Below are 71838 nucleotides of genomic sequence, written 5' to 3'. Positions count from 1 at the left end.
ACATTTGTTCTGCTCCAGAATAATAGCCTAGAAACCGTACTATATTGTTGTGCGGCTTCAACTTCGTCAGACAATGAACCTCACGCGAAAATGTCTTGTCGTCGATATACTCTTCTTTCAGCTTCTTCACAGCGACGGCCTGACCCTCAAGCAGTCCCTGATCGTCAGACAAACCATTATGAATGCTTCCTATTTTTGAAAAAACATTATGAATGCTTCTTAACAGCGACTTTCTCTCTGATTAGTTGTGATAACAGCATATACCTTATAAACGACAGAAAATCCACCTCTGCCAATTATCTGGTCGGCAGAGAAACCATTTGTGATCTTCTCTAGAAGTGGAAATTGCAGGAGCATCTGCTCTGAAAGCATGACCTGCTGCCCGTTGTCGTTGCTCATACTGGATTTGCCGTCCATTTGCTCTCAAACAAGGTTGCTCTGTTGAAGGAAATTAGCGGCAAACACTAAAAGAGACCTAGCTACTATGATGAAACGGGCGTCCAAACACACCCACTACACATGGGTGAACATTCATTGATAAAATCTTTACATTCATTGATAAAATCATTGATAAAAAGAGATCCTCTATTTACTTTGCCCTTTTGCCCAGGCAGTCCGGAGCCAAGTCCTATCTTGGGAGAACTGGTCTCTCCCCCAATAAACCAATCCGGCAAATTTTGATTGCATCAGTGGTTGGTGGGAGGAAGCAATAAAGACTGTGCACAAGAATCAGCGCCGTGATTTCAACGGTTTAGTGATATATATTATGTGGAATTTGTGGAAAGAGCGGAACCAGCGTATTTTTGACAACAAACTCCAATCTGTGCAATAGGTCGCGGAAAGAGTTAAGGAGGATCTTGTGCTTTACAAGAGGGCTTTTAGTAACACACCGTCTTAGTTTCAGACTCTTGGGTTGTAACACTGGGGCTGTTTCATGTGTTTTTTCGGGATCGATCCTATTCCTCGATTCACGGCTAGGCCACCGAGCGTTGTATATATAAACCTCTTTTCTTTCCTTCTTAATTAAAAGGCAGAGCTCCTGCCATCCCGTTCAAAAAAAAAAGATAAAATCTTTACTGAAATTATTTATTGAAGGAGGGGAAATTTGACTGATGATGTTGCAAAACAAAATGGAGACAAAGCAGCCAAACTTCTCATGGTCATTAGAGCACTAACCTAGAGAAGCCTCTCGCCCTGTGCATACGATCTCTGATTGGAACCCTGTACCCTTCCCCTTGATCTCGCCCTGCGCCTCAACGACCACTAGATGATTGTTGATGAATCACTGGCCGATAGCCCCTTTCTTACATAGACCGAGGGGTAGTTGACACCTCGTATCGGGCCTCTGGCATCATAAATGTGTCAATATTTTAATTGCCTGACAGCTAAACATAAACATATGCCTCAATACAATGGAGGTTGCGAGGTCAGATCGGGCCTTCTTGGTCAACTAACTCCTGTTAATAAAGTTTCAATGGAGGATACGTCATCTGATCGGGGCTTCCTTGGTGAAATTTGTAGGGAAACGGGTAGGCTACGCTAGCATCACTATCGCATATACCCAAGATACTTGCGAGTAGAAGATCATAGATCATTACCACTAGACGCGCAGCGCAGCGGAAGAAGTCGCGCGTCGATGTAGAGGAAGTAGTCGATCACGTCCCACGAACCGAGCTCCTCGTACTTGATCCCAGCAGCCGATCAGCGCAGCAGTCGCAGCAGCGCCTCCACGGAGTCCACACGTACGGGGATGAAACGCCGAGCGTCGGTGTGCTAGCACCGCACGCACGGCATGAGCGGCGGCCGAGAGAGAGAGGGAGGGGCGGCGGCTAGGAGGTGGCGCGGCTCACAGGGTTGTCGCCTCCCTAGCCCCTCCCTCATATATATATATATATATATATATATATATATATATATATATATATATATATATATATATATATATATATATATATATATATATATATATATATATATATATATATATATATATATATATATATATATATATATATATATAGGGCGTACTAATGAGCTTCTATCTCATAAGTCCATTAGTAACCCTAATATCTCTTGGATCAATATCCTCTTGGGCCTTTAAACCGTATTGTGATGATGGGCTCTTGGGCATATCACCAACAATCTCCCACTTGCACTAGAGACAATCATACAGGCAAGCTTTCCAACATTTCAAACCCCTTAAGTGTGTGACCCGTTAGGTTCATGTGTAGGTGGTCGTGATCGGAAATCATTTCCGAATCACAAGTCAATAGTGGCACCTAGCAGGACATAGTGACTCACAAATACACATAAAGATCATATCGGCCGAACCTTAGATATACTCATACACCGATCCCTTTACCACACGATAACAGTCAAGCTCAAAGCGAGATGCGTGCCACCTTTGTGATAGCTCGACCATTCTCTCGATCTAATAGTGGATTCTATTCATAACTAACCTTTAGTCATCATGATTAACTCTTTAATCACTTTGGCATGGCCATGCACTTTCAAATCCAACTATCTCGAGGGGCCCAGAGATATCTCTCCCGTTATCTAGGAGGGGCAAGTTCCATCTTGATCCGCTCACATCTCATTCCATGTTTCATGACACACCTGTAAGCTACTTTTGTAACTACCCAGTCATGGAGTAGTGTTTAGCAGCCCCAATATGCACCACTACACACAGTGAGAAACAATGGCGATCTCAGGTCTAAGGATCCAGTAGGTATAACACTCAAGAACAACTAATGGCACATACAAAATAACAATCCCAACATTGTCTTGGAGTGGGTCAATCCAACACCATGTTCACCAACATGTGTCCACATCATTAATCTGATATCTCCATATCCATGATCCGTGAAACATGATCATCAATTAATGCATGTGCTAGTCTCAACGTCGTTGTTGTCCCACACAACGACATAAACTAGGGACAATTTAGAATAATATCATTGTCAACAAAGAGTTTCACGAACAAGTCACATACTTGATAATCAATGTAAAAAATAATCATCCATGAAACAAATAACAATTATTTATCATCACATAAACATACTCATGACACAAAAATCTCCCACGCACACTAGAATCACTGATGTAAGTATCTAATACCCATAGATCTCATGTGCGCTTCATGCTTTGGTTGTGGGAGAGGCTTCGTCAACGGATCGCAACGTTTGAATCCGTGTGCACCTTGCAAACCTTCACATCACCTCTCTCAACAAAGTTACGGATAAGGTGATACTTCCGTAGTATATGTCTGGACTTCTTAGTTGTTCTAGGCTCCTTTGCTAATGCAACGGCACCACTATTATCACAATAGAGGTCCACTGGACTGGACGCACTAAGAACAACACCCAAGTCAGAAACAAACTTTTTGATCCAAACAGCTTCTTTTGCAGCTTCGGAAGCTGCAATATACTCGGCCTCTGTCGTCGAATCAGCCACCGTATCTTGCTTGGAACTCTTCCAGCTCACTGCCCCACCATTGAGGCAGAAAACAAAATCGGATTGCGATTTGGAGTCATCTTTGTCTGTTTGAAAACTAGCATCGGTGTAACCCTTTACAAGGAGCTCATCTTCGCCTCCAAATATTAGGAACATATCCTTAATTCTTCTTAAGTACTTAAGGATACTCTTTACAATTGTCCAGTGAGCTTCACCAAAATCTGACTGATACCTGCTCGTAACACTTAGAGCAAAGGAAACATCTGGGCGCGTGCAAAACATAGCATACATGATCGACCCTATGGCTGAAGCATAAGGAATCGTACTCATCCTCTTTTGTTCATCAGGTGTCGTAGCACACTGACTCTTGCTTAGAGCAATGCCATGTGACATTGGCAAGAAACCTTTCTTGGAATCTTGCATATTGAACCGATTCAATATCTTGTCAATGTACGTGTCTTGGCTTAATCCAATTAGCCTTTTTGATCTATCTCTATAGATCCTAATACCCAGAATGTAAGCCGCCTCTCCTAAATCCTTCATCGAAAAACTCTTTTTCAATGAGGTTTTAACGGCTTCAAGCATTGGAATATCATTTCCGATCAATAATATGTCATCCACATATAGGACCAGAAACACAAGTGCGCTCCCACTAGCCTTTTTGTAAACACAAGGCTCATCTTCATTCTTGATGAAACCAAACCCTTTGACTACTTCATCAAAACGAATATTCCAACTCCGAGATGCTTGCTTCAATCCATAGATGGACCTCTGAAGCTTACATATTTTCCCAGCATTTTTAGGATCGACAAAACATTCAGGCTGTGTCATATACACATCCTCACTTAGATGTCCATTAAGGAAAGCGGTTTTGACATCTATTTGCCATATCTCATAGTCATAATATGCGGCAATTGTTAGGAAAATCCGAATAGACTTTAGCATTGCGACGGGCGAAAAGGTTTCCTCATAGTCAACACCTTGAATTTGTCGGAAACCTTTCGCCACCAATCGTGCCTTATAGATGTGAACATTTTCATCCATGTCTAATTTTTTCTTAAAAATCCACTTACAGTCGACAGGTCTTATACTGTCAATCTGATCGACCAAATTCCAAACTTGATTATCATGCATGGATTTTAACTCGGATTCCATGGCTTCAAGCCATTTGTCGGAGTCGGGTCCCATCATTGCTTCTTTGTAGGTCAAGGGCTCATCATTTTCCATCAATAATACGTGGCGCTCCTCCGTAATAAGGAGGTTGAGCTTGTCAGTAGCGCGACGTGCCCTTATAGACCTTCGTGGGGCTGGTGCCTCAACTACGGGTTGTGCAACATCTTGCACATCCCGTGGATCTTCAGTGGGTGCTGAAACAGTTTCGGGTGTTTCCTGAATTTCTTCAAGTTGCACCTTGCTCCCACTAAATCCTTTTGAGAGAAACTCCTTTTCTAAGAAAATGCCATTGCGAGCGACAAACACTTTGCCTTCCGCCTTATTGTAAAAATAATATCCTTTGGTTTCCCTAGGATACCCCACAAAGAAGCATTTGTCTGACTTTGGAGTGAGCTTATCTGACATCAAACGTTTGACATAAGCCTCACATCCCCAAACTTTGAGAAAAGACAATCCGGGACGCTTCCCAGTCCATATCTCATATGGTGTCTTCTCAACAGACTTACTTGGAACCCTATTCAGTGTGAACGCAGCAGTTTCAAGAGCGTAACCCCAAAATGACAATGGAAGATCAGCTTGGCTCATCATGGACCTAACCATGTCCAACAAGGCTCGGTTCCTCCGTTCGGATACCCCATTCCATTGAGGTGTTCCGGGCGGAGTTAGCTGCGGAATAATTCCGCATTGCTTCAAATGATCACCAAATTCAAGGCTCAAATATTCTCCTCCACGATCAGATCGCAGAAATTTAATTGTCTTGCCTAATTGATTTTGTACTTCATTCTGAAATTCTTTGAACTTTTCAAATGATTCAGACTTGTGCCTCATTAAGTAGATATAGCCATATCTACTAAAGTCATCAGTGAAAGTAATGAAGTACTGAAAACCACCTCTAGCTATTGAGCTCATTGGTCCACATACATCGGTATGTACAAGTCCCAATAAGTCACTCGCCCTCTCACTATGACCAGTGAAAGGCGCTTTGGTCATCTTTCCAAGCAAACAAGACTCACATGTGTCAAATGATTTAAAATCAAATGAACTTAACAATCCATCTTTATGGAGTTGTTCAATGCGCTTCTCATTTATATGACCTAAGCGACAATGCCAAATAAAAATGGGATTCAAATCATTTGGTCTAAGCCTCTTAGTATTAATGTTACATACAGATTTATCCTCAAGATCAAGAACGTATAATCCATTTACCAATGGACAATGAGCATAAAAAATACCATTGCAAAAAATAGAACAACATTTGTTCTCTATTACAATCTTAAAATCATCAACTTCTTCCAAACATGAAGAAGAAATAATGTTCTTGCTCAAAGCAGGAATGCAATAACAATTATTTAATTCCAAAACTAATCTGGAGGGTAGAGACAAGTGGTAGGTGCCGACCGCCAACACCGCAACTTTTGCGCCATTGCCGACACGAACGTCCAACTCGCCTCTTGCAAATCTTCTAGTCTCACTTAGACCCTGCAACGATTTGCAAGTGTGAATCATCGATCCAGTATCAAATACCCATGATTCACTAGAAGATAATGCAATATTTATTTCTATAACATTTATACCTGAAGTGGAAGTCTCACTTCCCTTCTTCTTCTTCTTTTCTTCCAAGTACTTCTTGCAGTTCCTAGACCAATGTCCCTTTTCATGACAGTGGAAGCATTCATCATCAGAAGTAGGGCCAGATTTGGCCTTAGGTGCTGGCTTTAGCTTAGAGCCCGAGGACTCACCACTGGAACTCTTTTTCTTGCCTTTACCTTTGGGATTAGGAGGCGTCCAACGCTTCTTCTTTTTGTTCCCCTTCTGAATCATCATCACATGATTGAGATTCTTCTTAATGCTCTCCTCTGCTGTCTTTAGCATCCCATGCAACTCACTCAATGTTTTATCCAAGCCATTCATCTGAAAGTTCATGATAAAAGGCTCATAGCTCGCCAGGAGCGACTGGAGAATAACATCAGTAGCCAAGTCTTGGTGAAGTTCAGAACCAAGTCTGTCCAAAGTCTCAATGTAACCAATCATTTTGATCACATGAGGACTGACTGGGCTACCTTCTTGCAGCTTGCACGCAAACAAGGACTTTGAGATATTGAACCTCTCAGTCCTGGCTTGGTTCTGAAACATCCCACGCAGCCCCTCGATCATGGTGTGAGCATCCGCATGCTCATACTGCTTCTGCAGATTAGGGGACATGGTGGCGAGCATCAGACATCTGACATCAAGTGAGTCATTGCAGTGCTTCTCATAAGCTCTGCGATCAGCAGCAGTTGCATTGTTAGGGAGATCATCAGGATATGGCTGCTCAAGAACATACTCCTTTTTCTCTTGCCTGAGAACAATTCTCAGGTTGCGGTACCAATCAATAAAGTTTGTTCCATTCAACTTTTCTTTCTCAAGAACAGAACGCAAATTGAAAGCGGAATTGTTACTGGCAGACATGATCTACAACATTAAAGTAAAGCAAGATTTCAGCACTAAGTTTATGTAAAGATTTTCATTAACTGATTTAACAAAAGACAACCTACTATATCAAAGTCATCTTCCCTCTAATGACATATAGTGGTTCAAGATCCATAATCACTAAAATTCTAGTGAGCTTTAGCATCACGGCTAGAAAAGTAGTGATACAGGTAAGTAACAAATTACTAATCACATCTCTATGCGACTCTTGTTTGTTGGGTGGCATCCAATGCCCCGGCCCCAACCCTATGCCTTAAAGCCCAAAACTTTTTTGATAGCTTTGCTGAGTAAACCAATACTATGCTTGTGAATGTCCGACATCCACCCTATACAAAAAGTGATAGCTGAGGGTACTCTACTTTGGTAAACCTACCACAGAACAATCAAAATTTATAGGTGCAGCTATTGGTAAAAGGCATAAAAAACTCAACCTTTTCTGAGGGAAGCTATTCTATCATGATTAAAGCATCCACCATATGTAAAAGCATGAAAGAATAGTATGACAGGAAAATAAACATCACATGCATATAATCATATTATATTGTGAATAGTATGGCCTCTTGCATCACAATGGGCTCCATCGCCATGGCTCCAAGGTGACCTCCATTGCCATCCGTCCTGTCTTGTGGTGATCATCATCGCCATCATGATTGAAGTCTCCATGAAAAGATACTAAGCTACTACATATAATAGCTAGTGAAATAATTACATGAGGATTCAAACATCACAAGTCGACACGCAGGTCGTTATACAATAATGGTGCAACCTCAACCCGGTTGTGTTAACTTGCGACACGCAGGCCGCACAAATCATCACATACATCATCACATGACATTGAGGCCATACCATTCACATCACACCCTGCAAAAACAAGTTAGGCGTACGACGTGTTCTACCAAAGTAGCGCTTAGGAAGCCGCTACAGCGAGAAAGCAACGGCGGTCCCGCTGGCCGGTCAGCGGGCGGGGGGTCAATCACATTGACCGTGCAAACTTTGCACTTGAGAAGACAACATCTACACATGACCTCGATCTGTTGGTCCAATCTGCTGACTTATGCACACAGTTAGTCCCGATGGTGATTCCAGCCGGTAGGGACATGTCGTATGCATAACAGAGAAAGAACACAAACTAATCTTTTGTCACATGCCACGCAATCAACTCGCTCCAGTTTTAACCCCTTATGACCAATTGATCTAATCAAACCGTGCAAAAGTAATAGATCCAATCTACTACAACAACATATCATCTATATGCAAATGATCCAGACCAAAAACTACGCAAGATGGCTCTGATACCACTGTAGGGAAACGGATAGTCTATGCTAGCATCACTACCGCATATACCCAAGAAGTCGCGCGTCGATGTAGAGGAAGTAGTCGATCACGTCCCACGAACCGAGCTCCTCGTACTTGATCCCAGCAGCCGATCAGCGCAGCAGTCGCAGCAGCGCCTCCACGGAGTCCACACGTACGGGGATGAAACGCCGGGCGTCGGTGTGCTAGCACCGCACGCACGGCATGAGCGGCGGCCGAGAGAGAGAGGGAGGGGCGGCGGCTAGGAGGTGGCGCGGCTCACAGGGTTGTCGCCTCCCTAGCCCCTCCCTCATATATATATATATATATATATATATATATATATATATATATATATATATATATATATATATATATATATATATATATATATATATATATATATATATATATATATATATATATATATATATATATAGGGCGTACTAATGAGCTTCTATCTCATAGGCCCATTAGTAACCCTAATCTCTCTTGGATCAATATCCTCTTGGGCCTTTAAACCGTATTGTGATGATGGGCTCTTGGGCATATCACCAACAAAATTGTGTGCGCACACGATGGCAACAACAGATGTTAAGAACATGTAATTGGTTTAATGTGATTGATATATGTTGAGCCTCATGAGCTATTTGTATAGAGCACATGGTAGATTAAATATCAAGCAACTCTAGAGATAGAAATGAAAACTAATCCTACACTAGCATTCTTGAAACCTGAATAAAGCAAGTTGAAACTTGAAACAGTTTTGAAAACTACTCAAAGCTTGAATACAAATGTGAAGATGTTATATATCTGTTCTCTGCACAACATTTTGGACACTGAGATGAGGCTATTTGAAGCTTGAAACTGTTTCAGGGAAAAAAATTCACGCTTGATAGCGTTGACTTTAGACAGGGTTCCATTATATGTCTGCTCTCTGTAATAGAAGCACACGTTATACAAACACGACTCCTTTTTTTTTCTGCGAGTAAACACATAACTCATAACTCCTTGATAGTTCAAACTATCAATTTTCATGGGGATCAAAACTGTGATTGCTAAGCTACTACAGGAACAAGCCTACCTTAGTAGGTGAAAACGAAAATACCATGAGTTTTGCTCATTTATGTGAAAAGCAAACTTCACAGAAATTTTAAAAATTTTAAAACTTATAAGACACTTATAGCTTATTCGTGCTAATTGACTCAAGCTCACTCCAGATTAAAACCTTTTTGAATTAAAGGTTGCATAATTAATAGCATTCCATTTTACTTTGTTGCATATTTTTGTATGCTGGGTTTAAATTCGAATCTAATTTAAATTTAAGTCTTGACTCCTAATCTAATTTCTAGTCTACCTCGAGTTCATTTTCCAAATCAAGTCCTAATTCTCTATTTTTTTTGAGGGGGGAGTTCTAATTCTCTAATCCTCCCAAATTAAGCCCCCGCAAAAATTTACAAATTAATTTTATCTAAACCTTTGTCGGCCTGAAACTCCTCCCTCAACTCTCTCTATTCTGACCTGGCCCAATCAGTCCCCATTTCTTTTCCTTCCCTCCCATCATGTGGATCGTCCCCAGCCCGCTCAAGACCCAGGCCACAACCTTGGCCCATCCCAAAGCAGCCCAACATCAGAATGGGAACTGAGCCTAGCTCTGTTGATAGTTCTTTTTTTTACTACTACTAATCTACTATAGGCAAATAAATTTCTTGAAAGAATATGTTTATATCGTTTCGAACAAGTTCAGTACAAATTATCACAGCTGGCGGCAAACTGTTCCCTTAACTTTTTTTTAACACAGACAGAAGTAGGTAACACATGGCAGTGCTTGGAGCTATTTGCGTTAAAGAAAACCAAAAGGTTCTGATTCTCTTTCTCCACAAGCTGGCCATCCATGTGTAACATTCCAATCATTGAGCCCGCTGACACTAACCGAAACTAATAAATAATCCCATCATTCTGCAAGATTATCGCACTGTAATCACTGTCCGAGGCTTTAAAGAATGGAACCTTCTGAGCTCTGATCAGAAGCCACACTTTCATTACTTGCTACTGCTTTTAGTCAGAAGAAGGTAGATCACATTAGATTAATCGCTGCCTGACAGCAGCGGAACAGGGGCAGCACGATGTCGCTGTCTCCTCCCCAAAAGCACAGCTCAATTTGCACATTCCACCTGACCTTCAGATCTGGCTATCAGGCTATACATGCTAAAACACATCCTTTTTTAGGCCATTTGCATGCTAAAAAGCATACAGAGCAGTTCTCTCAAGCTTCTTGCGCGCGCAGAGAGAGAGAGAGAGAGAGAGAGAGAGAGAGAATGGATCACATGTTTGTTTGGGGGGTCACGCATGGTAGCTGCAAGCATGTGGCAAACATGTGCGTGCAATCGTCTCAAGCTGCTGGGGATAGTGGAAACGACAAAGGAGCTCTGCTTCAGGGTGCCTTGCTTCTGCATGCTCCAAAGACACGCCGGTCCACCACAGGCTGTGCCACAACTTTTGCTCTCAAATCCAGCCGCAGAACGAGGGTGCATAGTGTAGTTCAGTAGTAGTTGAGTTTGTTCTCGAGTTAAGGATCCAAATCTGCATGGGTTACAAAATTTATTTGTGCAATGTAAGACCTGCATTGGCAGTAGTCATGCAGAATGATGGGGGTAATCAGTAATGCTCACCTCGGGATTGCTGAGAGGGTCCTTTGACACTGTGTGATTTGGATCTGGTAAAAGATCCAGTGATTTCAGGGCCGGGATCACGTACTTACCACATGGGAGATCCAAGAACAGCTTAAATAAAAAACAACTGGCTCACTTCACCTAGTGGTTACCACTAGGGAGGAGTCGAGGAGATGATGTGGTGGACTGGAACTGGACGCATCGACAGACATAAGAAAACCTGCTTAGTTCTTAGGGCAGGCTGAATGTCACCATCTCCCAAACAACAATATAATACAGTACTGTAAAGAACAGTTTAATACCGTCCACATTCTGGTGATTGAGAGAGAGAGAGAGAGAGAGAGAGAGAGAGAGAGGGGGGACTTGCTCCATGAGCGAGATAGGGGCAAAGTGTCGGCCAGTTGGTCCTGATGGACGTGGGAAAGATGCAGTGAGCGTGTGGCTATAGAGAGGGCGGCTACTTGCACAGTTGTACGCAGAACGGCACATATGCCTTGTGCATCTCGCCGGTGCAAAGTCTTGACAGTATATACACTGCTAGAAAAAGCGCATAAGTACCGAGCGGGAACCCCCGGTTAGTACCGGACGCCCGCCCGGTACCGCCTGTCCGGTACTAAGTGGGCCGCCACTTAGTACCGGTCAGGCCGCCCGGTACTAAAGGTGCACTTTAGTACCGGTCGGTAAGACCGACGTGTACTAAAGTGCCTGCCACGCAGGGGCGGCAGCTGGAGCACTTTAGTACCGGTCGGTGTTACCGACCGGTACTAAATGCCTTTTTTTTTTGCTTTTCTATTTTTTGGGTTTCAACTAATTCGTATTCGTATATATTTGTGTATTTGTATTCGTGTACGTCTGCATATTCACATTCTAGCACGTCTGCGTATTCGTATATATTCGTATCTAGCATATAATTGAATACCTTTATTATAATTACATAAACTTGAAATATTATATGTACTTCTAATATGAATATGTTAATAATAAACTCGGGATTCATAATATATTTACAAGTCGTCGTGCATATAAGTTTTGTCCGACAAATTTTTACAAGATACTAAGGGTCTTTAGGCACCTCATCATCGCTGATGTCCTTATTCGGATCCGCTTGACCCACACTTATCCTAGGATTCGCGTAAAATTCTCCATTTGGATTTATGACCTCATCTAGGAGGAATCCACATATTGATTCTTGAATTGCTTTGATTCTTTCCGGTTGGATGAGGGCATTCTCCATGCAAGAAATTTGTCAAGTGCAAACACCAATATTTTGAATTAGTAACTAGACGGAACTAAATACAAGTAATTGTTAGTAATGTTGTTCTACGTATATTGAATTCATGTTGTGACATCGAGCTGCGGCAGCAAAAATCCATAATGTAGTCACAAACGTAGTAGCCACATAGGATGTTTCCTTCCGCCTGTCTCAAAATCTATCTATATATATATATATATATATATATATATATATATATATATATATATATATATATATATATATATATATATATATATATATATATATATATATATATATATATATATATATATATGTGTGTGTGTGTGTGTGTGTGTGTGTGTGTGTGTGTGTGTGTGTTATGAAATATTGATGTTGATTAAAGAAACGACAGTAGATGTGCGATATGTATTCGTACCAGCCAGTTAGTTGTGAATTCTAGCGGGGCTGGAGGTGACGATATTCCTATATGTTTTTGGAGGAAGCGAGCCCATACTTTTTGGATGATGTTTATGAGGTCTTGGTAATAATATGTTGGCTTCCTCAAGGAGTCGTACACCCGAACTCGGCATCTATCGATCTCGATAATAAGAAGGATCCAGTGAAACCTGTTTCATGCACATATATGTATAAGAAATATTGGATATATACACATAAATACAGTGAAGTCAAGAAAAAAGGTAAAGAACCCACTCGAAGTTGTACGGAAGCAGAATGAATTGACAAGTATTCTGCTTATGCAAGGCCCTGAGTATGTTGTTCTCGATCCGATTAGGCCATTTCCTGACACTCTCCTCATGTATATTACATGGGTCTATGAAGCCGACGTGATATATCCATTTTCTCTGACATTCTTGAACCTTCATCCTACACGATTAAAAATGAAGGAAGAGGATGAGAAAACACATAATTAGTAGAGCTATGGTACTATATACAAATGGTAGGACGAAGTACACTTACATACAAAATACACAGAGGAGAGACTTGTCTTGGGCGTCTTGATGGTACAGATCATAAAGATTTTCAAAATAAATCCATATGTCATCCAACCCCCGATGGAAATGCCTATCTTGTATTCGGGTACGAAAACATACATCCTTCGATGCACTTGCTTTCATGTACCATGCATGCAACTCACGCATCCTAGTTGGTATCTTCGGAATCAACTCTTCCCACATAAGAGGTTCCCCCAACACGAAAGGTTTCTTGTTTGCCCCTGGGTGAACCTCGATTGGAGCCTCTTCGAGCAGTTGAGCTTTTGTGAGGCTGCTTTCCAGCACAAACTGAGCAGTAGCTGCATCCTGATCGGAGAGGACTTTGAGCGGAGGTATCGATTGCTTGGACTGTTGTCCGAGCTGGGGAACTTGGTTGCGCCGACGGTTACTTGGCTTCTCCCAGGACTTTGTGATCTGGCGGTCATAGTCCGATAGGGGTGCCCTGTACTTCGGTTGGAGTAAAGTTCTGAAGTATTTCTTATCTACCTCTGACCATTGATGCACCAATGGAGGCTTTTTAGGCGTGAAATGATCTCTGACGTGCTGGCGCACACTTTCTTCCAATTCCTCCTGAGTCATATGGTATGCTAACTTCGGTGGTGGAGGCTTTTCTTTCTTCTTCTTTGGGGTGTTCCTCTTCTTAGGAGGCGGCGTGACCTTTGTGCTCTTCCTCGCCTTCGGAGGCGGTGGTGGTGGGACCGAAGGCTTCGCGCTCTCCTTCTTCGCCTTCGGAGGTGGTGACGGTGGGACCCAAGGCCCTGAGCTGGCACTTGAGTCCCTTGCATCATCGGGAGCCGGACTGGGACACTTTTCTGCTGCCGGTGCTGTTCTTGGAGCCGGACTGGGACTCCTTTGTGGTGCCGATGGTGATCTCGGAGCTGGACTGGGACTCTTATGTGCTGCCGGTGGTGATCTCGGAGCTGGACTCTGACTGGGACCTCTTTGGGCTGCTAATGTATCGGCAAATTGTATCCTAGAGGCCAATCGTATGTACCGCTTGTTCCAACAGATCTATGTGTGTACGTCATGTCCGAGTTCCTCTTCTTTGTCGCCTCCAAGGATCTCGAGGTCGAGGTCTTCCCATCCTGGCTCGACTCGATCGACCATGCCCCTAGCATATCCTTCCGGAATCAGCCTACCATGAATTGTCCCATCTTGGACAGGCACTTCAGCAATGCCGTGCGCGACCAGTTTGATCTTCTTCCTCTACTGATACAGAAGCTCGTAGGGTGTCCTCACGCTGATGTCATCCACCAGGTAATGTTCTGACTCGTCCGCAACCACTGTGGGTTGACCTCCGGCTGGGTGCTCCGTTGAAGCGACGCTGCAACGGCGTTGCGAGCCGGGGCTGCTCTGCAAATTGGCGGCTGATCTGGCTTCTTGTTGGTGTGCCTGGCTGCTACCTGCCATTACCCCTTCAATCAAAGCTATCCTCTATTCCAGGGCACACATCTTATCTTCCTGTTAAGCCTTCTTCCTGGATCGGCTTCGATAGGTCTCAATGTCAGCACTGAAGCCATGCTTCCATGGAACTACACCCATACCTCGCACACGTCCTGTGTGTTCCGGTGTCCCGAGAGCATACGTCAGCTCATCTTTCTCTCTGTCCGGCTTGAAACTGCCTTCGGACACAGCCTTTAGTGCCTCATCCAGCCTGTTGGCCGCTTCTCTTATGGCGTCGCTAGTAACAAGCGAGCCATCTTCCGGATTTAGGGTGCCTCCATGAGCGTAGAAGAAATGCTTTGCTCGCTGCGGCTAGTCGAAAGTCGTCGGTACGATTCCCCTTGCAATGAGGTCGTCTTCCATTTTCTGCCATTTGGGGATCGATGTCGAATAACCTCCTTGCCCAAGATGATGAAAGTGTTTCTTCTTGCTCGCATTCTCTTTGGCTTGTGCTATCCTTTTCTCGCTGGTCTCGGATAGTTTGAACTGCACAAATGCATCCCAAAAAGGACGTTGCTTCTTGAAGTGCTTCTCGAAGTCTGGCACGCGGCCCTTCTTTATGTAGTCTTTGTTCATGTTCTTCTTGAACGTCTGGAAAGAAATAGCCATCTTCTTCATGACCCAAGCCTTAAAGATTTCTTCTTTGTCCTCTGGGAAACTGAAGTGTTGTTTGACATCTGTCCATAGCATTTGCTTCTCTGTTTCAGGGACGATGTCAGCATCATTATATGTGCTTTTGGTTTTCTTCCAGAGCTTAAAGCTAATGGGGATGTTCTCCCTGACATAACATCCACACTGATTCACCATAGTCATCTTAACCCCCTTGGGAGACTTGGGTTCCCCATCCGGGTGCAACGAGGTGATCGTGGTACGGCCCTCCATCTTTTTCTTCGAGCCTCGTTTACGTTTTGAGCTCTTCGACCCGAAAGCCTGAAATTATATATATGTATATATGTTACTACACGTTTGACATTCATAAGTCTTTCATATCCTGTGATCGACTTTCCGGTTACCTCGGGGATGTCATCTTCCACATGCATTTCTTCTATAGTGTCGGCATCGCCATCACCGGTATCATTGAGATACTAGCTGCCATCATCCTCGTTTTGATCCTCTTGAAAACACGGTGTGCCCTGGGTGCCTTCTTGGATCATTTCTTGGAGGGCGTACTCGTCTTCGAAATCACGTTGAAACGGATCCATCTCAATCCCTATGCAAACATATAATAATACGCGGAGTTACGTGTGATACGCGAAATTATATAAGATGCGGAGTTCTTATATGGAATTACGTGTTGTGATAATATGAATACATCAGAAATACATCAGAAAGTACTTCAGAAATACATATGGAATTACGTGTCGTGATAATATGAATACAACAGATAATATGAAATTTTCACCAATATAAGAGAAATTTATAACATGAATACATCAGAAATACATCAGGTATACATCATATTGTAACAATATAAAAAATATTAAACTCATATATATAATAACAATTTCTTCAATAAATACATGATTATACAATTTTCCAACAATTTTCAAGAATAAGGAAATGATTCTATGATTCTCAAACAAGTTTCGACAATAACGAAATGATTCTAGGATTCTCCAACAATTTTCTACAATTTTCCATGATCCTCCAACAATTTTCTATGATTTTTATACCTATTTCTATAGTTTCCTACCTATTTCTATAATTTCTTAACTATTTTCTATAGTTTCCTACCTATTTCTATAACTTCCTAACTATTTCTATAATTTTCAACATAATTAAAGAAATTCCTAACTATTTTATATATTTATTAACAATTTTCTATATTTTCTTTAATTTTCTACAATTATTACAATTAACCACATAAATAATAAAAAGCTGACGTCAGCACTAGATAGTGCTGATGTCAGCACGGGCTTACGTCAGCCCTGCGTCGAACTGGCCGGGGCAGCGGGGCGTGTGTGGCCGGGGACAGCGGGGCGTGGGTGCGCGGCCAGCGGCGGTCCGGGCCGGTTGGCTGGCGGTCGAGGTCACAGCGGGCGACGCGCCGGCAGTAGAGGTCGCGGCGGCACGGCGGTGCTCGATGGCGGGGGCGGCGCGGTTGAGGTCTGGCCGGCTCCGTGCAACGCGGGTCGGCGTCGAGGGGGGCGGCCGGCATGGCAGGTCGGCGTCGAGGGCGCAGCGGTGGTCGAGGCAGGCGCGGCAGCGGTCGAGGGCGGTGGGGCGGCGTGGAGGGGGCCGGCCGGCGAGCGGGGCGGCGGTAGGCGTACCTCCAAGGGGCGGGCGCGGTCGGCGTGGAGGTCCGGCGGTGGAGGTCGGCGGGATGGCGGGGCGGCGGTCGTGGAGGGCGGCGGCGTCGCGGGACGGCAGTGACGGGCAGCCGGCAACGACGACGTGAGCGAGGGAGAGATCGAGAGGGGGAATGAAAATCGATTTAAGTCCTGGCTTATGTAGGACGGCAGTTTAGTACCGGGCCGTGGCTGTGCCCGGTACTAAACTTCTCACATTAGTACCGGGCACTTAGCCCGGTACTAAACAGCTACCACTGACGGGAAATTTTGGTGGTGGCAGTTTAATTCCGGGCCAAGCCTCTGCCCGGTACTAAATTGCTACAATTATTAATTTGTAGCTATTATTTTGTTTATGAATTATGCATTTGTATTGTGTAATAAATTGACAATCGCATTAAAAAATAGAAGGATATAATATTTTGAGCATGCAAAAATTATTTAGGGCACTTTGCATAATTAATAATTATATAATATAGGTATATTCAAAAAAATGTTTTATTTTCCTTAAAAATGTTGTTGGTCTGTAACATATTTAAAAAAATTATGGAAATGCTAATATATGTAATTTAGATCAAGAAAAATTGTGGAACGTCCCTTGAAAAATCAATGTGATGCCTAGTAATCCAGGCCTCAGGCTTCCCTGAAAAATTATTTATGATCACAAAATGAAAATATATATTACAAAAATCACTTCATGAAATAAACAATAAAGTAAAACATAATGGATACACAATACTATGACTCAACAATATTTAATGGAACATTTACAATTTTCTTTTTGATGAACGTCCCTTTGGCTAACAAGATGCTTGGGTCAACATCAACAGAGAATGGAGGACGGTGATCAAACTGATCAAAGTCTTCTGACTTGTCCGAAATATCCTCAACGCCAATGATTTTTCGTTTTCCTGGAAGAACTATGTGGCGTTTTGGCTCGTCGTCGGTCTTGGCTGAATTTTTCCTAGGCTTGCTTGACATGTCCTTCACGTAGAACACCTGTGCAACATCCTTGGCTAGGACGAATGGTTTGTCTTTATATCCAATCTTTTTGAAGTCCACAATTGTCATCCCATACCGGTCTATCGTTATGCCGTCTCCAGCTCGGTTCACCCATTGGCACCGAAACAAAGGAATCATCAAAGGCCCATATTCTAGTTCCCATATCTCCTCTATGACTCTGAAGTTGTTGTCCTTATTTCCATCATTTCCTATTGCGTCTATACGCACACCACTATTTTGGTTGGTGCTCTTTTCGTCTTGAGCTCTTGTGTAAAATGTATACCCATTAATCTCGTACCCTTAGTACTGTATGATTGTCATTGATGGGGCCCTTGCTAGCCATTGAAGTTGCTCTACAATCATGCCATCACCCATCAACTTTGCTCTAAACCAAACAGCAAAGTTATCAATGTGATGCCTAGTAATCCAGGCCTCAGGCTTCCCTGGGTTTTCAGACCTTACAATATTCATGTTCTTATCCATATATGGAGCCACGAGGGATGAATTTTGTAGAACTGTGAAGTTTGCTTTGCGGATTTCACTCTCTGGGATGTGCATATTAGATTTCTTCCCTAGTATGCCCTTTCCCTTCAATCTCCCCTCGTGGCGTGACCTGGGGACCCCTATTGGATTAAGATCATCAATAAAGTCAACACAAATTCAATGACCTCCTCTGTTCCATAGCCCTTGGCGATACATCCTTCTGGTCGAGAACGATTGCGAACATACTTCTTAAGAACTGACATGTATCTCTCGAAAGGGAACATGTTGTGTAGGAATACAGGTCCCAGAATATTTATCTCTTTGACAATATGAACCAAGAGATGTGTCATAATATTAAAGAACGAAGGTGGAAACACCATCTCAAAGCTGACAAGGCTTTGCACAACGTCATTCTGTAGTTGTATGAGATTCTCCGGATCGATTGCCTTCTGTGAAATTTCGTTGAGGAATGCACATAACTTCACGATTGCCAATCTAACATTCTCCGGTAGAATACCCCTCAACACAACTGGAAGCAATTGTGTCATCAGGACGTGACAGTCATGAGATTTTAAATTTATGAACTTTTTTCCTTCATGTTTAATCTTCCTTGTATATTTGACGAGTACCCGGACGGTACCTTTATATTGTTCAAGCAATCAAACATGCTTTGCTTCTCGTCTTTACTGAGAGTGTAGCTAGCAGGACGTAAGTAGTGTTGTCCCTTCTCTCGCTTCTTAGGTTAAAAATCTTCTCGTTGTTTTATTTCTTTCAGGTCGCGTCTTGCTTCGAGTGTATCTTTTCCCTGACCATAAGTACCAAGGAAACCTAGTACATTCACGCAAAGATTCTTTGTCAGGTGCATGACGTCAATTGCGTTGCGGACCTCCAAGGCTTCCCAATAAGGTAGCTCCCACAATATAGACTTCTTCTTCCACATCGGTGCATGGCCGTTTTCATCATTCGGAACTGGTTGGCTGCCGCGACCCTTTCCGAACACTACATGAACATTCTTTATCATCGAGAAAACACGCTTTCCGTCATGGAACATAGGCATAGCACGAGTTTCCGGTTCCCCTTTGAAATGTTTCCCTTTTCTTCTCAAGGGGTGTTTGAGGGGCAGAAATCGACGATGGCCTATATAGACGACCTTCCGAGAATTTTTCAGGTAAAAGCTGTCGGTTTCATCTAAGCATTGGGTGCAGGCCTGATATCCCTTGTTCGACTGCCCGGACAGGTTGCTAAGTGCAGACCAATCGTTGATGGTTACGAAAAGCAAAGCTCGGAGGTCGAAATTCTGTTGTTTGTACTCGTCCCACACACGTACACCTTCTGCCTTCCACAACAATAAAAGCTCATCAACCAACGGTCTTAGGTTCACATCAATATCGTTGCCAGGTTGTTTAGGGCCTTGGATAAGCGCCGGCATCAATATATACTTCCTCTTCATGCATAGCCAAGAAGGAAGGTTAAACATACAAAGGGTCACAGGCCATGTACTGTGACTGCTCCCCCACTCACCGAATGGATTCATTCCATCTGTACTTAAACCAAACCTTATGTTCCTTGGGTCGCTGTCAAAATCTGCGAATTGTCTATCCACGTTTCTCCACTAGGACCCATCTGCAGGGTGTCTCATCAGCTGATCTTGCTTACGCTCTTCTTTGTGCCACCACATCAACTTAGCGTTTGTTTTGTTTCTGAACAAGCGCTTCAAGCATGGTATTATCGGGAAATACCACATCACCTTAGCCGGTACTTTTTTCCTTGCGGGCTCACCGTCGACATCACCAGGATCATTTTGCCTGATCTTATACCGCTTTGCGTCACAGACAGGACATGCATCTAGTTCCTCGTATTCACCGCGATAGAGGATACAATCGTTAGGACATGCGTGAATCTTCTGTACGTCCAACCCAAGAGGGCAAACAACCTTTTTGGCTTCGTAAGTTGTCGGGGGTAGTTCGTTCCCCTCTGGAAGCATCTTCTTTACAAGTCCTAGTAGCTCCTCAAATCCCTTATCGAAAACACCATTGGCTGCCTTCCACTGCAGCATTTTCAGTGTGGTGCCCAATTTTTTAACCCCTGCTTGCAATCTGGATACAACATTTTCCTGTGATCCTCCAACATCTTCTCAAACTTCTTTGACTCCTTCAAAGTTTCAGCGTCTCTGTGTGCATCGACTAAAACCTGACCTAGTTCGTCAGGTGGTTGTTGTTCTTCTGCAGCATTTGCTTCTGCCTCATGCATTGGTTCATCTTCAAAGGCACCCGCTTCATACAAGTGAGCCCAGTCTGGGATATTATCATCATCATTATCTCCTTCATTGTTTTCCATCGGAACTACAGGTTCACCGTGCTTGGTCCAAAGAGTATAGTTATCCATGAAACCCTTTTCAAAAAGGTGGACATGTAAAGTATGTCTTTTTGAGAACTCCTTTTGATTTCTGCAAATGCGGTCTGGACAGAACATGAAACCTTTCGATGACTTGTGGGCCTCAGCAGCATCGAGGAAAGTTTTAAGACCGTTAATCCATGCCATTGTGCAATGATGGCCGTACATCCATTGTCGATCCATCTACAAATCATATATTCTCGTTGGATAAGCAATTTCATTCAGTGGAAAAGAACTTCACAATTTTGTAATAACAAACATTTTTATTACATCCAACACAATTTATTCAACAACACATACATAGATTGCATTCGAAAACTAACACAAACATCCCAAAAACAAACATGCAACTTAAAAATTCACACAACAACACATAGGTTTTCAACCGTCCTTGCGTGGGAACGCAGAATGCTCTGATGGATTTCTAGCTGGCCCAGAAGAAGATGGCGGAGCTAGAACCTCCGGATTTTGTGGTGAGGAACCGTAACGCCGCAACAAATCCTCAAGATCAAATGGAGGTTCCTCGCCCCTTGCCACACATTCTCTATATTCTTTTTCCAAATAACGGAGCGCTGCCCTATGAAAAGCGCTAGGTTTCTTGCACCGACGACCTACTGGAGTTGTGCCCTTCTCTCCAGAAGGACAACGATCACCCCCACCGGCGCCACTCCCTCCAGCTGCTGAAGCCATATTTTACTAGAAAACACTATTATTTTTCACAACATTATAAATTCTTACAATTACAATAAAATTTGAATAAATTAATTAAATATATCACATTAATTTGCAAATTGATTGAAAAAACTCTTACAATTACAATGCACATATTAATTACTATTACAATTACAATGTCACACTTTCTAGTAAGTGTCTATAATCTCACAATTACAATACATCAATAAAATAATAATTACAATTACAATAAAATAATAATTTGCTCTCACAATTACAATTAAAGTGTACCTTTGTTACCACCAAGTCTGAAATGTAATCAAATTAGAGTTGCTATTGAGGCATTAGTCATCATTGTGTGCCGTGCTATATCACAGCTCAGTCTAAGCCCTTATTCTTCTTCGGTCATGACCTCACTGTCAAACCCGGGGGCAGCGGGACTGCTTATAGGCATAGAATGTTCTAGAGTAAGAGATAGCTCATGGATGTACCTTACCTCTCTTGTAAAACTACCCGAATAGGCGTAGAACTAGCTGCAGTACAAAGGAAACTACCTGATTGTGTGGTAGTAAGACTCCAACTGTACTCGGCTAGGTCTTTCCATGTAACCCTGTCCCCCCAGATATATAAGGGCGGGTAGGGACCCCCTCAAATAACATCAACACCTAAGGCAATACAAACCACCACACAGGACGTAGGATATTACGCAACTCGCGGCCCGAACCGGTCTAAATCTTTGTGTTCCTTGTACCATCGAGTTCTAGAGCAGTCGATCCCTACCTACAAACCTTACTGCTAAGGGTATCCCTGAGCAGGCTTGGCGGTAAACACCGACAGCTGGCGCGCCAGGTAGGGGAATCGGCGAGTTCGATGGCCACTTTTGCTTTTAGCACCATGACGCCTCCCAGAGGCGCCACCTTCATCTTCGGCTTGTGGGTCTGCGTCGCCAATGGTTCGAGCGGTTTCGACAGCCACCTAACCAACTCTCCCACACCGAAGATCTCTACGTCGGAAGATTCCAACAAGATCGCTGTTGACGGTCATTAACGACCAATTTTGACCGTCAACTCCTGTAACACCCTAAATTAAATTCCAGCTTTTAATAATAGATTTAATTGGTTTTATTTAATTTTGTAAGGATTTAATTTGCTTAGCCTTGCATTTCTAATTTGTTTCTGCTTCATAAAGTAATTAAAATTTATTTTAGGTTCAACATGTTTGTGCATTCATGCTGGAGCATTGTTTTGTTCGTTTGAGTGCTAGGGTGAATTCAAATTCAAATTTGAATTCGAATAGTTTGAGTGTGGTTTGAACTAGAAAAAGAAAGAGAAAGAAGGAGGAAAGCCAACCCAAGCTGCCGGCCCAAACCAGCAGCTCAAACCCAGCCCAAAACCTCAAACCAGTACGGCCCAATTTCCTTTTCTCCGGCCCAAACCAGGAGCCAGCAATCCCACCCCTTTCACTCTTTCTCCTTCCCTTTCCCAACCGGGCCCAGTGGCCAACCCGGCCTGACTCCCTCTCCCGCTCGCCTGGCCCACTCCCGTTCCTTCCCTCCGCTCCACCCGCGACCCAGTAGCGTAGTGGCCCATCCCGCGCCTCCGCTCCCACGCCGCGTTCAGCCCCGCGTCAACGCCCCGACCAGCAGGCCCACCTGCCAGCGCTTTCCCCTGCTCACCGCGCGCGCTTGCGTCCACTGACAGCCCGGGCCCTGCAGTCAGACCCGTCTCCCTCCCTCGCGCAACCGAAGCCGAAATCTCCGGTAACGATCACGCCGGCCTTCCCACCCCGGGCACGCACGCCAAGGCACTCCGCCGCCCTACAAATAGCAACCTGTGCCCCCCTCCATCTCCTATCCACTTCAGCGCCGCCGAACCACAATCCTAGTGCCTCCGCATTGCCTCGCCCAACGCTGCTCCTCTGCGCCACCGTGAGCACGCCATCCCACCTCACCACGGACGCCAACAACCCCCGCAGGACCTTCGCCTGAGCACCTGGGACATCTCCGAGCTTACTGCCCCGGCCAGGATCAAGTCACACGTATATACAACAGAATGAACAATATATCACAGCACATATCACGTAAAAGATATAATAAAGCGAATACAAATGTTATTTATTACATAAATGACAAAAATGTCTGATACAGCGGAAGCGAAGTACAAATACGATAAAAACTCGCCGAAGCTGAGCCGGGCGCCACAGGGACGTCGACTGGGAGACGAACACCTAGAAGTCCTTGTAGTCTTGGAAGCGCTGAGCGAACTCCCTTGCATCGGCAGGAACTGAGCAGCAGTAGAGTATCCCAAGAGGAAAAAGAGAAGAGTAGGCAAGAGTGAGTACACAACTTGTACTCAACAAGTATAACACAAACTATGAGGCTCTAAGGTTGGCTGACTGACTGCATTAGCTTTTAAGTCTTGGCAAAATTTTATTAAAGCTAATTACTACAAGTTGATGAATTACCATGAACCCAGTTACATAGTAATTAATCGAAATTAATCATGATACTACTGAGAACCAAACCGAAACCACCAAGGTAACCCCGAGAGGCACCCCCCTTGTCGGAAGGAGATAACCCCACTAATCAAAAGGAGGATCTGGGCCGCTCATGACCGTGAGCACGGCTAGTATACCAGTTTTACACTCTGCAGAGGTTGCACATCTTTACCCACAAGTTGTGAGCTACACTAGTTGTTCATCACACTTCCTTAGGTGAGATGACTAGCAAGCACACTACGAGGCCTTTACAAAGAATCTCGTTGGTAAGGAGTAACCGCGAGGGTGGATCGGCGATTATGGAGCAGGTCTAGTGGGCGTCAAGACACGAAGCACAGACGAGGCCACTCTGCACGAGGGCCATAGAACCTTACCGCCCCTGCCCCGCAGGTAAGTTACTCCAAACCAAAAAGACCTAATTATTACACCAAGACCGTCCCATTCCAGTCTTGTGGTAGCGCTGTTGTCCCAGGTTGTCGCTCTATGAACCGGTCCTTATGGAGAGTGGCCAACCAAGCACTAAGCACCGTGCTGGCCCCCTAAACCAAGTTTCTAACAAAACATATTTTAACGAGACGTGAGCCACCCAAGCACGAAGCACAGAGGGCCACTCCCAGAATTAAGTTGCATAAACCATTAATCAAATTAATTAAAAAGGACCAAGTGTGTTATAGCGCGGCACCTAGCACAACTAACCAAAATGCAACCCAAGGTAATTATATAAAGGATATAAAGTGGCTAGGAAAGTCCTTATAGGCATACAGTATTAAAATGCAGTATGAAATTGTAATTAAAGGTGATAGGTGGTGTTCATGTTATACTTGCCTTCCTCGTACTGCTCCTGCTACTGCTCAAACTGGTCAGAAGACGGCTGCTCCGGGTACTGGTGCTGGGGCTCCTCAGATGGATCAGCGTCTACTCACGAACACATGGCCAAAAGCAAGACACACAATAAGCATACAAGCAAACACTAACCAAAAGCTAAGAAATAGTACATCAATACATAGAAACAGCACACTAAACTATGCTAGAACTATTCTACGCGTTACAACGATCGCGTGGACATAAAGAACGCCTAAAACGGAGCTAAAACGCAAAATCTAGGCCAAAAACAAGTTCTAAGGGCTTATCTGCAAGAAAAACTAGGTTCCAGGGGATTTCTGGGCAAAACCGAGGACTAAAATGTAATTAAAGGATAGATCCCGGGGCTAACGTGCAAAACCGAGGCTCTGGACTGCGCGTTCTATTTCTATAAAGATCAGGGGTCTAACTGAATAAAACAGGGCCTGGTTGGAAATAGTTTTGAATGGGCGCGGACTGCGGGTTGAATCCTAAGAAACTGGGGGGCTCTTTGACAAAACCACCAGCCCGAACTAGTATCTAGGGTTCTGGGCCGTTGGATCTTGATCAAAAGGCTCAGATTCGTTGGGAGTCAGATCTAATCGCGTGCGTCCGAAACCAATCGGACGGCCCTGGGGCTTTGGGCGCGCGGGCGGCGGCGGGACGCACGGAGCGCAACGGCGCGCGAGGGAGCTCACCGGAGTTCGCCAAATCTGGCACTCCGGGGGTCAGTTTGAGCCAGGGATGGGCTGTGGAGGATGCTCGTAGCACGTGTAGTCCACCTGGGGTGCTGGTTAAGTTTGCGGAGGTTCGGAGCACTGAGTTCGGCGGCCATGGCGGCTCTGGGCGGCGAGGCCTCGCCGGCGTGCGGCGTTCTAAGGGCTCTAGGGGCTACGGCCTGTACATTCTAGCGCAAAAAGAACCGGGGATGGTTGCGGGTGTTCACCGGGCTCGAAAACGAAGGTGCTAGCCGGGCAAAGTCAGTGGCGGCGTTGTCCGGCGGCGTGGCGTGGACTGGTGCTCGCGGAACGGGCCGGCGGGGTGATCCTCCGGGCTACAGATCTTTACTGATCGACGAGTGACGTCATTGTGAAATGGTACGAGGGGTCAGAGAGGTCCAGCGGCCAATGGTGGCGAGATAATTCGACGTCGGAGGTGCTCACCGGCGGCGGGTCGGTGTGGAATTCCCGTGCGAGGCGTGGGGTAGAGGGTCGGGAAGGCGGCCGGTGTCGATCCTGGCCCCAAGGCGGAGCTCCTGCGGCGGCTCTCGGTGGCGGGGGGGCGCGGTGGAGCTGCGGGACCACGGCGGCGCAGGGGGCGTTGCGTGGCGGAGCAAGGCGGGCGGCGCTAGGGTTTGATGCAGAGGGGTTGGTGGCGAGATAGGGTCTAGGGGCTGCGGCGCGGGTGGTTAAAAGGCAGGGCAAGGCGGGGATTGCGGCGGGGCGCAGCGGGATAAGGATCCCGATGACCTCGCCGGTGATATTGGGCGTCCGTTGCGCGGAGGGGGAAGAGAAGGGGGAAGGGGGCTCTGACGTGTGGGGCCGGCGCGTCAGAGGCGGGGTGCACGCGACGAGCGGAGGAGCTGGCAGGTGGGCCTGCGGTTCGGGGCGTTGACGCGAGCTGAGCGCGGCGTGGGCGCGGGGCATGGGATGGGCCGCTGGGGTCGAGTGCGAGTGGAGAGGGGCGAGCGGGCGTGCGCTGCTGGTGGGCCGCAGGAGAGGGAGCAGGTTGGGCTGGTTTGGTATGTTGGGCTAGGAGAGGAGGAGTGGGCCGCCGGGTTGGGCTGCTCACGGGTTTGGGCTGGGTTGGCTATTGGGCTGTTTCCTTCCTCTTTTCTATTTCCTATTTCAACTAAACTAAACCTATTTGAATCCAAATTTGAATTTGAATTCAAAACACACTCAAACTAATAAAATTATGCACCAGCATGAATGCACAAACAAGTTGAACCTAAGATAAATTTTAATTTCTTGAGGAACAAAAATTAGATTAAATGCCATTCTAAACACGTTAAACCTTAGAAATTTAAATAAAGCCAATTAAATTTATTAAAAAGTGCTGAAATTTAAACTAGGGTGTTATAGACATAAACCGAGCAATCATATACGTGGTGAGGTGAATACCTTCCGACAAGGGGGGTGCCTCTCGGGGTTACCTTGATGGTTTCGGTTTGGTTCTCAGTAGTATCATGATTAATTTTGATTAATTACTATGTAACTGGGTTCATGGTAATTCATCAACTTGTAGTAATTAGCTTTAATAAAATTTTGCCAAGACTTAAAAGCTAATGCAGTCAGTCATCCAACCTTAAAGCCTCATAGTTTGTGTTATACTTGTTGAATACAAGTTGTGTACTTACTCTTGCCTACTCTACACTTTTTCCTCTTGGGATACTCTACTGCTGCTCAGTTCCTGCCAACGCGAGGGAGTTCGCTCAGCGCTTCCAGGACTATGAGGACTTCTAGGCGTTCGTCTCCTAGTCGACGTCCCTGTGGCACCCGGCTCAGCTTCGGAGAGTTTTTATCGTATTTGTACTTCGCTTCCGCTGTATCAGACATTTTTGTCATTTATGTAATAAATAACATTCGTATTCGCTTTATTATATCTTTTACGTGATATGTGCTATGATATATTGTTCATTCTGTTGTATATACGTGTGACTTGATCCTGGTACGTATATGATTGCTCGGTTTATGTTCTTTTATAAACCGTCCACGCCATCGCCGGAATCGAGTTGGACTTCAACTCTGGTGAGTTTTGGGCCGCCGTCGCAATATCTCGCCGCCTTTGGCCGCTGGACCTCTCTGAACCCTTGTACTGCTTCGCAGCGACCTCACTTGTCGATCAGTAAGGATCCGTAGCCCGGAGGGGCACCCCATCGCCCGGACCGCGAGCCCAGTTCCTGCGCCGCCGCCGGAACACAACGCCGACGACCCTGCGCCACACCACCCTTCTATCCAGAGCACGGTGAGCACCGCCCCGCCCTCCTGCACCTTTGGCGCTAGCTGTTGGAGTCTCTAACGGGCCCTAGGTGCCAGAATGCATGCACACCGGCGAGCAGCGCCGCGCAGGGCCGCCCTTGCCCTCCCCACTCCGGACCTCCCCGGACCCTGATAATCCCATAGGTGAATCACGCGTTCAACCTGGGACAACAGCGCTACCACAAGACTGGAATGGGACGGTCTTGGCGTAATAATTAGGTCTTTTTGGTTTGGAGTAACTTACCTGCGGGGCAAGGGTGGTAAGCTTCTATGTCCCTCGTAATGAGTGGCTTCGTCTGTGGTATTCTTGACGCCCACTAGACCTGCTACATAGTCGCCGATCCAACCCTCGCGGTTATTCCTTACCAACGAGATTCTTTGTAAAGGCCTCGTAGTGAGTTTGCTAGTCATCTCACCTAAGGAAGTGTGATGAACAACTAGCGCAGCTCACGACTTGTGGGTAAAGATGTGCAACCTCTGCAGACTGTAAAACTAGTATACTAGTCGTGCTCATGGTCATGAGCGGCCCAGATCCTCCTTTTGATTAGTGGGGTTATCTTCCTTTGACGAGGCAGGTTTCCCCGGGTGGCTTGGTTTGGTTTGGTTCTCAGTAGTAACATGATTAATTTTGATTAATTATTATGTAACTGGGTTTATGGTAATTCATCAACTTGTAGTAAATAACTTTAATAAAATTTTGCCAAGACTTAAAAGCTAATGCAGTCAGTCAGCCTACCTATAGCCTCATAGTTTGTGTTATACTTGTTGAGTACAAGTTGTGTACTCACTCTTGCCTACTCTACTCTTTTTCCTCTTGGGGACACTCTACTGCTGCTCAGTTCCTGCCGACGCGAGGGAGTTCGCTCAGCGCTACCAGGACTACGAGGACTTCTAGGCGTTCGTCTCCCAGTCGACGTCCCTGTGGCGCCCTGCTCAGCTTCGGAGAGTTTTTATCGTATTTGTACTTCACTTCCGCTGTATCAGACATTTTTGTCATTTATGTAATAAATAACATTCGTATTCGCTTTATTATATCTTTTTACATGATATATGCTGTGATATACTGTTCATTCTGTTGTATATACGTGTGACCTGATCCTGGCACGTATATGATTGCTCGGTTTATGTCCTTTTATAAACCGGGTGTTACATAGTGGTATCAAAGCCGTATCGACTGTAGGACGAAAGCCTAGAATAGAACTGGTTGAGTTTTAGGACTTCTTCTCTCTCAGCCTTGTCTGCTGAAACTATTTTACTATTATACCCCTTGAATTCCAATACTTTTACTCGTCTTGCCTTGATTTCTCTTTCTATAGAATAGTTTTCGCAGATTCTGGCCTGAAATCAGTCATCTGACCACCATGAGTTTGAGCTAGGTGACCCTTTTATAGTAATACGATAGCACATTTTGTGATGCGTTGTGTTAGTCAAGTCGTGTGTTAAACTCTGCTAAGTTGTGAAAATTGTCTGCTTGTTATTATGCTACATGTTCGATTTGGATTTTTGAATGATTGCATAGCTTAGTAGTTTAAAGTTGTTTAATAAAAATTAGTCTTAAGCTAAAGTTAATTAATTAATAAAATGAGTTAGATCGTTGGGGGTAAAACAATCCACTCTATCCTCTCTACCTTATCATGCCTTGAGTTTCCCCGGTCTTGGTTGTTGAGAAGAAGGATAATACGAAGAGGATATGATATCCCGTGATTCACTGGCAAGGACGTCACCGACGAGGACGTCGGTTTCTGTAAGGGGGTAGGGATGTGACACCCCGGCCTATAGGTAGTACATGGGAATTGGAGAATCTCTCATACGGAGCAGAAGAGTTATGCTATAGTTCCTTTTTCCCGGATTTATGTAACACCTATCTGGAGTTATCAGCAGTAATGCCTGTGCAGTGTTGTCTAAATAGGATAGAACCATAAATAATGGAATTTTTCTCTCTTCCTTGACCTTATCAATCTGTGTTTCCTCTTTGCCCCAGCTCAGATGTCGGCAGAACAAAAAGACCTTGGAGACAGTGCAATGGGTGATGGTGAGAAAACTTGCCCGTGTTGCCAATTCTATGGCGTTCCTTGTCGTCAAGTTCATACGACTGAAGATGAAGCCACAACTAGGAGGAACCAGAGGTTGTTCTCCAGTACAAAGAGGAAGAGGTCTCATCAAGAGCAGCTAGCAGTGGATTCCCTTTTCCTCGACAGTCCATCGGTCGATGAGCTACAGACCATCCAGAAGAGAAAGGATCCTGAGTGCTCTAGAGATACACAGGTCGAGAATCAAGCTCTCTATGATCATGTTGATGGGTTGACCATCACTATGAAGGTGATTTGGCCACATGGCCGCAAGGAGCCCAAAAGGCAAGCAACAGAAGTAATGCAAGATGTGATGTTAAGTTCACAGGGAGGTGAACCAAGTAGCGTCATTCACCTCCACCGCAAGTGCTACAAATGCAGACAAAAAGGTCATTATGCCAAAAGTTGTCCACAGAAGCGCCTGTCACTGGTAGCACCAGTCCAGGACCCTTCACCAATCCCACGTACCAGTGGTGACGAGACCGACCTTATTTCCAAGAACTGCACCAAGCAAGATGCTCAGAATGATCAGGCTTAGCAGCAGGTGATACCAGTGTGCAGTGATCGTACAAAGAATGGGCAATCCAAGAAGGGACCAAAAGAGTACCTCCAGGGTAGAGTTCACCATGTGTCAGCAGAAACCATTCGGGATAATAGTCCAGTCATTCTTGGTATGCTTCTGGTCAACTCTTTCCCAGCCTCAGTGTTGATAGACCCTCGTGCTACACATTCATTCATCAGCACGCAGTTTGCTGCTAAGCATGGGGTATTGAAGCTTCCCATGAGGAAGAGAATGGTCGTCAAATCATCAGGAAAAGAACAGATCTCCAGTTACATATGTCCTCGAGTCAGCATAAGGATATGCGAGGCAACCTTCCCTGAGAACCTTATTGTAATGGAGTGAACAGGAATCAACATCATTCTTAGTCAAGACTGGTCAGCTCGAAACAAACTTGTTATGCAGCCTACCAAAAGAGTGGTAAAGGTCCTAACCTCGTCAGGAGAGCAAATTGAGCATGAGGTTCAACATACTTCCAACTCAAGACATGTGGGTATGAGAATCCAACTCAGTTGTGCGTAGAACTTAATCCCATCATTGTTTCTCTTTGCTAGCCAGCCCAGAATCTCGGGACGAGATTCCTGTAAGGGGGTAGGATTTGTAACACCCTAAATTAAATTCCAGCTTTTAATAATAAATTTAATTGGTTTTATTTAATTTTCTAAGGATTTAATTTGCTTAGCCTTGCATTTCTAATTTGTTTCTGCTTCATAAAGTAATTAAAATTTATTTTAGGTTCAACATGTTTGTGCATTCATGCTGGAGCATTGTTTTGTTCGTTTGAGTGCTAGGGTGAATTCAAATTCAAATTTGAATTCGAATAGTTTGAGTGTGGTTTGAACAAGAAAAAGAAAGAGAAAGGAGGAAAGCCAACCCAAGCTGCCGGCCCAAACCAGCAGCTCAAACCCAGCCCAAAACCTCAAACCAATCCGGCCTAGTTTCCTTGTCTCCGGCCCACACCAGGAGCCAGCAATCCCACCCCTTTCACTCTTTCTCCTTCCCTTTCCCAACCGGAACCAGTGGCCAACCCGGCCCGACTCCCTTTCCCGCTCGCCTGGCCCACTCCCGTTCCCTCCCTCCGCTCCACCCGCGACCCAGCAGCGCAGCGGCCCATCCCGCGCCCCCGCTCCCACGCCGCGCTCAGCCCCGCGTCAACGCCCCGACCCGCAAGCCCACCTTCCAGCGCTTTCCCCCGCTCGCCGCGCGCGCTTGCGTCCACTGACAGCCCGGGCCCAGCAGTCAGACCTGTCTCCCTCCCTCGCGCAACCGAAGCCAAAATCTCCGTCAACGATCACGCCGGCCTTCCCACCCCGGGCGCGCACGCCAAGGCACTCCACCGCCCTACAAATAGGATCCTGTGCCCCCCTCCTTCTCCTATCCGCTTCAGCGCCGCCGAACCACAACCCTAGCGCCTCCGCGTTGCCTCGCCCAATGCCGCTCCTCTGCGCCACCGTGAGCGTGCCGCCCCACCTCACCACGGACGCCAACAACCCCCGCAGGACCTTCGCCTGAGCACCTGGGATATCTCCGAGCTTACTACCCCGGCCCCGGACCACGCCATCGCCGGAATCGAGTTGGACTTCAACTCCGGTGAGTTTTGGGCTGCCATCGCAATATCTCGCCACCGTTGGCCGCTGGACCTCTCTGAACCATTGTACTGCTTCGCAGCGACCTCACTCGTCGATCAGTAAGGATCCGTAGCCCGGAGGGCCACCCCATCGCCCGGACCGCGAGCCCAGTTCCTGCGGCGCGGTCGAAACACGACGCCGATGACCCTGCGCCACGCCACCCTTCTATCCAGAGCACGGTGAGCACCGCCCCGCCCTCCTGCACCTTTGGCGCTAGCTGTTGGAGTCTCTAACGGGCCCTAGCTGCCAGAACGCACGCACACCGGCGAGCAGCGCCGCGCAGGGCCGCCCTTGCCCTCCCCACTCTAGACCTCCCCGGACCTCGATAACCCCGTAGGTGAATCACGCATTCAACGCTGACCCCCATGGCAAAACCCCGGCCCAAACGGAGCTCTGTAGCCCCAGAAACCCCTTCTCCGCCGCCGCCCCGCGCCCTGTTGGATCTGAACCGCCCGATCTAAATCCTATGCCCCAGATTAGATCGTAGGCTGAATAGATCCTACCCGCCAGATCCAAATCATACGGCCGAGATCCAAGTGTAACGGTTCGGCCTGGCTCTTTTTCTAAAGAGACCCTCGGTTTTTCCCTATTCAACCCGCAATCCCAGTCTGTTCAAAAATATTTCCAGTTGAGCCCAGAATTTATCGGTTAAGCCCCTGACCTTTTTAGAAATAGTACCCGTAGTCCAGACTTGCCGTTTTTGTGAGTTAGTCCCCAGATCTAACTTTTTATTATGTTTTAGTCCCTGGTTTTTTCAGAAAAACCCCAGAAACTTAGTTTTTCTTGCAGAAAAGTCCCTAGATCTTGTTTTAAGCCTAGATTTTGCGTTTTAACTCCGTTTTAGGCGTTCTTTATATCCACGCGATCGTTGTAATGCGTAGAATAGTTCTAGCATAGTTTTGTTTGCTGTTTTCATGTATTGTTGTACTGTTTCTTAGTTTTTGTTATTGTTTGCATGTATGTGTATGTGCTGGACTTGTTTTGGCGTTGCGATCGTGAGTAGACGTTGATCCTTCGGAGGAGTACCAGTACCCGGAGCAGACACCATCTTCAGAGTAGTTTGAGCAGCAGGAGAACTTTGAGGAAGGCAAGTATAACTTGAACAACCTATCACTTTTAAATACACTTTCATACTGCATTTTAATACTGAATGCCTATAAGGATTTCCTAGCCACATTTATCCTTTATATAATTACCTTGGGTTGCATTTTGTTTAGTTATGCTAGGTGCCGCGCTATAACACACTTGGTCCTTTTTAATTAATTTGATTAATGGTTTATGCAACTTAATCCTGAGAGTGGCCCGTTTGAGGGGCCCACGTCTCGTTAAAAATGGTTTTATTAGAAACATGGGTTAGGGGGCCAGCACGGTGCTTACTACTGGGTTGGCCACTCTCCATAAGGACCGGTTCATAGAGTGACAACCTGGGACAACAGCGCTACCACAAGACTGGAATGGGACGGTCTTGGCGTAATAATTAGGTCTTTTTGGTTTGGAGTAACTTACCTGCGGGGAAAGGGTGGTAAGCTTCTATGTGCCTCGTACTGAGTGGCCTCGTTTGTGGTATTCTTGACGCCCACTAGACCTGCTACATAGTCGCCGATCCAACCCTCGCGGTTATTCCTTACCAACGAGATTCTTTGTAAAGGCCTCGTAGTGAGTTTGCTAGTCATCTCACCTAAGGAAGTGTGATGAACAACTAGCGTAGCTCACGACTTGTGGGTAAAGATGTGCAACCTCTACAGAGTGTAAAACTGGTATACTAGCCGTGCTCACGGTCATGAGCGGCCCAGATCCTCCTTTTGATTAGTGGGGTTATCTTCCTTTGACGAGGCAGGTTTCCCCGGGTGGCTTGGTTTGGTTTGGTTCTCAGTAGTAACATGATTAATTTTGATTAATTATTATGTAACTGGGTTTATGGTAATTCATCAACTTGTAGTAAATAGCTTTAATAAAATTTTGCCAAGACTTAAAAGCTAATGCAGTCAGTCAGCCAACCTAGAGCCTCATAGTTTGTGTTATACTTGTTGAGTACAAGTTGTGCACTCACTCTTGCCTACTCTACTCTTTTTCCTCTTGGGGACACTCTACTGCTGCTTAGTTCCTGCCGACGCGAGGGAGTTCGCTCAGCGCTACCAGGACTACGAGGACTTCTAGGCGTTCGTCTCCCAGTCGACGTCCCTATGGCACCCTGCTCAGCTTCGGAGAGTTTTCATCGTATTTGTACTTCGCTTCCGCTGTATCAGACATTTTTGTCATTTATGTAATAAATAACATTCGTATTCGCTTTATTATATCTTTTTACGTGATATGTGCTGTGATATATTATTCATTCTGTTGTATATACGTGTGACCTGATCCTGGCACATATATGATTGCTCGGTTTATGTCTTTTTATAAACCGGGTGTTACAACTCCTGCACAAAAGGGAACCACAAAGTGGAATAAATGCTAGCATAGGGTTTATTTATTAACAAATTCCACATATGGTGCTTGAGAATGTGTGCAGGTGGTTTTGAACTAATTTTGCAGGTTTCAAGCACACTTTGGCCCGACATAAATCGCAGAAATTATCAGAGCACCGATTCAGGCTCAAATGGACCAAGTGTAGCCCAAATACCCAGTTCAGACCACTCAAGACAGGCCAAGCCCAACTGGGTTAAGACAAGGAGGTCCAGGACAGCCTGCTGGACGAAGCTGGGGGCGGTTGGCCCACCTGGCAGGTCGACCGACCGGTCGGTCGACCAGGCCCATGGGCCCCACCGCCTCAGCTTCGACACGTGGCGCCTCCCTCCTGGTTGCTTAAGTCGGTTCTAGGTGCTTCTGTCCGTGGCTCCCTCCTATAAATATAAGGGGAGGGGATAGAGGAATGGACACGCACACACACACACACACATCACACCCTCTCAACTCACCTTTCTCCCTTGGAGCTTGAGGCCTTCATCCTAGATGCTTAGGTAGACTAGGAGGTGTAGAAGAAGAGGAGGAGAGTGAGGAGGAGTCAGGGGAAGTGCCGGGTCTGTCGGCACTCTTCTCCGCTTGTACCTCGACGGATGCTTATTCGGTTGTAAGTGTTCGAGACTTTCTTTGTTTGTTTATTTGGAATTAGAGCTTAGATCGCAAGTTATCATCTCTGCCTTATATTAGTTGATGTGTATGCTAGCGAGTAGCATTTGATCTTAGCTTAAGACTCCGGATAGAAAAGGATAGTCTTGGCCAGGGTTAAGGTTAGTAGGGAAAGGCGTAGACGTGGTGTCTAGGTTGGACTATACCACTCAGTTGTCTGATAGTCCCACAGTTTGTAGAGGTAGCCGGCAGGTGGTGACAGTCCTGTTCGAGCCTTCTAGTAATCCTCCATGTTCGGATATCAGATAGAGCACATATTGGAACTACCGGTTTGCATAAGTCGGTCGATACCTTTAGCTCGAAGTATAACGGCGACGTGATCTCTTCTTCTAGGCATAGATTCTAGATATAGAAAGTCCTCTCTTCTGTCTTCTCCACACCGGCGCGTGTGTCCTTGGATGAGACTGAACCTGTAGATAGCGTACTCACGTTCCTCAGTGGATACGATACCCTGGAATACTCTTGGGTGAAAGCTACAATGGTATCCGTGCACTTGCAGATTTTATGTGACGTTGCAAAATACCAACAATCGCCAGATCCTGTAATCATGGCGCCACATTGCTTCCCGACCTCGCCCAGGAGATCGAGGCGAAACTCGAAGACAAGTCGGGTTCTACTCGGACTCAGATCGATCTCAGACCGAATTCTACTTGGATTAAGACTCTTATTACGCAACCCATTTTTGGTTTGCGCAATTCATCGTCTGTTTACAAACAGATGATCAGATCCTCCTATGAAAATAGCTTGGATCGCTTACTTCACATCGAAAACCAATTAGCCACCGCTAGCCGGGAGGCACCCGTTTTTGACATTTACCCAGATCCAGCCGAGTCACCTCAAGACAGCCTGGATTTCATCACCAATGTGCTGGCTAAGATGCAACTCAAATCTTGCCGAGGCCATACCCTCACAGAACTACTCGACAAGGTGCGAGATGTCGCCAGCATTGATGATATCCCGTTTCAACACGACACTCCCCTCAAAACCGAGAGGGAAACTGGCTCTGGTGGAACTGTCCTAGCTGATTACAAATTAGACCTAGAAAGTTTCTCTCATGAGCGTTTGGTTCCGGTAATCATCCAGCCCGGGGGTGCTCCAAGCCACCATGATCCAAACGAAGCCTTTGATCAGATCTCAGCTGACAATCTGACCCAAGACGCTCCAACTGATGAAGACGAAGCCACTCGCACAGCCCGCAGGGCAAGGAATCAACGAAAAGAAGCACGCAGGGTTCATGCAGCTGAACGTGCTCGAATTCCACCACGCAACCTCAATAACGAGTTCAACAACGTCGCAGATCCGGTTTTCCGAACACCAATTGCTGCAATGACAGAAGCAACCCTACGACTCATGACGATGCCCAGAATCTAGAGATAGACCGAGTCATAAATCTCACCAAGAACGCTATTGAACAACTCGAGAGACAAAACCCGCTGTCTTCACTCCATGGCACACGATCAAGGGCTACTGCAACAGTCATACCTCAGGTAAGCCGTACCCCCGGAGGCCATTAGCGTCAACAACAGCAGGAGCAGCAAAACCAAAGAAATCAAGAGGATCAGGAAGCTGCGAACAGTCATCGCCCCAGGGGTGGCCAACCGCAAGCAAACCAAGCTCCTGGGCCTCAGCCAAACCGCAACAACAACCGTGGGCATAACAGGGAACAGGTAGCCGACTCCATCATGGATGCACGGGATATCATCAACGCAAGACGCAGAGCACAGCTTGCTGACAACTCCGATCGCTTCCCCGCCCTCAGCAGAGTCTTCGACAATATCGAGTACCCAAAGGATTTCAAGCCGACAAACATCCAGAAGTACGATGGTAAGCAAGACCCTGCTCAATGGTTACGTTTATATCCGACCGCTGTTAGTGTTGCAGGGGGAGACACCAACACCAAGGTCCTCTACTTCCCGATGGCTCTGGAGCCCGCACCCCTCACCTAGCTAGAAAGCTTGGCGCGCGAGTCCATACACTCGTGGGATGACCTTAAGAAGGCCTTCATCGACAACTTCCAAGGGTCGCTACACCGAGTAGCTACTCGACACACCCTATCCATGTGCAAACAGGAGCAAGGCCAGTCGATCAGATCCTACGTCAAGCGCTTCTTCGACACAAGAGCCAGCATCCCCAACGTCGCCGATGACAACGTCATCGACTAGGCATCACCGTCCAATCCCTGTACCGCGACTTCGGGAATAATTGCCCCAAAATAGTGGTAGATTTACGGGATATGATGCAGCGCTGGGCTGAAGAAGAGGAGCAAGAACGTAGTCGCTTCTCCCGCCGCAACAACGACAACAATGGGAAGCGCTACAACGACCGTGGAGGCCCTAGCAACCAGCGGGATCATGCGCGCAAGAGCAACCCTGATGATACAGTCGGCACTATGGATCACACTCTGCGTGGTAAGAAGGGCGACAAGCCGCAGGATCAGTTCGACAAGATTCTCCACAACAAGAGATGCCCAATCCACCCCAAGAGCAACCACTCGATGTGGGAGTGCACAATCCTGCGCAAATCCTTCCAATCGACACCTGCAGATGCTCCTAAGAAAAAACAAGATAAAGATGACGAAGACGACAAGAAAGACCATGATGGTTTCCAACAGCAACAAAACGTCGTCAACGTCATATTTGGAGGAGACCCTAGCTTCTCCAAAAGAGCTCAGAAGCTCCTACTCAGAGAGATCCTCTCAGTCGAGCCAACAATTCAGAGGCCACTCAAATATAGCGAGGTCCCCATTACCTTCTCCAGGCAGGATCAGTGGACCAGCTTCTCTGAACCTAGAAACTTCCCGCTAGTACTCGATCCAGTCGTTCAGGGCTCCAAGCTTACTCGAGTACTCATCGACGGCAGAAGTGGGCTCAACCTGATCTTTGCAAGCACATTGGTAAAGATGGGCCTCAACTAAATGAGTCTGCTTACTCCAAGCAAGGCTCCATTCTATGGCATCGTCCCCGGGAATTCCTCTACACCAATTGGCTCGGTTGCTCTCCCAGTCACATTTGGTACAGAACAGAACTTTCGGACAGAATATATCAAATTCGAAGTAGCCGACCTCGAATCTTCCTACCACGCTATCTTGGGAAGACCTGCACTAGCCAAGTTCATGGCAGTACCGCACTATGTTTACCTGCTCCTCAAGATGCCAGGCAACACAGGAGTCCTTTCACTATGTGAAGACCTCCTCAAGTCTTTCGAGTGCGACAAGGAAGTAATAGATCATGCCTCCACTACCCGGGTTCCTAGCTCTGTCAGTGAAATACTTGCTGCTGCCAATGAACTCTCACTCAAGGAGCCAATGCCTTCCAAGAAGCCAAGCCATTCATCAGTTAAATCAACCGGTGATATGGGCAACAAGACTATCCAGTTGCAAGAGGGAGACGACTCCAAAACAGCCATCATCGGAGCAGGACTGGGTGACAAATAGGAACTCGAACTCGTCAACTTCCTTAGGGCCAACCGAGACGTATTCGCGTGGAAACCAGCGGATATGCCAGGGGTGCCCAAGGAGTTGATCGAGCATGCCTTGAAAGTCGACTCTAAGGCCATACCAAAGAAGCAACGGTTACGGCGTTTCTCACCGGACAAGCAAGAAGCCATCAAGAAAGAACTGGCAAAACTACTCGCAACTGGGTTCATCAAGGAAGTTTACCATCCCGAATAGTTGGCTAACCCTGTGCTCGTCCAGAAGAAGAACAACAACGAGTGGAGGATGTGTGTCGACTACACTGATCTATACAAGCACTGCCCGAAGGATCCTTTCGGGCCACCACGTATTGATCAAGTAATCGACTCGACAGCAGGATGTGTCCTGTTATCCTTCCTCGACAGCTACTCAGCGTATCATCAGATCGCCCTAAAAGAAGAAGGCCAAATCAAGATGGCCTTCATCACCCCTTACGGGGCATACGCCTACAAGACAATGTCCTTCGGGTTGAAGAACGCTGGCGCAACCTACCAGCGTGCGATACAGCTGTGCTTCTCCGATAAGCTACATCGCAATGTTGAAGCTTATGTTGATGACGTCGTTGTCAAAACCAAGACCCAGGAGCAATTCATTACTGACCTGGAAGATGTTAGATAAACCGATAAGCCTTTCCTATTTTTAGCTTTGCATGTTTATTTGGTGCATGCGCGCATGAACTCCGAGCTGTGGACGTCGTGCGCGCGTAGATAGGTCGTGGCCGAGAATAGCTCGCCACGAACTCTGGCTCTCCGCCATTGGCGTCATAGTGGGCGTAGGGATGGATGCGCATCACACGCCATGTGAAAGGTGGCCGAGTGGCCTTTGTATTCTTCTATTAATACTCAATCAATTGCATCAGAAAAGCTGCCGGTTATTAGCAGCACCAAATCTTGTGTCCAAGTGTTCTCGCGTGCGTTCTAGTCACTGCTAGTGTCCTCGCCGCCGGCGTACATCGCCGTCCGGTGACTAACAATTGGCATCAGAGCCACGTTCGAGGGACAGCGCCGCCGACATGTCGCCGAAGCCCCACGGGCGCTCGGCGGCACCGAAGGAGAAGGGAAGCGGTTCAGGCACAAAGACGCCGCCTCACGACAGATCGCCGCATCACTCTCCATCGCGCCGTCCTTCTCCAAGCCGTTCCCCGCCACGCCGAACACGCGGTCCACGCCATTCACACACCCGGGATGCAGGCCATCCCCGGGAAGTCGTCATCGAGCGCGTCGTCAGGGAGTCGGGGAGCTCCGGCAAGTGGCCCCAACTCACGAAGACGAACTACCATGAGTGGTCCCTTCGGATGAAGCTGAAGCTGGAGGCTCGTGACCTCTGGGAAGCCGTGGAGTACGATGACGTCGACTTCAACGACGACCGGAACGCGCTCGACGCCATCTGCAGCGCGGTCCCGGAGGAGATGGTGCCGATTCTCCTATCCAAGGCGAGCGCCAAGGAAGCCTGGGAGGCTGTCCGCGTACTCCACATGGGCGACGACCGCGTGCGGAAAGCAACGGCGCAGAACCTCCGCACCGAGTACGAGTCCATCGCCCTCCATGACGGTGAGCCCATCGAGGACTTCGCCTTGCGCATGACCGGCATCGTGCAGCGCCTGGCGACGTTGGGCGACCCGGAGCCTGACGAGAAGGTGGTGGCCAAGTATCTGCGCGTCGTCCGCCCACGGTATAAGCAACTTGTGATCTCCATCGAAACTCTGCTTGACATCTCTCAGCTCTCCATCGAGGAGGTCACCGGCCGCCTTAAAGCCGCTGATGACGTCGAGCTCGCTCCGGCGCACACCGCGAGCGCCAAACTGCTCCTCACGGAGGAGGAATGGGTCGAGAGGTACAAGAAGAAGGAGCAAGGCGGCTCCAGCTCTGGCGGCCGAGGTCGCGGCCGAGGCCGTGGCCGCGGACGCCGCGGCGGCGGCAGCGGCGAATCACGGTCGGGCGGAAGCCGTCCGCCTCCTACAGAACCTTGCCCACGCTGCGGCAAAAAGGGCCATTGGGCCCGAGACTGCCATCTCAAGAAGGAGGAGCCGTCCCAGCAGGCCCATGTGACCCAGCAGGAGGAGGAGACGCTCATGGTCGCTATCGCCACGGCCCAGTCCGAGGACTCACCTGAGCCGGCCATGACGACCTCCCCCAAATCGCCGCCGCATCCATCCTCTCCGAGCGACGAAATTCACCTCACCGAGAAGAAGGTGCTCGCCTCCTTCGACTCCACCGCCGACAGGGATCCGAGCCGATGGATCCTGGACACGGGTGCGTCCAGCCACATGACGGGCGCCCGCTCTGCCTTCGCCAGCCTCGACACCGGCGTCACCGGGTCCGTGCGGTTCGGCGACGGTTCCACCGCCCGCATCGAAGGCAGCGGCACCGTGCTCCTCTCTTGCAAGAATGGGGAGCACCGCTCGCTGTCCGACGTCTACTACCTGCCCCGACTGACGGCGAACATCATCTCCGTCGGGCAGCTGGACGAGAGCTCCTACGAGGTGCTGGTGAAGGGCGGCGTCATGACCATCCGTGACGAGGAGATGCGCCTGCTCGCCAAGATCCCTCGCAGCCCAGGCCGTCTGTACGTGCTCGACGTCACCATCGCACGGCCGGTGTGCCTGGCAGCGCGAGCCGACGAGGATGCGTGGACTTGGCACGCCCGATTCGGGCATGTCAACTTCACCGCGCTCCGCAAGATGGCGCGCGACAAGCTCGTCCGAGGTCTGCCTCAGCTCAACCAAGTGGAGCAGCTCTGCGACGCTTGCCTGGCTGGGAAGCAACGGCGTGCACCGTTCCTGCAGAAGGCGCTCGGGCGCTCCACCGAGGTGCTCCAACTTCTCCACGGTGACCTCTGTGGACCGATCTCGCCGCCAACACCAAGTGGTAATCGCTACATACTGCTCCTAGTCGATGATTACTCTCGGTACATGTGGTGCGCCCTGTTGCCGTCCAAGGATGAGGCAGCAGCTGCCATCAAGCGGATCCAGGCAGCCACTGAGAGGAAGACAGGCAAGAAGGTGCTCGCGCTCCGCACCGATCGGGGCGGCGAGTTCACGGCGGCAAACTTCACCGACTACTGCACTCAGCTCGGGCTGCGTCGCGAGCTCACAGCACCGTACACACCGCAACAAAACGGTGTCGTGGAGCGTCGCAACCAGTCCGTCGTGGGGACGGCGCGGTGCATGCTGAAGGCCAAGGGGCTCCCCGCTGTGTTCTGGGGCGAGGCGGTCTCGACGGCCGTCTACCTCCTGAACCGATCTTCGTCGAAGAGCATCGGGGGCAAGACTCCCTATGAGCTCTGGACGGGGAGTGCGCCGGGCGTCCACCATCTCCGCACGTTCGGCAGCATCGCCCACGTCAAGGTAACTGCGCCTAATCCGAAGAAACTGGATGATCGAAGCAGGCGGATGATCTTCGTCGGATACGAGGCCGGGTCCAAGGCATACCGCGTCTACGACCCGTCCACTCGCCGAGTTCACATCAGTCGCGATGTCGTCTTTGACGAGAGCGCCCAGTGGGCGTGGCCTGCTGATCATGACGGAGGCGACGCCGACTTCACCATCGATGAACCCGCGGTGGACGCACCCTCTGTGGTCACCACCGAGGTGACCCACACTCCCTCGGCGGGCACTGCTGCGGGCTCTGCATCTCCTTCCGCGTCTGTGGCATCTCCGTCGCCAGCAACGTTCCAGCGCACACCGACCCCGACACCAAGCTCGGCGCCACACCCGGAGATCGAGTTCGTGTCGCCACCCGGAGCGGATACCAGCGAGCTGCTGGACGGCGACCACGACGACGATGCGCCACTTCGGTTTCACCGCATCGACAACATCCTTGGCGAGACCGAGTCGCCCGAGCTCGCTGTACGCGATCTGGAGGAGCGGCTGCTGCTGGCGAGCGATGCCGAGCCGACGTCCTTCGACGAAGCGGCGAAGCACGAGTGCTGGCGCAACGCGATGCTGGATGAGATGACGTCCATCGAGGCGAACGGCACCTGGGAGCTCGTCGACGCTCCCCCACGCACGAAGCCGATTGGCCTGAAGTGGGTCTTCAAGACCAAGAAGGATGCCACGGGCGTGATCACCAAGCACAAGGCCCACCTCGTCGCAAAGGGCTACGTGCAACAGCAGGGCGTCGACTTCGACGAAGTCTTCGCACCGGTGGCCCGACTTGAGTCCGTGAGGTTGCTGCTCGCCCATGCCGCCTCCGAAGGCTGGGCAGTGCACCACATGGACGTAAAGTCCGCGTTCCTGAACGGCAAACTCCAAGAACAAGTCTACGTCGAGCAGCCGCCAGGGTTCGTCCTGCGCGGCCACGAGAACAAGATTCTGCACCTGGTGAAGGCGCTGTATGGTCTGCGACAAGCACCTCGCGCCTGGTACGCCGAGCTCGACTCCTCCCTGATCGAGCTGGGCTTCTAGCGGAGCACCTCCGAGCACGCCGTGTACCTGCGCGGAGTGGGTGATCACCGGCTCGTTGTCGGAGTCTACGTAGATGACCTGGTGATCACCGGAGCCAACGGCGACAACATCACCACGTTCAAGGAGGAGATGAAGGCAAAGTTCCAGATGAGTGACCTCGGCCTCCTTCACTACTATCTGGGGTTGGAGGTTACCCAGAGTGAGGCCGGGATCACCATCTGCCAAGGCGAGTATGCAACGAAGATCTTGGAAACAGCCGGGCTCACTGGCTGCAATGCAAGCCACACTCCCATGGAGCCCCGCCTGAAGCTCAGCAAGTAGAGTATGGCTCCAGCAGTTGATCCAACCAAGTACCGCAGCATCGTCGGCTCTCTGCGCTACTTGGTGAACTCCCGGCCAGACCTTGCCTACTCGGTGGGGTATGTCAGCCAATTCATGGAGAATCCCACCACCGAGCATCTTGCTGCTGTCAAGAGGGTGCTCAGGTACGTTGCAGGCACTCTGCAATTCGGTTGCTGTTACAGAAGGAAGAAAGGAGCTCAGCTTGTTGGGTACAGCGACAGTGACCTGGCGGGCGACATCGACACCCGCAAGAGCACGACCGGAGTCGTCTTCTTCCTCGGCGGCAACCTGGTCACCTGGCAAGCGCAGAAGCAGCGTGTTGTGGCTCTGTCATCATGCGAAGCAGAGTACATAGCTGCCGCCACAGCTGCCTGCCAAGGTGTCTGGCTCACTCGTCTCCTAGCAGAGATCAAGGGAAAGGAGGCAGGAGCTTTCGCACTCAAGATCGACAACCAGTCCGCCGTCGCGCTCAGCCGGAATCCCGTGTTCCATGATCGAAGTAAGCATATTGATGTCAAATACCATTATATCCGCGAGTGCATCGAGGAGAACAGGGTTCAGGTCCAGTCCATTGGGACGTTGGAGCAGCTGGCGGACATCTGCACCAAGGCTCTGGGGCGCGAACGATTCTGTGAGCTGCGCTCTAAACTTGGTGTCCGTCATGTAGGCAAGGCTTAGGAGGAGAATTGTTAGATAAACCGATAAGCCTTTCCTATTTTTAGCTTTGCATGTTTATTTGGTGCATGCGCGCATGAACTCCGAGCTGTGGACGTCGTGCGCGCGTAGATAGGTCGTGGCCGAGAATAGCTCGCCACGAACTCTGGCTCTCCGCCATTGGCATCGTAGTGGGCGTAGGGATGGATGCGCATCACACGCTGTGTGAAAGGTGGCCGAGTGGCCTTTGTATTCTTCTATTAATACTCAATCAATTGCATCAGAAAAGCTGCCGGTTATTAGCAGCACCAAATCTTGTGTCCAAGTGTTCTCGCGTGCGTTCTAGTCACTGCTAGTGTCCTCGCCGCCGGCGTACATCGCCGTCTGGTGACTAACAGAAGAGACCTTCAATAGCCTCCGAAAATTCCGTTGGAAGCTCAACCCAACCAAGTGTCTTTGGTGTACCCTCTAGAAAACTACTCGGATTCATCGTTAGCAACCGAGGAATTGAGGCTAATCCTGAGAAGATCAATGCCATCATGGCCATGGACGCTCCAGCTACCATCAAGGACGTCCAGAAGCTTATAGGCTGCATGGCAGCCTTGAATCGATTCTTGTCCAGGCTGGATTACCCTTCTTCAAACTCCTAAAGCGACAAGATAAATTCAAGTGGACTACAAAAATCGTGGAAGCACTCGAGAATCTCAAACATCATCTCCAGTCATCGCCGATTCTAACAGCTCCACTACCCGGTGAGGAATTACTCCTCTACATCGCTGTGACTACCCATGTAGTCAGTACGGCGATAGTAGTCGAACGCCCGGAGAAAGGCCACACTTACGGAGTTCAGAGACCAGTCTACTTCATTAGCAAAGTACTCTCTGAATCAAAGGTTAGATATCCATCAATTCAGAAACTTCTGTATGGAATTCTAATCACCTCAAGGAAGCTCCGGCATTACTTCGATGAATACAAGATCTCGGTCATAACTGACTTCCCATTGGGAGACATACTCCACAATTGGGATGCCACTGGACGAATCTCAAAGTGGGCAGTTGAACTGGGAGCCTTGGAAATCAACTTCAAGCAAAGAACAGCAATCAAGTCACAGGCACTAGTCGACTTCTTGGCTGAATGGCGGGAAAATCAAATTCTAGCACCCCAGAACATTCCAGAGCATTGGGTAATGTACTTCGATGGCTCACTCAACATCGACGGAGGCGGTGCAGGAGTTTTGTTCATCTCCCCAAAGGAGAACGATTGAAGTATGTGTCCCAAATCTTATTCAAGGACTCCAACAATGAAGCTGAATATGAGGCATTGCTACATGGCCTCCGACTAGCAGTATCTCTCGGCATCAAGCGACTACTTGTCTACGGCGACTCTCTACTCGTCGTTCAACAAGTCAATAAAGAATGGAACATCAACAAGGATACAATGGACGCATACGTTGAAGAAATCTGGAAGCTCGAAAACAAGTTCTCAGGATTGGAAATCCACCACGTCTATCGCAACAACAACGTGGGAGTCGATGTCCTCTCCAAACTTGGGTCCACTCGAGCAGCTGTTCCACCAGGAGTTTTTGTCCATGAACTTCACCACCCATCAGTCAAGGAACAAAGCCAACAAGCCACTGACACGGAGGCTCCGGCCACAGTCAGAGAAGTGCTGATGATTGAAGAAGATTGGCGGACTCAGTTTATCGACTTCATCAAGGAGTTCAAGTTTCCACCACATGTTGATCCTAGAAGCGCTGAAGCTGCCCACATCATCAGGCGTAGCTAGGGTTTGGTCATCGTTGGAGACAACCTATACAAGCGCTCTGCTTCAGGCATCCTTATGAAATGTGTTACCCTTGAAGAAGGCAAAGACATCCTCCGAGAAATACATGAAGGAGTTTGCGGCAATCACGCTGCATCAAGGACACTAGTCGGCAAGGCGTATAGGTCAGGATTCTTCTGGCCAACAGCTGTTTCGGACGCAGAAGACTTGGTCAGACGGTGCCCTGGCTGCCAATTCTTCGGCAAGAAGACTCACGTCCCAGCACATAACTTGATAACAATCCCTCCATCATGGCCGTTCGCCTGTTGGAGTTTGGACATGATCGGACCATTAACCGTAGCTCCAGGAGGATTCAATCATGTGCGGGTAGCAGTCGACAAGTTTACCAAGTGGATCGAGTACAAGCCCATTGTCAAGATCTCATCCGACGGAGCAGTGGATTTCATCTCTGACATTATCCACCGATTCGGCTTTCCTCACACCATCATTACAGATCTTGGTTCTAACTTCACGTCACAATCTTTTTGGGATTTCTATGACAACTCCTGCATTGAGGTCAAATATGCCTCAGTAGCTCATCCTCGGGCAAACGGATAAGTTGAGCGAATCAATGGTTTAGTACTCGACGGCCTGAAGAAAAGACTCTACGATGCCAACTCCAAGAAAGGTGGCAAGTGGATTCAAGAACTTCCTCATGTAGTCTGGGGGCTGCGAACCCAGTCTAGCAAAGCAACTGGACAATCTACTTTCTTCCTCACTTACGGATCAGAATCTATACTACCCACTGATATTATGTGGAAATCTCTAAGAGTAGAAGCCTATCAAGAAGGAGAAGCAGATGAAGCTCGACAACTTGAGTTAGACTCAATCAAAGAGGCCAGAATCAATGTCTTAACTCAATCGGCTAGATATCTTCAAGGAGTCAGACGCTATCATGATCGCAATGTCTAGCAAAGATAATTCAACGTGGGAGATCTAGTACTACGCAGGATTCAGGATGAGACATGACTGCACATGTTAAATTCCAGATGGGAGGGTCCATTCATTGTAACCAAGGTTACAAGACCAGGATCATACAGAATCACTGATGCAGATGGCAATGAGGTACCGAATTCCTGGAACATCGAGCACTTGCGCAAGTTTTATCCTTGATCCAAGCAATCTAGTGTTGTCAGTTGATTTTTTAATGAAACAAGGGTCCTTAACGGTATATCGACTACATTAAAGGCAATCTCTCCGTCTGATAGTATCACCAGTTCAGGATAGCTTATACAGTTCTCCATCAGGATAACTACACAAGCCGCATCCTTGCCCTTAATGTAAGGGCGCAACCTACTCGCCTAGCTCGGGAAGGTGTTTGGATACCTTTACTAGTTGTCCATCTTGGGTAACTCGACGGAGTTCATCCTAACAGGTCAACTATGAGGAACTCCAGCCGTGTTGTAAAGGCAAAACTACTCGCTTACTCGAGTACGTTATGAATACTACTGCATTTTGTCCATCTTGGGCAACCCGACGGGGTTTGCCCTAATAGGTCAATCTTAGTAGTTACTCCGGTCTACAAGTTAGACACCTTACTCGCCTCGCTCGAGTAAGTTTCTGATATCTTTCTGGCATTTACATCTTGGATAACCCGACGGGGTTCATACCTAACAGTTTTGCCTTAAGGATTACTCCAGTCCTTAGTCAAAGGACACCTTACTCGCCTTGCTCGAGTAAGCCTTGGATATCCCTATGACATTGACATCTTGAGCAACCCGACGGGGTTCGTACCTAATAGTTTTGTCTTATGGATTACTCCAGTCCTTGGTAAGGAAACACTATTCGCTTGCTCAAGTAGTTTATGGATACCTTTACAAGTTTCTCAAATCGGGTAGTCTGACGAGACTCACCCTAAATGACTAACTTTAAGGATTACTCCATTCAAGTATTCTACTCGATTAGTTCATATTTATCCTATGGTATTATATCATGCTTCTGAAAATACAACAACAGGATACGAATTATGGACAACGACAAGAATCCAATGAAGATTGTAAGAGTTGTTACAAGCAGTCTACTCTGCCATGTTCTTCAGAATTTCCTCCGCAATCACTTCTGATTCCTTATAATACTATCGGAATTTCTCATCAGAGCATCTGGGAGCTATTCCTTTAGCTATCGAAGCTAAATTAAACTGAGGCACGTACGACTTAACAATTCCTATCATGTGGGTTAGATAATTCTTGGAAGTAGCCGTCATAACATCAAAAATTTTCTGGGGAGCTTCTTCCAAATGCTCCACCAAGGACTTGCCACTTGACGACTCTTCTTCAGTATCAACCATATCCACAAGAGCTTGAGCTGCTGCTATTAGTCGAGTATGGTCTTCCGGAGAACGTGATGGGAAGATATCTCAGAAATTGATTTGACAAAGCAAAATCAAGACAAAAGATTGAGTGCTTACAGGCTTGGGCAGCCTGCAATTGCTTCTGAAGCCTATAATTTTCCTCTTGAAGCTTTGATCTTTCTTCTTCAAGGTTCTTAATCTGGCGCTTCATGTCACAAACCTTCAGATGATGCTGCTAACTTGCTTCATAAAGTTTGTTCCGAGCAGCAAGGGCTTCATCGAGTCATTTGGCAATCATGGCTTTCTGCCCCTCCAAGATCTTTCGATTGTCTACAGTCTTATACAGAGCATGAGACTTTAGGAAAGATCGATTGGCTACATCATGTAACATCCAAGGCAAATCTGGTTAGACATCAACAACTACTCAACGAAGACAAGTAGCGGCAGAAGACTCACCTTGGTAAACTTAAAGCTCCATTGCATACAATCTGCAAGTTTCTTCATGTTGTCTAGAGACAACAGTGGATCATCAAATAGTTCCTTTCCCAACTCTTCCTTGGCTGACTGAGGCATAGACTGGAATGGTACCAGTCGAACGGAAGGACCTTTTGACCCTTCTGCTCCACTACTCCCAGATCCACCAGCATTGGAGGCTCCTTCAGTAGCCGCAGGAGTATCAGATATTTCAGGGCCTGGTTCGCTTGGATCCTCAGCTGTGTCTGCACTTGGCAAACTGGCAGCCGGGGTCTCGATCAACCCAATTACAGGAGATTCGGGGGCTGATCGACTAGTTCCTTCTGAACCACTCGACACCCAGTTGTGGAAGTCTTGGACTTGATCTTTCTCATGCGCCGAAAGATGTTGGATCCTAGCCAAGCAAGATTCTGAATAAGAAAGCTGAGGCAAACGGGATACAATCAACAAAATATTATATACTTACTGGCCGGCATTGAGACGAGGAACTTTCCTCTGCAACATTGATCCGGGAGCCACCTTCCGTTTCTTGCTGTCGTCAGAATCAACATTTACAGAAGTCGGAGGCATACAATACCAAGATTTATAATTTTTCTGCAGAAAGAAGCCAATAATTAGTCAGAATATCAAAAATGGTTAACTACAAGTACTCGACATGGTATCCATAACACGTACCCAGGCATTCTCGGGAGGATTTTGTGCCGAGAAGAGTGTTGGAAGTGTCAAAGACTTGTCGAAGTTATTGAGTACTTTGCAGCATCTCTTTATTACTTCAGACTGAGCTATTGGCTCTGGGGACATCCTAGTGGGATCCTGCGTGCCGTCATATCTAAAGGCAGGATGCTTTCAAAGCTGGAGAGGCTGTGTCCGGCGACCGATAAATGAAAAGACCACATGATCTCTAGTGACTCCTTTCTTCTTAACAATAGCAATCGCACGAAGAATGGCTTCAACTTGCTTGCCACTAAGTCCTTTACTTGACTAGCTTTCTTGAACTTGCGGGGCACCAGCAATCCTTTCTGGAAGTGGAGATTCAAAGTTCCCGACATGGAACTAGAACTTCTTCCATTCGGCTCCCTTATTCACCGGATCATAAGCAAAGTACTTGCTTCGGGTTTCCGAACGGAGTACCAATTCACATCCCCCAACGACGGCGGGATTGGTGGCATTTGGGAGAGGAACAAGGAAGAAGAAATGTTGAAAAGGTGGAAATGGGAAAGAATTCCAAGGAAAGCCTCACAGAAGTGAGTGAAAATTGAAACATGCAAGATGGATTGGAGAGTAAGAAGGTGTAATTGAATTCCCCAAAACTGAAGAAGTCTATAGAAAAATTCTGACACGGGAAGAGTGAAACCACGTTCTACAAAATCGCGAAACATAATGCTCTCAAGGGTACCTTCCATGGGGTAATCTTCTACTTCACCAGCGCGCCACTGGCTTACGGCCTGTTCTTGGAGGAGACCCATACTTTCTAACTCCCAGACCAGTGATTCAGACATCTTGCTTTTACGCCAACCTGTGGACATATTGGCGATCGTTTCCTCTTCAATCTTGGACTTGTTCTTCTTGGGAGCCATCTCACAGTCACGAGTTTTAACTCGTGGGCTACGAGAGGGGCTTTTGGATTTTGACTGAGAAGAGGTGAATGTGAATGTGAATGTGAATCTGAGTCTGACGGCGGCCATGAGTTCAAGGGGTAAAACCCTTGAAAGTTTTCAACTGGCTTTATATGGCCAATGAGGGCAATTTTGTGAATATTTGGGACGCTAATGGATTCTTTCCTTCTCAGGAAAGTTTTCAGTTTTTGCCATGAGTTTACATTGATTCTTAAATCTAAATGGAGGGATTTAAATTCAAGACTCGGGGGCTGCGGAATATATGTGTCGGTACACTCAGACAGGAGTACCCTCTCCTACAAGACAAGGACGAAGGCGCTCAGGAGCGGCAACCACGGACCGCGGGTCCGGACCCCCGCGGACAGGTCCCGAACCTCCGTGGGCCGGACCTGGGCCTCTACAAGTGGAAGCCGGACCTCCAGGAAGCCTAAGTCATCGAGCAAGCCAAGGGACCCAGACCCAGCACCCTATTCGGGTAGGAGTCCGGAGCCCTCGTAAGCCCCTGTGGGCGCGGCCGCCGACCCCAGGGTCCGGCGCCGCCACGTGTCCCACAGGGCCGACCTTCGGACCTCCGCTCCCCGCTTGGGCAGGGGTCCGGAAACGCCACATGTCCCATAGGCACGAGTCTTCTGCCTGAAGCCAGCCCTCCTACCGCATTAAATGCTGGTGGTTGGGGCGTGCGCTGCCAGAGCAGGGCATCGGATACCCACTCACGGGTTGGATAGGAGTGACATGACAACACAGTAAGCCGGCCTGTTTCCAAGGCGGCTCATCTGTTACCGAGGCACACAGTAGTGTCTCAGCGCCGCGCGCGTGGGCGACGAGTCATGATGACCAGCTACTAACTGGAGCAACAGTGCACGCTGCTATAGCGGACTAAGTCAGTAGTTCGGCACTTCATCATGACCTCGACGCGCGGCTCCATAGGCTAGACTCTACTCCGACAGGACGGCTCAAGACCACCCCTGGTCAGAAGCTACGCACGGAAGCCGACGACAAGATCTCTGGATCTGAGGCATTGAAGGCCAAAGTGTCGTTTATAATACATCGCCGGGCCCACCTGTTGGGGTCCCGCTCAGTGTACTGCTCCCCTTGGGCTTATAAAAGTGAGAGCACGCACGGTAGAAAAGGGGTTAAAGTACACAAAACCAAGACAACTGAGTCACAACTCTCAGAACACTCTGAACATATCCTCCCTCTCGGGCTCAGAGAGCACACTCGGGGGACAGGCAATACAACACACAGTGGATGTAGGGTATTACGCTCTGGCGGCCTGAACCTCTCTAAATCCTTGTGTGCTTCTCACATTCATTCGCCTCAAGATCGAGCACTCCTTGACTGCCCCCAAGCTCATCCTACACTTAGGATTAGACGGGTGCAATCCGCCACCCGGCTGGAGAAGTCCTCCGACATTTTGGCGCGCCAGGTAGGAAGCTAGCTTGGTTTCCGCTTGATCGCCCACTTGGCATCTCCATGGCTCGGATTGTCGAGTTCCATGACCACCCGATGGGGGAGGGAGCAGCGACACCCGCGCCGCAGTCCTCTCGCCGTCCAACGCCGAGGGCTGCTGCCCACGGCGCGCAGCAGTGTGCAACGGAGCATGCCCCCAGAGCCCCCGCGCAGGTCACTCCGAGCGAGCTGTTAGCCACGGCCAGGGAGCTGCTCCGCAACCCGCCAGAACTAGCAGTCTCACCGGACGTGATGAGGCAGTGGCGCGACGACATCGACCGCCTCATCATCCTGGCCCAGGCCACCCCGGCTCCACGGGGACTGGGTCGGGACAGCATCGACGACAGGGTGGCGCACCAACCTCTGCGCGCCTTACTACAGTGGGAATCGTGCGGACAGCTGATCTGCGGGCAGAACTCAACCGCAGGCGTGCGGGAGAGGACGCCCACGCCTCCATGGAGCGGGCACGTGAACGCCGGCTCAACATCGAGGGTCAGAACCTCGACGCCGATCTCGGCGCGGTGGCACCAAGGTCCCAAGGTCATATCCAGACCCCGGTGGCTGGTGTGGGCTGCGTCGCGCTTGCGGAGCATCTCCGCGTGGTGGCCTGGCAACCCAAGTTCTGACCGCACCTGCCAGAGAAGTACGACGGGACGACCAACCCGTCGGAATTCCTGCAGGTCTACATCACCGTCATCACGGCAGCTGGGGGTAACGACGCCGTCATGGCGAGTTACTTCCATGTAGCCTTGACCGGGCCAGCCCGGACTTGGCTCATGAACCTCTCCCCCGGGTCAATCCAATCCTGGGGCGAGCTGTGCGCGCTGTTCTCGGTGAACTTCGCCAGCGCGTACCAGCAGCACGGTGTGGAGACCCATCTCCACGTCGTGAGGCAGCAACCCGGGGAGTCGCTCCGGGCCTTCATCTCCCACTTCACCAAGGTACGTGGAATCATTCCCAGTATTTCTGATGCATCTATTATCACGGCTTTCCGACAGGGGTCCGTGACGAGAAGATGTTGGAGAAGCTGGCCACACACCAGGTGGAAACTGTTGCCACCTTGTTTGCCTTGGCGGACAAGTACGCTAGGGCTGCTGAGGGCCATGTATGGCACTTGGCCCCTTATGATACGCCCGGGGGCCAAAACTCGCGCGGCAAGCGCCCGCGTCAGCAGGATGGCGACATCGGGTCATGCTCTCCCAGGTCGTCATCAAGCAGGTCTGGGGGAGCACAACTTCAACAAATCCCAGCTCGCAGCATACCTCACTCATGTGAGGAAGCCCGCTCCGGTGGAAAGTCGACTCCGATCGCACCAAGCCCGCTCCGATGGAAAGCCCACTCCGGTCGCACTAAGCCGACTCTGGTGGCTCTCTCCGATGTTAAGCCGACTCCGGTCGCACCCCCGACTCTACATCTCTATAAGTGCTACCCTTAGAGGCCCAGCAGGGAATAAAACCTTTTCCTTTGTAACTAGGTAGTACTTCCGTGTGGTCCAGTCCGGTGAGCCTCCCCCGTGGAGGGGTCCGGACCTCTACGAAGCAGGTTCAGGGAAGCGTACTCACCCTCCGGGGAGGTCCGGAGCCGTGTAGCCGCTTGGCCTGGTTCCGTACCCTAAGCCTGCAAGCTCTACCTCCCTAGGGCGAGTACCGTAGTACCTAAGACTGGGGGTCCGGAGGTCCGGACAGCTCCAGCCTCATAAACCCGTGTTCTGACTTACATCGCATATCTCATGTACATCTAGTTATAAAGCAAAAGTTTATTCTTAGTTCGCCTCTAAGGATGATACATTCCAATTTCAATCTACGCATTCTGTTTGCACTAACCCCCGCGTGGTTCCCACTCCTGTGTCCGAATTGAGTTGGCCGGCATGTGGTTCAGATTGGGACCCCTTACTGCTAGAGGGGGGTCCGGGTCCTTAGGAGCCAGCTTCGGGGAAGAGGTGCTTGTTCCCGGGGGTGGTCCGGAGCCCTGTGCAGCCCCTTAGCCTGGTTCTGTATCCTAAGCCTGCGCACTCCACCACTCTGTAACAGGTGCCCTGGTGCCCGGAACTGCGTACCTAGAGGTCCGGACCTCATTCTAGCTTGAGGTCTGGCCTCCTAAGCTTTCTTCCACAGGTCTGGCAGCGTATCTCAAAGGACCTCTGCCAACAGGATCCGGGACCACATGGGCAAGTTACTAAATGCCAGTCCTACGTTGTGTATAGGACGGGGGGCCAGAGTACCTGGAGACCGGCAGCGCCAGCTACTAGCGTTGCAGGGGACGAATTCCCCCGCAGAGAACACCGGCGCGGTCCGTCCGAGCAGGCGTCAACCACGACATGGATTTGGCCCCACCTGCGGGTTATTACCTCACCCGCAGGTGGGCCCGGGGGCCACATGGCGGATTGCACCCGCCTAATCCTAAGTGTAGGATGAGCTTGGGGGCAGTCAAGGAGTGCTCGATTTAGAGGCGAATGAATGCGAGAAGCACACAAGGATTTAGAGTGGTTCGGGCCGACGGAGCGTAATACCCTACATCCACTGTGTGTTGTATTGCCTGTCCCCCGAGTGTGCTCTCTTAGCCCGAGAGGGAGGATATGTTCAGAGTGTTCTGAGAGTTGTGACTCAGTTGTCTTGGTTTTGTGTACTTGAACCCCTTTTTCTACCGTGCGTGCTCTCCCTTTTATAAGCCCAAGGGGAGCAGTACACTGAGCGGGACCCCGACAGGTGGGCCCGGCGATGTATTATAAACTACACTTCGGCCTTCAATGCCTCAAATCCGGAGATCTTGTCATCGGCTTCCGTGCGTAGCTTCTGACCAGGGATGGTCTTGAGCTGTCCTGTCGGAGTAGAGTCTAGCCTCTGGAGCCGCGCGTCGAGGTCATGATGAAGCGCCGAACTACTGACTCAGTCCGCTGTAGCAGCGTGCACTGTTGCTCCAGTTAGTAGCTGGTCATCATGACTCGTCCACGCGCGCGGCGATGAGCCACTACTGCGTGCCTCGGTAATAGACGAGCCGCCTTAGAAACAGGCGGGCTTACCGTGTTGTCATTTCACGCCTGTCCAACCCGTGAGTGAGTATCCGATGCCCTGCTCTGGCAGCGCATGCCCCAACCACCAGCATTTAATGCGGCAGGAGGGCTGGCTTTAGGCAGAAGACTCGTGCCTGTGGGACACGTGGCGGTTCCGGACCCCTGCCCAAGCGGGGAGCGGAGGTCCGGAGGTCGGCCCTATGGGACACGTGGCGGCGCCGGACCCTGGGGTCGGCGGCCGCGCCCACAGGGGCTTGCGAGGGCTCCAGACTCCTACCCGAATAGGGTATTGGGTCCGGGTCCCTTGGCTGGCTCGATGACTTAGGCTTCCTGGAGGTCCGGCTTCTACTTGTAGAGGCCCAGGTCCGGCCCGCGGATGTTCGGGACCTGTCCGCGGGGATCCGGACCCGTGGTCCGTGGTTGCCGCTCCTGAGCGCCTTCGTCCTTGTCTTCTAGGAGAGGGTACTCCTGTCTGAGTGTACCGACAATATGTATCAGAGATTTATTTTTTAATTTTTTTGAAAAATAAAGAAGAAGAAAAAGACTGAAGTGACCCTCAGCCTGATTCTACAATTCAACCTAAAGCTCGGGGGCTACTCCATATGGAGCGCAAGTACTTCGCGCACCATAGATGATCAAGATTTTGGGGCTTGAGCACCTCACAGCCTCGGAGCAACCACAAGTACTTGGAGGACTACTCGACGCATCTGAAGGAAGGCCCAGAAACAACCAGAAGGATGTTCTGACTACATGAAGTACTCGAAGACGCCGTCCAAGTACTCGATGCCTGTAGGACTCGGCTACGAAGAGCTCGGGGACTTGTTAGACTCGGGGCAGCGGGACTACTTATAGGCATAGAATGTTCTAGAGTAAGGGATATCTCATGGATGTACCTTACCTCTCTTGTAAAACTACCCGAATAGGCGTAGAACTAGCTGCAGTACAAAGGAAACTACCTGATTGTGTTGTAGTAAGACTCCAACTGTACTCAGCTAGGTCTTTCCATGTAACCCTGTCCCCCCGGATATATAAGGGTGGGCAGGGACCCCCTCGAATAACATCAACACCTAAGGCAATACAAACCAACACACAGGACGTAGGGTATTACGCAACTCGCGGTCCGAACCTGTCTAAATCTTTGTGTTTCTTGTACCATCGAGTTTCAGAGCAGTCGATCCCTACCTACAAACCTTACTGCTAAGGGTATCCCTAGGCTGGCTTGGCGGTAAACACCGACACTCACCCCTATCTACATAATGAAGGGTCTAGAAAGAGCTGTGACAGAGCAGGCACAATGTGACTAATGCCCCAATAACAACAGTACTTTGTTTATATTTCACACTTGCTGGTAAGTGTCTGTGAACTACAATACAAAAGCACATTAATTCTCAATCAAAAAACCTGAATAAATTAATTGAAATAAATATCAAATTAATTGAAATAAATCTCTATATCTCCTAATTATTTTGACACCCTTCAGTTTCAGTCGAACACTCTTTTCAATATCTAGAAATCATCTAGTAGAAAAAAACTTTATTTCGAAAAATATATATGTCGGTAACCTCGACCCTGCGGTGATGACAATGCCTTTCGGGGGGACACGGTGCGATACAAGGATGTCACTAATCGGCCAGTCGCAGCACCAACATTTCTGGTTAATAGGAACACAACACTTGGCATAGACAGCGTGCTCGTTGATATTCTCTCAGTGCAACAACGGCCACGCTGACTGTGTCAAATGCTGTCTTCGTATTAATCGGAAGTGCTGGTGATGCGACCAGCCGATTCGCGACGTCCATATAGCGCATCGTGTATCCCCGAAAGGTAGAGCCATCATTGTTGGATGGAGATTAACGACGTATACTTGTTTCGAAATAAAGATTTTTTTTGCTGCTAGATGGTTTCAATGTGAGCCTGAATAAATACATCACTAGAGTGTCAAAATAATCAATTCATAAAAAAATCTATTATAATTCTTTAATTAATTTATTATAAAAAAATTAACTATCTACATTATGGTCATATCTACTACAATCACATGAATACAATCGCATGAAGTGTCTACACTCATTCTAAAAATTTATACTATCCACATGCTCATCTGAATCTAAAAATAAAAAATATGCTACGGTCATTTCTAATATATAGAAAATGATTGAAAAATATGTCTATAAATAATCCATATTTAACCTAGCCAATAAACCTACTCCCACATTCAAGTCATCGGTTCTATATATCTCAAATCATTGCATAAATCAAAGAAATCATGCTCATCCTCACTATTTCCAAAAGTCACAAATTTCTCGAACTATGGAGCATAAAACGAAGAATAAAGACTATCAATGAAGATACGATGCAACGAATGTAACTGCGCAAACTTGGCCAATGACTTTTGTTATATATTCGCTACAAATTTCAACAGGAAATAATCTGAAAAAAAAAACTATCTACCATGCAGCTTGTAGGTCCTAGCTACATATACTCCAACATGGATTAGGCAAACAAAGAAGCCACTCTAGGCAGCACCAATACAGTATTTAAATTACAATTTTCAGATAATTGCACAAAACACCAAAGCACGCGCCATGCATTGTTCTTAATGTTGTACTAGCTCACCCAACCTAACAAAACAAACAAGCAAGGCTAGCTGAAAGCCAGCGGTGACACACACACACACCACCTTCTCGCACGAGCGAGGCACGTACCGGTTCGACCCGGTCGATCTAGCCGGTCGGCGGCCGGTCCGGCGGCTTGGTTGGTTGGGGGGATCACATCGCGCAACAACTTTTTAGGACAGGGGCCGGGGGAAACAGGAGCGCTTTGCAGTTTGGAGTGTATGTATCCACCACCCAATATATGCAACCCGGCGGACGTTGCTGTCACGGGGATGGACCGCGCGCGGCACACGCATGCACCTGCCTTCGCCTGCCGCCAGTTTCTTCCTCTAGCTTGCATTGCTTTCCTCCTTTCCGCCATCTGATAAGAATAATTAAGATAGCTTAACTGCATGCTAATCATCGCTCGTTATTCATCCAACCGGTGAATTATAATTGATAAAATCTGTCGTGCCGGCCGCAATTCTGTTTTTGTTACTACGGCATTGGTTCTAACTAGCAGGACACCTGTTCCCTTTTCCTCCGACAGTAGCTGATGAATAATTGTCCAAAAGATTTCGTTATAAGGGATAATAAATTAATAATAATAATAATAATAACACTATTCTTGAATTTATAGTCTCCCTAGGTGCTCTTGGCGTAGATTTTTTAATTGTAAAGATCGAAAACGAGGCCTTTTTTCTTGTCAAGTCAAGGAGAACAATCCAATCAACGAATTCATCCACGCATCACGAAAATAGAACGATGCGGCGCACGTCTTCCATCCTCTTGCGCAAATATTCTATAATCAAGCTTTACTCTCTCTCTCTCTCTCTTCTCTCCATAAACCTTTTCTCGACCACCATCCTAGTACGTACTACGTGCTGTTAGCCAGTTTAATCAAAGCCGGCCGTTTAGTTGTTGCTGTTAGCTACACCGCGCGGATTAGTTGAGCTCGCCGCTGCCGTGCGGTCGTCGTCCTTGACGTGGCGCTCCGATCGACGATCCATCATACGGACCCGTCACCTACCGCCCGTTTTGTCATCATCTCCAGGGCCGCCCGGAGGGGGCCGGGGTCACGCACCGCCGCCCGTCGGTTCGTGCGTTCCTCTCACTCGCTCCTCTCCCCCTCGATCGTCATCATCGTCGGCATCATGCATTGCATGGGCTCCAACACTCCAAGTCTCCAAGTGATCCCCGGCCTCACACCGCCACACCACACCACTTGAAACATCAGTGCAGTGCGCAGTGCCTTCCTGTACGTGCTAATCACCTGCGGTCAGTAGTCGCACCGACTCGATCTGGCGGACACAAGCAACCATCCAATCGCTTCGTTCCGTTTCACGGCGAAAAGTGAGGAAAAAAAATTAAAGGAAGAAGATATCGTTGCAATTATGCGCGGCGGTTACGGTGCTAATGATTCCGCGTAACCACCACATTTTCCTGCCGCTCGGTTGAGTGAGGGTCCGAGTGCTGGTGCTCGACTTCTCGGCTCACTGGGGCCGCAGGCAGGGATGAGGAGGAGCTTGGAGCTGGTACTCAGGTAGCTGGCGTCATGGCGTGTGCGCGAGCTCGGTTGCGTGGTGGCTACACGAGGGCCTGACCGGCCGACACTTTACGTGTCTTTCCGGCTGTTGCCCCCCCCCCCCCCCCCCCCCCCTCCCAATTCTGCTCCAAACAGGGAATGATTGGGCGCCAGCCACTGTGGCCTGCAGCACCATTTGTTCTGCAGTACCAATGGGTAAAATATTTGATTTGGGAACGAACGCAGCCAACAACGGCCCTTCACGAGTATAGGTACCAAGAGGGTGTCATTCCTTCCTGTACTTGCATGCCGATTTCCAAATCAAATGGCCCGTAATCCTCATTGACTAATGTAAGCCGTAGTACTTTTTGTTGAGTGCCCTCTTTTGGACGGTGATAATTCCACCGTGACAATTACTCGCTTTTCTCCGTTGCCAAATGTTTTAATCTCTACTGAATGAAATTTCTCAGATTTAGCCTTCAGGATAATCTAATATTCTGCATCTTTTTGAAAGGAAACGGGTGCTCTAGGCTAAGAAGGGGAGGAGGTAAATTAGGCACTCTAAAAACTTAGACCTATGTCTCCAACTAGTTTGCACAAAACTTAAACTAAAACAAACTATCTAGATGTGCAACTATGGTTGTTCTAGTGTGAAACCCCTATCCCAAAAGAGTTTAGCAACCTATAGCCTTTCCTATTCAAGAAACTACTTTATGAAAGTAAATGTATACAAATTGCTAGTATGAAATGCGGAAGCTTAATGAGCGGGATAGGAGATAGCAAACTCTTGACGCGGGTGTTTATCCCGTGGTTCGGTTAGCCACAAAGGCACACCTACATCCATGTTGTTGTAGTACTCACTAAGAGTATTGCTACTCGGCCACCAAGTCTCTTTCGTGAATCAATCACGGTCACCTTGGCCCCGGGTTCCACTAAGGAGCTTCTCCACAAAGGATGGGGGTCTCCACGTCCCCCGCACAAAGATGTCGTCGCCGCTCCACACCAAGTCGGAGGGTCGATGACGTTGCCGGCGAGCTTCACGCTCCAAGGTGCCGGTGCACCAAGCTCTTGTTTTGGTTCACTAGAGAATCACAACACAAAGGCTCAAGGCCTTGCAATCACACTCACTAAGAGCAAACCTTTACACAACACTCTCAAAAGTGTGCTAAGGGCTACGGATATGATCTTGATGATTTTTATGGCTTGGAGATGTTCTTGGGTGTGTGTGGGATGTCCAGCAACTCCAGCAATCTTCAAATGGCCAGGGTGAGGCGTATATATAGGCCACTAAGTCTTGTAGCCGTTGCTCCAACGGTCAGCTGAAAATCTGTGTATCATCGGAAGAACCGACGCCTCTGGTAGGGGTAGAGTCGGTTCATCCGGTCACTCTAAGACACGAAGTAGCCGTTGAACTTCTGACTGCTGCTACAGTGACCACCGATTGAACTGATGATTTGCACCGATGCATCACCGGTTCATCCGGTGCTTAAGAATCTTCTTCTGGGCGCTGACGTCATTGTACCGACGCAATACTCCGATGCACCGTCGGTTGAACCGGTGCTGAAGAATCTTCTCCTGGGCTCTTGACATCGTCTTTGGAATATAGGATGCCCAATGCACCGATGCCCCTTTTTGACCCGTCGGTTCAACCGGTGCCTATAGGCTGACTTGGCTTCGATTCTCTTCTGCACCAGAATTCCATAGCGTCGGTTCTTCCGACTACCATCGGATGCACCGATGCCCTTGGCGTCAGTTCTTCCGGTGCTACTGACTGAAGAGCTTTCAGGAGCGCTGCCCTGAGACCCGCGAGGGGCGGCCCTTCGGGCCTTGCTACGCATGTCTTTTCTTTCTCTTTGTCATCACTTGAACCTAAAAGTCTGAGAATGGTCATCTTAACAATTATATTAGTCCAAGTGTTGTGTTGTCATTCGATCACCAAAAACTTGAAATTGCATAAATAGTGCCATGTTCCTTACACTTTTCAAGCTTGGCCCCTCAACTTCAAAGTGCCTCAGTTTGGGTGGTTCTTAGGGTATACAGTTTCCATAGCTGACTACTAATTTGTCATGCATTCGTCATTGCATCCAAGTAATCTTTCTCTAGACGTTTCTTTGATGTATAGAGCATGAATCAATAGGATTAAATCTTTGATCATCAATGATCATTTCACAACAAATAGAATCCAAATAGATATGAACCTCAGTGGTATTGTTTTCCCATCTGTCTACGTATTTTGGGCTAGCGTTGACTAGTATTTTGTTTGCCATCGACACCTAAGAACCATTGGGATTAGGGCAGGAGTCAGGAAGATCGAGCAATAGTTTACGAACCTGGTAAATGTCACGTATTTTCATTACAACATGAATATGCAATGTCTCTCTGCTCAGAGTTTATAGTCATACAACATTGAATCTCAGTCCAGCTATGAAAATTTTACAAGAAATGGATTTTGTAATAAATATGGACAGCTAGCGGCAGTGTTCCTTCTCGGCTGTTTCATATCTTTGCGCTAGCACTGGCTACTATTTTGTCCAACATTCGCCAGCGTAGCCTAATAATATTTTCCAGATATATCGTCAAGCAGTCGAGATATAGGCACACATTAATAAAAAAATACATAAACAATATAAGGCCGTTTATAAGTAGTTTTAATCCAACATCTCCTTGATCTATTTATCTCCCCATAAAACATGGAAGACTTCCTCTCTCTTGAAATTTGAGATCCATCTCCTTCTCCTGGCTGGTTTTCCATTCCCTAGGTTGACCACCTCTGGCCATTTCAATGTGCCATGGCCCATGGGTTAAAAAAAACAGCATGACAGCTGTGATTTGTGACGCGGCACGCTTTTAATTTTTTTGAGCTCTTTCTCGCCAAAATTACCTCCCATTTGTTTCAACTCTTGTTAGTTGGCGCGGCCCTTTCCTCGGCCGTCTTTTCCTTTTCTTTTTCGCCCCCCGTGTTTTTTTTTTCTACTCCCACCGACACTCCCCCGCCCCTTCCTCTCTGCTTCCCCTCCTCCCCAATTTTTCTTTAAAAATCCCCCGCTCGCTAATCCCCCCCTGCCCCTGGCCCCCTTACACCTCCCACCGACGCTGCCGCCGCTGGCACGCATTTCCCTCCTCGTCGTCTTCCCCTTCCTCGGCGCGGCGCGGCGCGGAGCCTGGTGGAAACCGCGCGGATGAGGATCCGCTGCTAGAGCGAGAGGAGCAAGTATCGTGCGCCAGCGTCGGCCGTGGCGGCGGCGGAAGGGGAGCAGGAGGCGATGGAGGCGAGCGCCGGGCTGGTGGCCGGCTCCCACAACCGCAACGAGCTCGTCGTCATCCGCCGCGACGGCGATCCCGGGGTACGCGCGCGCTTCAATTCCCCCGGCTGGCGAGCGAGCGTTACGGTTGCTGATTTTTTTTTCCTCTCGATTTTTTTTTGGGTGTGTTTCTGTCTGCAGCCGAAGCCGCTGCGGCAGCCGAATGGGCAGGTGTGCCAGATTTGCGGCGACGACGTCGGCCTCGCCCCCGGCGGGGAGCCCTTCGTGGCCTGCAACGAGTGCGCCTTCCCCGTCTGCCGGGACTGCTACGAGTACGAGCGCCGGGAGGGCACCCAGAACTGCCCCCAGTGCAAGACCCGCTACAAGCGCCTCAAGGGTGCGTGCCCCCAACCCGGAAACTCCGGCCACCGAAATGCAGCTCCGGCCGGCGGCGAATTCTCCACTGTTTAGCTTCGATTGCCTCACTCAATTTCCATTTTGCAGGCTGCGCTCGTGTGCCCGGGGATGAGGAAGAGGATGGCGTCGACGACCTGGAGAACGAGTTCAACTGGGACGGCAATGAGTCGCAGTATGGCGCCGAGTCACTCCACGGCCACATGACCTACGGCCGTGGAGGCGACCTTAACGGCGTCCAGCAGCCTTTCCAGCTGAACCCCAATGTTCCCCTCCTCACCAATGGGCAGATGGTACTGCTAAATCAGAGCTCACTGATACTTTGTTGAACCTGAATCATGAGACACGTTGTACCGGTTGCTCAATGCCTTGTTTCCGGTGCGCTTGCAGGTGGATGACATCCCACCGGAGCAGCACGCTCTGGTCCCGTCTTTCATGGGCGGTGGGGGCAAGAGGATCCACCCACTTCCATATGCGGATCCCAGTTTACCTGGTGCGTGTTGGGATGATCATCAACTATGTGATGTGATGATGGTGTTCTGAACACAATCAATTAATGGTCCTTGTGTTTGCAGTCCAACCAAGGTCCATGGACCCATCCAAGGATCTTGCTGCGTATGGCTATGGTAGTGTTGCATGGAAGGAGAGGATGGAGAGCTGGAAGCAGAAGCAGGAGAGGATGCACCAGATGAGGAATGATGCCGGTGGTGATGATGGTGGTGATGACGATCTTCCACTGTATGACTCTCAAAGCTTGTTTGACCTCTGTTTTGTGCCTCTCTAGTCTCTACTGCTATGCAGTATGCTATTTGGTTGCATGTATTTGTCCAACTTAGTTTCCATGGTCTATGCACAGTTCAGGATATCATTTTTCTTCTTGTCATAATATCATTGACACAGCACAGCAATAGAAGTAACTCTATCGAATTCCTCAGTAAATTGAAAGAAACTGATGAATTTTTATTTTTCAGTTTTACCTTTGTTTACATTAATGAAGGTTGGTAGTGCACGTTTGGTCAGTATAGTATGTGCTCTGTGAATTTTTAATACGTTTGTCTGCTTGTGTCTTTTACTGCACGTCACATTCCATTGGATATTTAACGAATCAGATCTTCACTCCTGTTTTGCTATTTGTTACTAGACCCAAGTACTAATGTTAAATGATTTTTTTTCATTCTTTACCAGAATGGATGAAGCAAGACAACCACTGTCCAGGAAAATTCCAATTCCATCAAGCCAGATTAATCCATATAGGATGATTATCATTATTCGGCTTGTGGTTTTGGGGTTCTTCTTCCACTATCGAGTGATGCATCCAGTGAACGATGCATTTGCTTTGTGGCTCATATCTGTTATCTGTGAAATTTGGTTTGCCATGTCTTGGATCCTTGATCAATTCCCAAAATGGTTCCCTATTGAGAGAGAGACATACTTAGACCGGCTGTCATTGAGGTTGGTTGCTGTTTCCATCTGGTAATATTTACCTTCTTCGTGTTGTTATTTGACTAATTGCTTGTCTGGATAGGTTCGACAAGGAAGGCCAGCCATCTCAACTTGCTCCAATCGATTTCTTTGTCAGTACAGTCGATCCATTAAAGGAACCTCCTTTGGTCACAGCAAATACTGTTCTATCTATCCTTGCGGTGGATTATCCAGTTGATAAGGTGTCTTGCTATGTTTCTGATGATGGTGCTGCAATGCTAACATTTGAAGCGCTGTCTGAAACATCCGAATTTGCAAAGAAATGGGTTCCTTTCTGCAAAAGGTTCAATATTGAACCTCGTGCTCCAGAGTGGTACTTCCAACAGAAAATAGACTACTTGAAAGACAAGGTGGCGGCAAGCTTTGTTGGTGAGAGGAGAGCGATGAAGGTACCTTATTTATCCTCTTTATTAGTATGCTGCTTTGGTCCCTCTTGCTAGGAGTTTGTTGATAAACTATGAAACTAAGCATTGACTTTTTTTCCCCAGAGAGAGTATGAGGAATTCAAGGTCAGAATCAATGCCTTGGTTGCTAAAGCCCAGAAAGTTCCTGAAGAAGGATGGACAATGCAAGATGGGACCCCCTGGCCTGGAAACAATGTTCGTGATCATCCTGGAATGATTCAGGTAAGCCTTATTGTTTGTTGCTATGAAGTACTTATCATGGCATGCTATTACCGTCTATTTATTTTTCTTCGTACTTTTAAAAAGTTGTTTTTTCTGTACAAATAGGTCTTCCTTGGCCAAAGTGGAGGTCTTGATTGCGAGGGAAATGAGCTACCACGATTGGTTTATGTTTCAAGAGAAAAACGACCTGGCTATAACCATCATAAGAAAGCTGGTGCTATGAATGCATTGGTAATTATTACCTCGAATCATTTATTTATCTGTCTTCTATAATTTATGGGGTGCAATTGTATTTTAATTGTTTTTATTTGTCTGTCACAGGTCAGAGTCTCTGCTGTACTAACAAATGCTCCCTATTTGTTGAACTTGGATTGTGATCACTACATCAACAACAGTAAGGCTATAAAGGAAGCAATGTGTTTTATGATGGATCCTTTACTGGGAAAGAAGGTGTGCTATGTGCAGTTCCCTCAAAGATTTGATGGGATTGATCGTCATGACCGATATGCTAACAGGAATGTCGTCTTTTTTGATGTAAGATTTGACATTCAGATATCTGAGATGTTCTGTTTTCTACATGATTCATTTCCCTTGATGATTTTTTTAAAAAAAATTGCTAAAATTTGTGCTGTGCAGATCAACATGAAAGGTTTGGATGGTATTCAAGGCCCAATCTATGTCGGTACTGGATGTGTATTTAGAAGGCAGGCACTATATGGTTATGATGCCCCTAAATCAAAAAAGCCACCATCAAGGACTTGCAATTGCTGGCCAAAGTGGTGCTTTTGCTGTTGCTGCTGTGGTAACAGAAAGCACAAGAAGAAGACTACCAAACCTAAATCAGAGAAGAAGAAAAGATTACTATTTTTCAAGAAAGAAGAAAATCAATCCCCTGCATATACTCTTGGTGAGATTGATGAAGGTGCTCCAGGTAACCATGAACTTAGAAGAAACACTTGAGTTATTCTTAGAACTACATCTTCATTGGAATTGCATATCTAACCTTACACTACTTCCTTTAGGTGCTGAAAATGAAAAGGCTGGTATTGTGAATCAACAAAAATTAGAAAAGAAATTTGGTCAGTCTTCTGTTTTTGTCACGTCCACACTTCTTGAGAATGGTGGGACCTTGAAGAGTGCAAGTCCAGCTTCTCTTTTGAAAGAAGCCATACATGTCATTAGTTGTGGTTATGAAGACAAGACTGACTGGGGAAAAGAGGTAAACTCTAGAGCTTTGTGATTGTTATTGGTTGATGAGTCAAAACATATGTTACAAAGTAAATCCTATATTTTTTTTTTCAGATTGGCTGGATCTATGGATCAGTCACAGAAGATATTCTAACTGGCTTCAAGATGCATTGTCATGGTTGGCGGTCCATTTACTGCATACCTAAACGACCTGCATTCAAAGGTTCTGCACCTCTGAATCTTTCAGATCGTCTTCACCAGGTTCTTCGGTGGGCTCTTGGGTCTATTGAAATTTTCTTCAGCAACCATTGCCCTCTTTGGTATGGGTATGGTGGTGGTTTGAAATTTTTGGAAAGATTTTCCTACATCAACTCCATCGTATATCCTTGGACGTCTATTCCTCTCTTGGCTTATTGTACATTGCCTGCCATCTGTTTGCTGACAGGAAAATTTATCACTCCAGAGGTAAAAGCTTATTCCACTATATTTTTCTGTAGTGTAGAACTATGGAATACATGAACCTTACAGTTACTGTTTCATCTGCTGCAGCTAAACAATGTTGCCAGCCTCTGGTTCATGTCACTTTTTATCTGCATCTTTGCTACAAGCATACTAGAAATGAGATGGAGTGGTGTTGGCATTGATAATTGGTGGAGGAATGAGCAGTTTTGGGTCATTGGAGGTGTGTCCTCGCACCTTTTTGCTGTGTTCCAAGGACTTCTCAAGGTCATAGCTGGTGTGGATACAAGCTTCACTGTGACATCAAAGGGTGGTGACGATGAAGAGTTCTCAGAGCTATATACATTCAAGTGGACAACCTTACTAATACCTCCAACCACTCTGCTCTTGTTGAACTTCATTGGTGTGGTTGCTGGTGTTTCAAATGCTATCAACAACGGATATGAATCATGGGGCCCTCTATTCGGGAAGCTCTTCTTTGCATTCTGGGTGATTGTCCATCTGTATCCGTTCCTGAAAGGTTTGGTTGGAAGGCAAAACAGGACACCAACAATTGTCATTGTCTGGTCCATTCTGCTGGCTTCAATCTTCTCACTCCTTTGGGTCCGGATCGATCCTTTCCTAGCAAAAAATGATGGCCCGCTTCTTGAGGAGTGTGGTTTGGATTGCAACTAGGAGGTCAGCATATCAGCTCCCCCAGCGCCGAATGCTTGAAAATAAAAACCATTTACAATGTCCCCTCTGTAAATAAAAATCCATGGTGGTAGTTCAGCCTCATGCCTTCAGATATATACTGGGCAGAATGGAGGCTATGGCAATCCTTGTGCAGTTGGGCCGTGGAATAGAACATATGCAAAGTGTTCGATTGTTCAGCATTCTTTATTACTTGGGCGCAAAATTGATCGGGTGGGAGCCGAAGAGCAAGGTGTCTGATTCTGCACTGCTCCCGTGTACAAACTTGGGTCTGAATAAGGCAGGCGGGGATGGTTCTGCCAGTGGAAAAGAGCAACATGCACAGTATTTATACGGCGGCTCGTGTATGCCTGCCCATTGAAGGGCTTGTTCTTACATGTTCGTCTATACTAGAAAAACAGAATATTAGTGTTTAGTTCTGTAGTTAAAAGTGCGTAAACTGTAAAGGCTCGTTTTTTTGTTCGTGTACTGTAATGGTGGCAGTTGTGACATGGTCATGTCATAGAAGAAATGTTGTAAGGATGAATGTGACTCGATTACAAACAATATATTGCCGGGATCTCTGCAGTTCGTTCACCAGCAGTCGCTTAACTCGGGCTGCAGGCTAGTCTCTCCGACTCGGATCTTTTCGGCGCAGGGACGTATATCCTCCTTTGGCAGGCAGCCAGGCCAGAGCCAGCCCGGACCGGACGCTTACCCCTAGGCCCTTTTACCCATCATGTGTTGGGCCGAAACTGACTACACGGCCCGTTTTGTTGCGTTCCGTTACGTGGCCGCGCGCTCGCTGGCAGAAACATCGCTCGGCCCAATTGTTTGGTGTGGCCGAACAGGCCCAGGCTGCCGACCGTGGTGCCAGGCTCGATTGCTTTCGCAAACGATTATAGAGCCATATCGTGAAGTCTACGGTTAGTTAACTAGCTAGTTTATCAGTTATCAACAAGTTACGGAAGACAGGTTTGCCTCCGCGTGTGGTGGAATTAAAAAAATACTATGAGGGGAAAAAAGAGTGTGCATAAAAAAAAGGAAAAATATACTCTGAAAAAGAAATGCCATGGCGAGGCAAAAACAGAGTATATTCAGAAAAAAAGAGAGAATCAAAAGAAATTATATGAAAAGAGCCCTGAGATGGAAAAAAAAGATATTGAGAGAAAAGAGAGAGATATTACTGAAAAAAAAGAGATTCAAAAGAAAAAAAATATGAAAAAAGCCCTGAGATGGCAAAAAAAAAAGATATTGAGAGAAAAAAGAGAGAGATCACACACTGCGGAGGCAAGTGCCTAGACATTAGCCCTTAGCTTTTTTACATTTTAGTAGCAAATTTGCCAAAAGCTGGAGAAGAAATCAAATCTAATTATATTTTCCAAGCACGTAATGAGAACTCCATTTTAGTAGCAAATTTGCCAAAGGCTGGAGAAGAAATCAAATCTAATTATATTTTCCGAGCACATAATGAGAACTCCATCGTGCTGAAGCAACGCATGCATGCAGGAGCGCTTCATCAAGCGGTGGCACGTTGGGCGGCGAGAACTTGCTGCTAGCGGACCTCGCCAACGAAGCTCGTGCGACCGATCGTTTTGGCCATCTTCGCTACTGCCTCTCTTTGTGGCCGAGAGTGAGAGAGAAGGCGACAACACCATTGTTTATCTCGGCTCTCCTAGCTGGTCGTCCAACCTCGCTTCGCACAATCCGCCTTGTCTCCATCTCCGCCACCATCGACGTTCATGTCCACCTCATCGTCTCCGCCACCATCGCACATCTATCTTCATGCGTGTGGGCAGGTGGGGTGACAGCTGGCGAGAGCGAGCCAGCACAGTGGCGGCCCCCAGAGCAAGCCACGACGCGACAGCCCATCGAGCGAGGCGGCGGCTAGAGGATGTAGGCGCCCGTGCCTGCGGTTGGCTCGGCTTCTAGCGTGCACTCCCTCCGTTTCGCAAAGATTGTTAGTTTAGCCTTTAAATTTTGTTTCTACAAAAACTGTTCATTTAGATTGTAATAAAATACTTCTAATTAAAGCAATATCAAATAACAAGAGGAATCGGCAACTGTCACTGAACCGTTGGCTCTCTCTCTCGTTTCTCTCTCTAGCCAAAGAAACAGATCCCGCCGGTGACAACCCGGCTCGGGCGGCCACCTCCACAGGCACGCCGCCGGCCCTCTCGATCAGCTACGGCGTGCGCCACTCCCCTGCTGTCCGCCCCCTAGCAGTGGATGGGTTCCCCTCCCCCGCCCCCTTCGGGCACAGGTCGCTCCGACGATGGATCTGCCGCGGATCCGCGTCGGCTCCTCAATCCGGATGCGCCACCCTTCTCCCCAACCTCTGGTGCTGGGCCGTCGCATGTTGAAGCTGATTCCCCGGAGGGGATTTACTTCAGTCTGCCGTCTGATTCGGAGGACGAAGATGAGGAGTTTAACTGGATTCCGCCGAGCTCTTCTCCGAAAGGAAAAGGCAAGTTGCCGGAAGGACGCCGTAGATCCGCCTATCCTGTGCGTGGATCGGGCGGTTTTATGGCGGACGCGCGTCGGTCGTCTTCGGTCGCTGCTCCCCCATCCCAGATGCGCGGGGATCCCCTGGTGGATGCGGATGGATTCCGCACGGTCGTCTACAAGCGTCGTGCCTAGGGGGATACACGCCTTCCTCGCCGCCCACGCCGGCCGGTCCCCGCCGACCTGGTGGGGAAATGCTTCAACTGCCTGGCAACGGACCATGTGGCCTCCCACTGCACCCAACCGTCGCGCTGCCTCCGCTGCGAGCAAGTCGGCCATGTGCCCTAGAACTGCAAACGTCCCCTCTTCCCGGGTCCTCCGCGGGGGCGTGGCCGCCCCACTCGACGGTTCGTGCCTGAGGCGGACGTCAGCGTCACTGCGGCGGCCAACATCCGGAGCCGGTGCCACTCGGCGGGCTCTGCCTCTACTGCTTCGTCGGGGTCGGCTTCTACGGGTCGCGCCTACTCCGGGCCTCCATCAATCTGCGCAGCCTCGCCGGTGGGTCGCTCGCCATCACCGGAAGCTCGCACATGGTCGGATTTCCCTCGGGGACATCCTTCTCGGCGTCCGCAACTCATCACTAGAACTATACCGCGTACTGCGGAGCTGCAGCAAGCCGAGGACTCTCTTGCGGCCACTGCCTTGGTCGTGTTGGTAGTTGGTACGCGCCCTTCTTTCGCTCCTAGTCAAGTCCGGCGATTTTTTGAGGAAAACTACGGCATTCCAGGCAGGGATTTCACTCTCCATCGCCACTGGCTGGAGGATTTCATGCTCATTTTTCGTCACCCGTCAGATCTTCAGTGTGTTCTTGATGCACCCCCACTGCCTCGGGCAGATATGGCATTACGTTTTCGTCGCTGGAGCAGGCTGGTCACTGCAGAGTGGGAATCTATGCGCTTTCGCGTTTTGCTTGAAATCAGGGATATTCCGGCTCATGCCTGGTCGGTCGCTGCCGCGCAAGTGATTCTTGATGGTGCTTGTGCTATTCCAGAGCCAACCCCTTCTACTTCAGCCCGTGCTGATTCACGTCGTTTCCAGGCTGCTGTATGGTGTGCTGATCCTGATCTTATCCCCAATGAAGTCATCGTCCGCATTCCTGAACGTGTGAAGGATCTGGGCACCAATAATTTATTCTTACGACCAGAGGAGCATCATGAGTTGCCAGTACTTCGATACAAGGTTGAAAATGAGATCCTGGAAATCCAGGACTGGAATGTCAACAGCTCCTCCGATGGAAATGGCACCCTTCCTGAACGGGCTCTTACTGATACTGACTCGGAAGACGAATACCCGGGATTCCGTCAGTCCTCTCGTTATGGACCAGGGCCGCGCCGGACTGTCTTCCGCACCCCGGGCTTCGGCGATCCCTCAGGCGCGTCTGCGGACAATGAAGGTACAAATTCCGGCACGCCGGCAGGTGATTGTGCGCGAAGGTGTGCGCCTGGGCCCTCTGGCGGTCCTCTGTGGCGTTTTGGTCGCAGCCTCCCTGTTGTTTCTCACGATCCACCGCACTCTATCTCTCTGTGCTTCGGTTCGGTTCCGCCGGGGCTTCTACGTCCTGCCGCAGGGAGGCCTCCCTCTCCTCTCTTGGATGATCCTACTGATATTTTAGTTGGGGCCAGAGCCTCTCCCATGGTCGCCAGAGACTTTGATCCTATGTTTGATGAGGCCTCTGGTTCTCACGGGTGTTGGCTGTCACGTGAAGATTTAGGGGGTGAACTATTTCCTGAACTTGAGGCTCCAGCGCCAGATGCCCAGCCTGATCCGATGCATCTTGAGGTTGGGTTCCTCTCTGCTCAGCCTAGCCCAGCTCTGTGTATCGTTGAGGTCGCCCGGCCTGCTGCTACTTTCAACACTACCCATAGCTGACTTGGAATCAATTCGTTTTGATGTACCAGAGATGGCACCGGTTGACTGCTCTGCTTCTGCCGTATCAAATAATGTAACGGTCGCTCGGGGATTGCGGGAAACACTCCCGTTTCATTTATTTGCTGATAACCACATCACGGTGGCTCCCCCGCCAGTGTTAGACACCTGATAATTTTGCACAATCTGTGTGCAGGGAGGCTCCCCACCAGTGTTAGACACCTCTCCACCGCGGCGTCGATCCCGTCAGCCGCAGCAGGAGGTGACCATCAGGTGCAGCGAGAGATTGGCGCGAAAGTCGTGTCACCGAGCAACCAAGCCCGTGATCCAGGCCCAAAATGTGCTGATGAAAAAGCTGGGCATAACATCGGACGACCGCCCGCCGGATGCTTCCTCCTTCCAACAGTTCACGGATACTTTCTCCTCCACGCTAACCAAAACGCAGTGCGAGTCGCTTGATGC

General features: G+C 48.3%; 3 protein-coding genes and 1 long non-coding RNA gene across 4 annotated transcripts in view; 3 read left to right on the top strand and 1 right to left on the bottom strand.

Moving 5' to 3' along the window:
- Positions 1–1329, bottom strand: part of LOC120659876 (interleukin-1 receptor-associated kinase 4-like) — a 5108-nt gene extending 3779 nt beyond the window's left edge. The window contains exons 1-2 of the mRNA XM_039938140.1: positions 265–1329; positions 1–157 (exon numbers count right to left, since the gene is read on the bottom strand). The exon at positions 1–157 is cut by the window's left edge and continues 99 nt beyond it. Coding sequence (XP_039794074.1) covers positions 1–157; positions 265–417 — 310 coding nt within the window. The 5' untranslated portion in view covers positions 418–1329. The remainder of the gene's footprint in view (positions 158–264) is intronic.
- Positions 1330–43471: 42142 nt separating this feature from the next.
- LOC120662451 (secreted RxLR effector protein 161-like) lies at positions 43472–44167 on the top strand. The gene has a single exon (XM_039941595.1). The coding sequence runs from the start codon at positions 43472–43474 to the stop codon at positions 44165–44167; it is 696 nt and encodes a 231-aa protein (XP_039797529.1).
- A 9668-nt stretch (positions 44168–53835) lies between these two features.
- On the top strand, positions 53836–54406 carry LOC120658746. Its single transcript, XR_005668828.1, has 2 exons — positions 53836–53907; positions 53997–54406. It is a non-coding gene; the product is annotated as an uncharacterized LOC120658746 (long non-coding RNA).
- Positions 54407–61889: 7483 nt separating this feature from the next.
- On the top strand, positions 61890–67602 carry LOC120659875 (probable cellulose synthase A catalytic subunit 3 [UDP-forming]). Its single transcript, XM_039938139.1, has 14 exons — positions 61890–62266; positions 62366–62561; positions 62669–62871; positions 62969–63071; positions 63154–63316; positions 63764–64030; positions 64104–64449; positions 64549–64686; positions 64792–64917; positions 65008–65220; positions 65323–65617; positions 65709–65905; positions 65989–66339; positions 66424–67602. Exons 1-14 carry the CDS (start codon positions 62186–62188, stop codon positions 67006–67008), a joined length of 3264 nt encoding a protein of 1087 aa, XP_039794073.1. The 5' UTR covers positions 61890–62185; the 3' UTR covers positions 67009–67602.
- Positions 67603–71838: the final 4236 nt, after the last annotated feature.

The sequence above is a fragment of the Panicum virgatum genome, chromosome 2N (assembly GCF_016808335.1).
Source record: "Panicum virgatum strain AP13 chromosome 2N, P.virgatum_v5, whole genome shotgun sequence".
NCBI lineage: Eukaryota > Viridiplantae > Streptophyta > Magnoliopsida > Poales > Poaceae > Panicum > Panicum virgatum.
This window is presented reverse-complemented; position numbering and strand designations above follow the sequence as displayed.

Coding starts and splice junctions, on each gene's coding strand:
- LOC120662451 (XM_039941595.1), top strand. CDS start 43,472: ATGGCTCCAGCAGTTGATCCAACCAAGTACCGCAGCATCGTCGGCTCT.
- LOC120659875 (XM_039938139.1), top strand. CDS start 62,186: ATGGAGGCGAGCGCCGGGCTGGTGGCCGGCTCCCACAACCGCAACGAG. Junction 62,267..62,365: donor GCCGCGACGGCGATCCCGGG/GTACGCGCGCGC, acceptor TTCTGTCTGCAG/CCGAAGCCGCTGCGGCAGCC. Junction 63,317..63,763: donor GGTGATGACGATCTTCCACT/GTATGACTCTCA, acceptor ATTCTTTACCAG/AATGGATGAAGCAAGACAAC.